The following is a 59,087-nucleotide window of genomic DNA, read 5'->3' on the forward strand; positions in this document are numbered from 1 at the left end:
ATAAAGCCATTTTCAAGATTTAAAAAACTGAATTTGCCATCAACTTCTAAGTTTTCGCTAAGAGCAATCTGAAAGAATGTATTTTAAGCAGAAGGAAGATGATTCCAGATGAAAGTTCTGACATGCATAAAAGAATGAAAATAATAAACAAATAAGGTGCTAAGCATGTGACCAAATGTAAATGTAAAGACAAATATTGGCTATAAAATAATTTATCCATTGAGAAGAAAAAACAATATGGAATTAAACTAGATGAAAGCTGGAAGGGGATGAATGGAGTTAAATTGTTCTAAAGTGTGCAACTGTTTAGGAAAACAGCAAACATACAGATTAACTTTAGATATTGACAGGTTAACAATACATATTACATTTTCCACACATGGACACATGGTGGGGAACAACACACGCTGGGCACCTGTGGTTGGAGGGAAAGCATCAGGAAGAATAGCTAATGGACACTGGGCTTAATACCTGGGTGTTGGAACGATCTGTGCAGTAAACCACCATGGCACACGTTTACCTATGTAACAAACCTGCACATCCTGCACATGTACCCCCTGAACTTAAAATAAAAGTTGAAGAAAAAAAAGAATGCATATTGTGTTTTCTAATTTTATGGTTTTGCCTTTCACATGATGGCTGTTACATTGATCTGGAAATAAGCCAGTGAATTAGCACAAAGAGCTCAGAAACAGATCTGTTGCATATAGAAACTCAATTTTGTCCTGCTTGGGCATTACAAATCAACGTGGAAAGAAATGAAGTATCCCATATTTAACAAATGGAAATTGTATTTCTGTTCTAAGGCAAAACTTACCTAAAATATATGAAAATGAATTCCAGATTCATTAAAGATAAGCATATGAAAAGTTAAAACCTATACAACAAGTATAAGAAAACAGAATAATATCTCTAGGAATTAGAGTAAAGGAGTATTTCTAACAAGACACAAAAAGTGAAAACTGTGAAGTACAAAATTGATACCGATTTAGCAATTTTTATTCATTAAAATATACCATAATTATAATGAAAAAAGTCTCAAACAGGGAGCAGATATTTAGAAATCATGTAACTGTCAAGAAATTAGTTTCCGGAATATGGAAAATCCCTACAAATCAGTAAGAAAAAGAAAAACATCCCAGTGAGAAAGTGGGCAAAATATGAATAGATTTGCAGAAACGAGGAAAGCTGAATGGCCCATTCCACATCCGCCAATTGGAAAAAGTTAAAAAGTTGGACGATAAGCCGGGCGCGGTGGCTCACGCCTGTAATCCCAGCACTTTGGGAGGCCGAGACGGGCGGATGACGAGGTCAGGAGATCGAGACCATCCTGGCTAACACGGTGAAACCCCGTCTCTACTAAAAAATACAAAAAATGAGCCGGGCGTGGTGGCGGGCGCCTACAGTCCCAGCTACTCAGGAGGCTGAGGCAGGAGAATGGCTTGAACCCGGGGAGCGGAGCTTGCAGTGAGCCGAGATCGCGCCATTGCACTCCAGCCTGGGCGACAGAGCGAGACTCTGTCTCAAAAAAAAAAAAAAAAAGTTGGATGATAGCAAGTATGACTGAGGGGAATTCCAATCCATTGATGTTAGCTGTATAAATAGGTACAATCACTTTGTAAAATAGTTTGAGATTATGTTAGAAGGCTGAATATTCACATAACCGTCACTCAGCAAACCATTCCTAGGTATTCACTTCAGAGAAACTCTTATAAGTATTGAATGATAGACATGTACAAGAATATTCACAGAACCATTGTTCATATTAATAACACACGCACGTACTAACACACACACACAAGAAACAGAAAACTGGAAACAACTCAAATGTTAATAGTAGAATGAATAAATGCATTCATACATGTTCATACAGTGGGATGCTATGCAACAGTTAAAAATGGATAAATTAGCTGGGCGTGGTGGCTCATGCCAGTAATCCCAGCAGTTTGGGAGCCTGAGTTGGGTAGATCACTTGAGGCCAGGAGTTTGAGACCAGCCTGGCCAATATGGTGAAACCCAGTCTCTACTAAAAATACAAAAATTAGCTGGGCATAGTGGTGGGCGCCTGTGATTCCAGCTATTCGGGAAGCTGAGGTAGGAGAATCACTTGAACCCAGGAGGTGCAGGTTGCAGTGAGCCAAGATCGTGCCACTGCACTCCAACCTGGGCGACAGAGCCAGGCTCTGCCTTAAAAAAAAAAAGAATTACATTATTGACATGGATAAATATTAAAAAACATAATGCTGAAAGAAGACAACAGAATCCATCCAGATTTTATTGATATATAGTATAAAAACAGGCAAAATGAAATAATGTATGCTTAAGAGATACACATATAGATAATGTAGATTGCAAATGATGGTCACAGATTCCTCCTGTCTCTGGATGCACACTCCTTTGCAAGTCCTTTCAGGGTTTGAGGGGCATCTAGACCATTTCCATCTTTTGAAGCTCCTGGTATATTAAACAATTGAAAAATATTTAAAGTCTTTATATTTCCTTTACATTGCCATTTGCAACACAAAATCTCCTAATACAATAAACCTGTATCAATAACAAGATTTATTTAAAAAATGCTAACTTATTTTAGTGTACTATAGGCTACGTGGTCTGGTGTGAGGGCATAGTTTTAACTGATGAGATGGATATCTTAATTGTGATCTTCCTGCATCGGCTTACCAAAATGTTGGGATTACAAGCATGAGCCAGTGTGCCCGGCCAAGATGGATATAATCTTTTCATCCTAGAGGGGACGTCTGAAACCAGATGGGGCTGCATTCGGATTCAACATCTTAAATCTCTGACTGGGAAACCAGGGGCTCAATGGTCCTCTTCACCCCTGTGATTGGCTCTGTATCTGTGTTATTTTGCCAATATCCCGTGTTATGCCAAGGACAAATGAGTACTTATTTTACACAAGCTTGACTAAGAGAGAGCTCAACTGAATTCTTCCCAAAACAGAGGAATAATTTGTCACCAAGACAAATTCTAGTTCCTACCCCTGGAATCATAGTAAAGAAGTTATCGACAATTTAAAAATAATATTAGCACCTGTTTCTAGCCGTCAATGTTGTTCATCAATATTGAGGTCCAGTCTCAAACACCTGCCTAAAAATGCAAATCTGATTATTTCGTTTATGTGAAAAACCAACAGTGGTATGTAGTCAAGTCCAATATACAACTCTCCAAGATCTAGCCCCTGCCTACTTTTCTAGACCCTCTGGCCATCCCTCCATGCCTCAGATGGCACAGTCCAGTAACACACACCACCGATTCCTCCATTCCATGCTTTTGTATACTCCGTCCCCTTCTTTTCTTCTGCATGTCATCTCTTCCAGGAAGCCATCCCAGTGCTCTCAAATTCCTTCCCTCCAGGATGGTCAACTGTTCTGGTTTGCCCAGGATACAGAGCTTTCTGCAATGTGAGACTTTCAGAGTTAAAACTGGGACAGTCAGTCCCAGGACAGTTGGTCACCCCGTTCATCTCTTCTGTGCACATCTCTCTCTCTTGGGTACAGTGTGTGCATGCACTTTGGCCCTGATTCCTTTGTGGAATGAGTGGGTGTGGGACATGGGGAATAGGATGAGATGAGAATGACTGGGTGGTGATAGTGGTGCCCCGTGGCAAGGGGGACACTGGGACAGGACTGGGAGATGGTTTGGGAGATGGTTTACTTAACCTAATGACCTCCAGTTCCATCCATGTTGTTGCAAATGATAGAATCTCATTGCAAAGGGGAACATGGTGTGTTTATTTGTGGAAATGCCAAGTCTGTGGCACTTGTGTCAGATTTAGGTGGAGGAGACCTGGATGAAGAGGAAGACTGTTGAGTATTCTGATTTGGAGACCAGGCTGGGGGTGCATAATAAGGTATTAGTAAGGTATATAGGAAAGGTTTTCTCCAATCTTGTTGATTTTTTTTTTTTTTTTGAGACGAATCTTGCTCCGTTGCCCAGGCCAGAGTGCAATGGTGTGATCTTGGCCCACTGCAAGCTCCACCTCCTGGGTTCAAGCGATTCTCCTGCCTCAGCCTCCTGAGTAGCTGGGATTACAGGCACCTGCCACCATGCCCTGCTAAGTTTTTTCTTTTCTTTTTTTTTTGAAATGGAGTTTCGCTCTTGTTGCCCAGGCTGGAGTGCAATGGTGCAATCTCGGCTCACTGCAACCTCTGCCTCCCAGGTTCAAGTGATTCTCCTACCTCAGCCTCCTGAGTAGCTGGGATTACAGGCGTGCACCACCACACCCGTCTAATTTTTTGTATATTTAGTAGAGACAGGGTTTCTCCATGTTGGTCGGTCTCGAACTCCTGATCTCAAGTGATCCACCCACCTCGGCCTCCCAAAGTGCTGGTATTACAGGTGTGAGCCACCGCGCCCAGCCTAATTTTTGTATTTTTTAGTAGAGACAGGGTTTCACCATGTTGGTCAGTCTCGAACTCCTGATCTCAAGTGATCCACCCACCTCGGCCTCCCAAAGTGCTGGTATTACAGGCGTGAACCACTGCGCCCCGTGCCAGTCTTGTTGATTCTTATGTTTATCCGTCATACATAAATTACCACCATGATTCTAGTTCACTCAGTCTTCCAAAACTCCAGAGTCAAATCTGCACAGACAGACCACAGGAAGCAGCATCTCCCGGGAGAGGCTGCCATCTTGCATAGCCCTTGCTGCCGCCTGGAGGCTTCTTCTCCCTGAACTGCTGCATTGTCACATCATTGAGCATTTCATTCATTGTGATAACCTAAGACTGTAGAATTTATGGTGCCTGGGTGCAATTTGTGAAAGCTCTAGAAAATATTGCCTAGCTATAGGCTATAATATTGTTAGCTAACCAAACGGTAATAACCAGTTAGCATCGAACTTTTTTAGACTATATTTTAAGGGAGAAATCATCAGTGATTTAATTTTCTGTTATGCTTTTATGTTATCTGAACAACCCAAACTTACTATTTTTGAAAACAAGTAAGCAAGTGACAAATCACTCACCATGTGTTTTTATTTCTCATGAGGCTTGTTTCTAAATACAAAGAACCATATAGGCTATCATATCTGAAAGAGCCCTTGAAAATCATGTAGGCCATCCTCACTTTACAAATGAAAAAGCTGAGGCATACCCAGGTTAATGACTTGCCTATAGCAACAGTACAAATATAGAAAGTTGAGATTAAGCTACATAATATTTGCTTTGCAAATTGATTTTTAGTCCTTTTGCATGACCCAGGAAAGCTGTCTTGCCAGCAACACCCTGACGTATAAAGAAAACTCTCATCAATGAAATTACTGCTTGAAAGGTGAATAGAAAGTCTATACTCAACACATTTTTGTGTCTACCTGGGGCTAGAGACCTCCTCTTTCAATGTGGTCCTTCCCTTGCTACTAATCACACAAAATTGAAATAGGTGCTCTAAGATATGGCAGCGATCGTTGGCTCCAGAATGCTCCTAGAGCAAGGCACGATGTATATGGATGCATCAGACTAGATGAAGAGATGTATTATTAATTAGTTTTTCAGAACACAAACAGCAGATGTGTTTACATTTCTGCTCAGTGGGGTATTTCATTGCTTTTTTATGTGCACACACTTAAGTAAAAAGGGAAAAACAAACCATACAAGGCATCAGACTGGTTAAAAGAGAAGCTCCATGTTGAAAATTTGTTGCAGCGTACAGGATGGAGCTTGAAATCGAGGAGGGATGGAAAGAGACAGGGAAAGAACGCTTTTCCCAACACTTAATTTTGCAAGGAAGAGCTGTATTAATAAACAGGTTTCAGGAAAGCTGCCTGTAAAGATCAACATCTTCTGGGCCGGGCGCGGTGGCTCACACCTGTAATCCCAGCACTTTGGGAGGCCGAAGCGAGCTGATTGCTTGAGCTCAGGAGTTCAAAACCTGGGCAGCATGGTGAAACCCCATCTTTACAAAATATACAAAATTTAGCCAGGCATGGTGGTGCACGTCTGCAGTCCCCAGCTACTCGGGAGGCTGAGGTGAGAGGATCCCTCGAACCTGGGAAATTGAGGCTGCCGTGAGCTGTGATCACGCCACTGCACTCCAGCCTGGGGCAACAGAGCAAGACACTGTCTCCAAACAAACAAACAAACAAACAAGCACAAACAAACAAACAAATGAACATCAACGTCTTCTGAGTCAGGCAGTTGGCAAAAGATGAAGTTTTGACAACTGTTTGTTAAAAACAGAAACGTATCTGGACAAATTAAACTATTTACGATTTGCTGAGTTCCTCCTGGGTGGTCAGACACTGCTCTGGAGGAGCCTGTGGTCTGGCAGAGGAAATGCTCACAAGGGCATGTATGAAAGGAGGAAGCAAGAGTCCCCAGAAAGTGCTGTGAAAAGTCAGGAGGAGGTGAGGCTGAAAGCTGAAGAAGCCAGGAAGGTTTCCTAGACGGGTGGCTTTCAGAGCAAGATGTGCAGCCTCTCTCTAGGATCTGCAGTCCTAGCGCAGGTGGGGAAGAGCAGGGCACTTACTCAGCCGCAGACCTTTCCTGGAGGTGTGATCTGGGCTTGGATGGGAAGCGCCAGCATGTGACAGGGTCCTGAGGCAGGGAAATGAGCAGAGGTGGGCTGGAAACGAACCGGTGAGTAGAGAAGAGAGGAAAGGAGGCTAAAAAGGTCCCATTCATTCCATCTCTTCGTGTCTTAACTCTGAAAGAGTCAGAGAACTCCAAAGAAAGACTGCTCACGTTTTAACACGGGTGGTAAGGAAGATGAGGGGGTGTGGGATGTGAGAGCAGAACAGTGAGAAAACATCTTGCCCTGAAAGCCACGCCTCTAGGAAGCCTTCCCTGGTTTCTTCGGCTTTCGGCCTCACTTCCTCCTGATTTTTCCCAGCACTTCCCAGGGATTCTTGCTTGCTCCTTTCATATGGGCCCTTGTTAGTATTTCTTCTGCCAGCCCCCAGGGAACTGTGAAAATAAATAACTGCAGGCTGGGTGCGGTGGCTCAAGCCTGTAAGCCGAGGTGGGAGGATCGCTTAAATCCATTTCAAGACCAGCCCTGGAAACATAGTGAGACTCCTTCTCTACAAAACATTAAAAAAAACCCCAAAAAACAAAACAAACAAAACAAAACAAAACAAAAAACAGGGTGTGGTGGCAGGTGCTTGTAGTTCCAGCTACTTAGGAGGCTGAAGTGGGAGGATTGCTTGAGCCCAGAAGGTCGAGACTGCAGTGAGTGGTGACTGTGTCACTGAACTCCAGACTGGGGAACAGAGCAAGATCCTGTCTCTAAAAAATCAACAAAAAGAATTGCATGAATCAGGTCAATCTGCAGGCTTAGGGGACCAGGTGATGTGTTAATTGCATAGTTGGACAGCAGCATGTGATGAGGTAACCAGTCCGGGGAGAGTCCAGTTTGGGGTGTCAGAGGGTCAGGAGGAACAGCTCCACCGTGAGGAACCCCATTTAACCTGATTTAGAAAAGGGAAGGCAGAGAAGCATCAACGTTGAAACAGGATTCCCTAGTGACCACAACCGTTGCAAACACTACACCTTTTTGTGGTTTAGGGTTTTATTCCTGTAATATGTTTCTTAGCCTTATAAATCCGGGGCTTTACACCTTCCTGGGGACTTACTAGGTGTCAGTGGAGATGCGGTTTATTAATTGTATTCTTTTTAAAGAATGAGTTGCTCCTATTTGGCTTTCACAATGCAACTAATATTTTTGATGCCTCAGGTTCTACGATGATTCTAGTTCTACGAAGGCCTCATTGTTGGGCGTTTTCTACTTTTTTAAGCAATGAAAAGGTAGAAAAGCCTGGAGCAATTTCTTATGTGTTTGACACATATGTTGAGGGATATTAAATAATTGCTGCCCAGAGTAAAATATAACAGGTTTTTATGGCCAACCCTTATGTTGACAGAGTGGACGGTCTGGTAGCTATGTATACTTTTTCAAAATAAATGCATCTCTGTGAAATGAGCTGTCAGGAGGACTACAGGTTCTGGAAGCATGGAGTAATTAAGGAGCAATCTATTGGTTCCAAGGAACTGACATTAATGTTGACACACGATGTTTGTAGGCAATTCGATCTATACCAGTAATTCACTTTCTTCCCTACAGCAAGACTCATTTTGTTCCTAAGTCATTGGAGGCATTATTAGAGATTTATCTGGTGGCTTTTTAAAAGCACATTATTTACTACAGTGTGTGTGGAGCCACCACTTATATTCATTGATCGTAATAAGTATGGCATTAGACCAGAATTTGGATTCAGGTTTTTAAAATCTAATTTAGATTCTTTCCCTTGATTACACTGACATAGGGCCTTAGTATTGTTAAAACTGAAAAACTATACAGCAAATTTGACTCTATATGCAATGATCTATCAATCGAAGAGTAAAAATGGAAACCAGTTACTCTGGCTGGTCACAATCTTGTATTAAAATGACTGCTTTGGGCCTGGCATGGTGGCTCACGCCTAAATCCCAGCACTTTGGGAGGCCGAGGCAGGTGAATCACCTGAGGTCAGGAGTTCAAGACCAGCCTGGCCAACATGGCGAAGCCCTGTCTCTACTAAAAATACAAAAATTAGCTGGGTGTGGTGGCGCATGCCTGTAATCCAGTTACTCAGGAGGCTGAGGCAGGAGAATTGCTTGAACTTCGGAGGCAGAGGTTGCAGTGAGCCAAGATTGTGCCAGGTCATTCCAGCCTGGACAAGAGCGAAATTCTGTCTCAAGAAAAAACAAAAACAAACAAACAAAAAACCCAAAAGAAACTGAGCTTTGTTATAATGATTATGATCATTTTGTCTTTGTCATTTTGTTTCTTAGTATCCCAGAAATTTTATCCAACCGACATTTTTGATGCGGAAATGTGAATGAAATCTCTTTTGGTAGAACTACAAGAAAGATTTTAAAGATTATGTTTTTTACAGTTTTACTGACACGAACTTAGTAAGTAGCATAACGTCATCAGACTTATCAGATTCAACTTTTATGTCACAGAGTTGTGAGTTGTTGTGAGTTGTTTTTCAGTTCATGGACCCCCCAGGTTGAAGGTCACACAACCTGAGCATGCCCAGGTGAACCAAGCGTGTAGGAACCTAAGTGCTTGGACTAAGGAGTGGGGACTGAATTAAGAAGCGAACACCCCATGGCAGGGTCCAGTCAGATCACGCCTCCCAGCATCACCTCATTGCAAGTCAGATCATCCTCATTACCCTATGGTTATAAAACCTGACCTAGCCTCAAGGTCAGGGAGACAGATTTGAGCGTTTCCTTCAGTTTCCTTGTCAGTCTACTCACAATAAACCTTTCTCGCTGCCAAAACCCAGTGCTTTGGTGCTTGACGTTCCCTTGCCTGAGGGCAAACGGACCTAGTTTGGTTTGGTGACAGTAGTTTGTGTGTTATTTTAGAACTTGGGTGTTTTAAAATTGTACTGAGATATTCATACACAGCGGTAATAATCCCTAAAGTAAAACTGTCATCATGAAAACTTTTTGGGATGGAACAGCTCTTTTTTTTTTTGAGACAGAATCTTGTTGCCCAGGGTGGAGGGGCAGTGGTGTGATCTAGGCTCACTACAACCTCCACCTCCCAAGTTCAAGCGATTCTCGTGCCTCAGCCTCCCGAGTAGCTGGAATCACAGGTGTGCACCATCATGCCCTGTTAATTTTTGTATTTTTAGTAGAGACAGGGTTTCACCATATTGGCCAGGCTGGTCTTGAACTCCTCACTTCAAGTGATCTGCCAGCCTTGGCCTCCCAAAGTGCTGGAATTACAGGCGTGAGCCACTGCACCCAGCCTGGAACAGCTCTTTGAATGAGAAAAGAATAAAGTCAATTAGAAAAAAAAAAAAAGGCTTCAAACCTGAGCCTGATTCAAGCATTTTAAATCTGTCTTTTAAAGACCATTCCAAAACTTATGCTTTTATCATAAAACAATGTATTGGTAATTTATTTTGAATTATTCTTCTGTTTTTCTCCTTGTAAGTGTATTTCCTCAATGTCTTACTCTGACATGCCCCATGTTAGTAACTGAACCGTTATTAACTATTGATCTATACCAATAATTCGTTTTGTTCCCTACTGTAGGACTCATTTTGTTTCTACATCACGTGAGGCTCCATTAAAGATGTACCTAGTGGTTTTTTAAAAGCACAGTTTTTACTACCATGTGCGTCTAGTCATGATTTATGTATGTGTATGTATGTGTGGGTGTATATTACATATATGTGGTGAGTGTATATATACATATATATGTATACATGTGTTCACAACATTCTGATATAAAGGATATGTCAGATTTATATGTTCCTTGATTTAGAGAAAAAAGGTTGATGACTTATTTTTTCTGTTTTCTAATTTATTGGGAAATACTATATATGTACATTTAACAATAGACCAAGGGAAAAAATGAAAGAATGCCTTCATCTTGGTGTGCGTATTCACACGCTATTCAAAACCACCCCACTTCCCTTTTTCCTCTTTGCTGCACTGATGGTTCTGAGCACTCTGCTAATGTTATAGATACCCAGGATTGAAAACACAGACTTTGGAGATCTGGACTTGAATCCTCTCTCTGCCACTTGCTTGGGCAAGATTCTTAGCCTCCCTGAGCCTCACTTTCCTCCTATGGAAAGTGGAAGACCGTCATAATGGCCAGCATGGTGGTGGTGTGAGGATTACATGAAATGCCATATCTGAAGTGTAGGTACAGCACCTGGTATGTAGGACGCACCCAGTGAGGTGTAGCTCTTACTAGCAGCCGTGATCATAGTTGAAGTGCTGTAATTGTAAACTTGGTGATGGTGGCAAGAAAAAGGCCACTAACATTCACCCTTCAATGTGCACTGAGCTAGTAGCATTGTGTCATGGATGCTTATTGAGCCCGTGCAGCTAATACAAGGTAAGCTGAAGGACAACCCAGAGGAAAATATAATTGAGAAAATACATGACTACTTTCTTTTTTTTTTTTTTTTTTTTTTTTTTTTTTTTTTTTGAGACGGAGTCTCGCTCTGTCGCCCAGGCTGGAGTGCAGTGGCCGGATCTCAGCTCACTGCAAGCTCCGCCTCCCGGGTTTACGCCATTCTCCTGCCTCAGCCTCCGGAGTAGCTGGGACTACAGGCGCCCACCACCGCGCCCGGCTATTTTTTTGTATTTTTAGTAGAGACGGGGTTTCACGGTGTTAGCCAGGATGGTCTCGATCTCCTGACCTCGTGATCCGCCCGTCTCGGCCTCCCAAAGTGCTGGGATTACAGGCTTGAGCCACCGCGCCCGGCCAACATGACTACTTTCAAACATTTACAGTGACCCAGAAGTATAAGTGGGAGGAGCCATGAATGATTTACATAGAGGATCTACATCTCAGATACTTATGGATTACTTAAGATAACAGACTCTGTACTGGGCATTGAGGACAGAAAGATACATAAGACAAGGTCCTGTCTTCCAGTCTTTCCCACTCCTCTGTGTGTGTGTGTGTGTGTGTGTGTGTGTGTGTATTTGCGTCTGTGTATCTGTATTGGGGTGGTGAGAGCCAGAGAAGAAAACTTGATGGATGAGACCATAACAGATGAACTCATCTCCCTGGGTGATGTCCAGGGCTGGTTCCATGCTTTCACCCCAAAGAGTTCATAATGAAATGGAGAGGATGGATAACTCAAGCTGCACCTGACCTCCTAGAAGAATGCTGTCCAACAGTGAGCCACATAGGTAATTTTAAATTTTCTACTAGCCAAATTAAAAAGTAGAAACAGGTGAAATTAATTTTAATAACATCCTTTGTTTAACCCAATATATCTAAAACATAGAATCAATATACAATTCTTAATGGGATATTTATTTTATTTTTTGAATTACATCTTTGAAAAGTGATGTGCATTTTACACTCAGATTTCATCTCTATGTAGACAAGCCACATTTCAAGGGCTCGATAGGTACCTGTGATTAGTGTCTACCTTAAGGGACAAGGTAGTTCTAGAGCTCTGCTACTCAAAGTGTGGTTCTTGGCCTCACAGCCTCACAGCGCAGATATGCCCTATGTCCTTTCCACCCCTCCTACATTGGAATTTGCATTTTAGCAAGATCCATGGTGAGCCCTCAGAGTTTGGGAGGGGCTGTCTGATGACTTGAAAATCTCATTTGAGGAAACTACACACCCTCCCTTCTAGTCATATTTGTGCAGTACATTTCCTTATCGTAGATGAGGTAAACCATCTTATCATAGTTGGACCAAAGGTAGAGTTCAGTTTAGCCCTTATTGGAACCAGTGGGATATAGTTGGGTTTTTCTTAGTCGGAAGGTTGAGCTATTTGGCAGAAAATGAAGGAAAGACAGGACAAAGAAGAGATACGAGTGTTTATTCAACCACAGAACAAATGACATCACCATTCTCATTGGAGCTCTTCTTTTCTGACATATGTTTTGAAAGGGAGAGAGGAGGGAGGAAGGGAAGAGAGTGAGAGTTTCCAAATTCATGAGGTATTCGTTATGTCAGAGTTCTTCCCCCAGGGTTAGCCTCATGAGCACATGAGCTTGGAAGGGCCTGGCACTTGGATTAATGCTCTGCTGTTGCAGTGTTGAAATTCTTGACAACTGGGTCCTGCATGTCTGCTTTATACCGAGCCCTGAAAATTATGTAGCTTGTCCTGCCTCCCCTAAATGTTCACTTACTACTATCCACCTGCAGGTGTAAGAGAGTCACACTGGATTAGGTAGGTTTTGGGAGGCGTTTTCTCTTTATGTGTGTATATGTATGTGTGGGTATATATTATATATATGTGGTGGGTGTATATATACACATATGTATGTATACATGTGTTCACAACATCATGATATAAAGGATATGTCCTGGGCCGGGTACGGTGGCTCACGCCTGTAATCCCAGCACTTTGGGAGGCTGAGGCAGGCAGATCACGAGGTCAGGAGTTCGAGATCAGCCTGGCCAGCATGGGGAAACCCCATCTCTACTAAAAATACAAAAATTAGCCGAATGTGGTAGCATGTGTCTGTAATCCCAGCTACTTGGGAGGCTGAATAGGAGAATTGCTTGAACTTGGGAGGTGGAGGTTGCGGTGAGCCGAGATCACGCCACTGCACTCCAGCTTGGGCAACAGAGAGAGACTCCGTCTCAAAAAAAAAAAAAGAAAAAAGGAAAAAAAAGGAAATGTCCTGGATCAGCTGGATCAGGTAGGTTTTGGGAGGTGTTTTCTCTTTCACTTCCCCATCACCACAATCTCTTTATAGCCAAGAAATGAAAAAGAGGTAACACAGGCCTTTGGGAGAATTGAGCTCAATAATGCATGAGATAATGGTGCTCTGAGGCAGGATTTCAATGGAAGGCTAGGTGCTGTAACTATGTAACAAAACACCAGCACAGGACAAAGAGTAGGTTTCTCAATCAACAAGGATAAACAGCCCCACCCTCCCAGCCCTGTCTCCAGGTTTACAATTATCTGCAGTGTTTGAATAGAGCTCAGGGATCTCTGGGCAGTGACAATGAGTCAGCTGGGCCCATTCGGGCTGGAAGTTTTATATGGGTGAAAGTTAAAAATGTTAACTTGTTTCTATATTGTCAAAATTGTAAACGAAGAATAAAAGGATATTCTCAAGTTGGGTCATGAGGGAAAAAAAAAAGTGTATTAGTAGTTTTAGAGCTCAGACCTGAATCAAATGCCTGAATCAGATGAACTACTCAAAGCTTTGAGACCTAAGAAAGTCACTTCCTTTCAATACTAATGGACTCGGTATCATTTGTAATGCCTGCAACTCAGTTTAGGCGGAGAGTCAGCCACATTGGCGTCACCTGGGGGCTGATTAGACCCCCCCACCCACCCCCGCCCAAGATCTTGGACCACCCCTCCCACCCATCCCCACTGCGGACCTGCTGAGTAAGGATTTGTGTTTTATCGAGATCTACAGGTGATCTGTGTGCCTGTTAGAGTTTGAGAAGTGCTGTAACGCTGTACTCAGCAGCTACTTATCTTGGCGGTGGTGGGAGGGGATGAGGGAAATCTAATCCCTTCACAGGTGCATCAACTTAGTGCCTAAGACTTCTTGAAGCATTATGGGAAAGCGAGGGTTCTCAAAGTGTGGGTTTCAGACTGGCAGCATCAGCAGCACCCGGGAGCTTGTGGCAGTGCAAATTCCCAGACTCCACCTCTGATTCTCTGGATCAGAAACTCTGGGAGTGGGGCCCCAGAGTCTGTGGCTTCATCTTAGCAAGTCTTTCCAGTGCTTCGGATGCATGGCAAAGTGGGAGAACCACGCTGTAAAGTACCAGTAGTCACAGAGCAGGAAGAGATTTCCACTGGTTGTACATTTTAGTTTGGAATGCGTGATCTTGTCACGCAGAGTCACACATGGAATTGCACGTTTCATAAGGCAGTCATTCTAACTTTGAAAGAAGTCACGATGCTCTCATTCGAAATTTATTTTTATTTCGGAGGGAGATTTGGACATGGAAAGGGATGGCAAGAAGTGAAATGACTGGACAAATAAAGAGTATGAAATGATCTGGCAATTATTAACCTGGGGAAGCGAAGAGTGAAAGAAGCCATCGAGCCACATGTTATCTCTGTAAATGGTGAAGTGACTCACCTTAGGGCTCACCGGGAACAGGAAGATGTCGTTTCTCTCTTGCCTCCAAATGGTAAGCAGGGACCGTGTGTCCTTCACTCAGAGCTGCTTGAGAATCAATTACAATAGGTGGGATGCCATGATAGACAACAGTGTTCAGAAATCATCAAGACACAGTCCATGATGCCAAGGAAGCAGCAGCCTAGTTAGAGAAGGTGACTAATCGGGAATTGTGTATAATGTTCATGAAAAGATTTGTGGATATAGAGGAAGGATCCCCGAGTAAAGCTGGGTGAGAGGGAGTCATTGAAGGTTTCTGAAGGTGCAGAGTTTGAGGGAAAGTCCTAGCTGGAAAAGCACAAGGACATGGGGGTGGCCCACTCATCCCGAAAGTGCAGCGATGAGTTGTGGTGGTGGGAGGGGATGAGGGAAACTGGCAGATAAGTTACAGCCCATACATCTCAGAATTCATCCATTCATTCCACAAATATTTACTCAGTACCTGCTGAGGGCCTGGCACTGTTCTAGGCCATGAGGATACTTCCATGAGCAAGACAAACAGAAATTCCTGCTGACAAGGCTTCATTCTAGCAGCGGGATATAAACCCCACATAGATAATATATATGTAAATTACAAGACAATGTGATGTAATCACACTGGAAAGGTAGAGAAATGGCAACCGGAGGTGTGAGATGGTGTAAGAATCCTGTAATGCCGTCTTCTACAATGGGAATTTAGGTCTTTAATGTCTTAAGTTGATAGACCAAGAAATAGCAGTGTAAGCATATTCCTTAGAGATATTCAAGTTAATACCAGAAACAAAAGCTAAAAGATTTCAGAGAAAAAGATTCAGGAGTGGGGACACCAGGGGCTGCTATTTTTTACTATGAACCTTGTATAGTATTTGATGTATTCATTCATTCACTCACACATTCATTCATGAATCCACAAGTCTGTGTAAATATCAGTGTGTGCAAGGTTCTGTTGCAGATGCTGGGGATACAGTAGTTAAAAAAACACAAATGTTTCTGCCCTGGTGGAACTTAGATTCAGGGGAGGGAGCTAGAGGTGAAGAGAGTAGGTCAGAGGAGAAAAAGGAAGGCTGGCGGGGGGCGGGGGAGGGGCGGTGCTGGGGAAGTTGCCCTTGAGTGTAGAGAGATGAGAATGGGCCTCCCTGTGAGAGTGGTATTTGAATGACAGCAGGAAGGAAAGAGCCATATGGCAGCTCAGGTGCAAAGGTCTACAGCAGTTTAGGTGTGAGTGTGGGTGGAGCAGTGGGGACGTGCAGGTGCTCAGGGATGGAAGGGAGCGTGGTGAAAAGGACCTCAGCAATTCGGAGGTGAATGGTGAGGGATGTGGACAGCATCATTTGGCAGGGACTCTGCCTTTTACTCTGTGATATGGGAAGCCACTGAATTTTGGCCATGGAGTAATTCCCTATATCTTTAAAAAGAGGCACAAAGACCACACCTCATAAATACTGACATCATATTAACAGAATAGATAATACACCGCTTTTTCAAATGTATCTTTTTTTCTTTTAATCGCTAAGAGGGAAAAGTAGTATCAGTGGCAGCATGCACACAACACACACACACACACACACACACACACACACACACACACACACACACAGAAGAAATGGAAATAAAAGCTAAAGAACAAACTACTAATGATTCAGAGTGAGACCCCTAACACCTCCTGAATGGGGGCAAGAAGCTCAGGACTCTGGTAGCTCAGGCAGAGTCTGAGTAACTGGTGTTACCTCTCTTCATGCATCTACCTGATCCACCTGTCCTACCCACTCCTCTGATCCTTAGGAATTCTGAGAGGCTGGTATCACCCAGGTACAAGATGAAGAAGTCTATTGTGCCCTGGAGGGAAATGGCGAGAGGTGCAGTTTAGGAGGATTCTCAGTCTGGGAGGAGAAGCTAGCTGAGGGCTTGCCACAGATGTAAGCAGGAACACCTGGCTGAAGTGGGAATGAGGCAGAGGCTGGAAGACACAGCAGAGTGCATTAGGACAAATATCTAATGTAGATGATGGGTTGATGGGTGCAGCAAACCACCATGGCACATCTATACCTATGTAACAAACCTGCACATTCTGCACCTGTACCCCAGAACTTAAAGTGTAATATAAAAAATAGAAAGACATTTTTCTACGGAATGTGAAGGCTACTTCAGTACCAAATAACAGTCTCTTGTGATGAGAGCACCGTGTCTGCCAGGTGGCATCTGTTGCACAGCACTCTGCTGTGCCTTCCAGCCTCTGAAGTGGGCTGAATGCCCACTTCAGCCGGGCGTTCCTGTCCCTGCAAAGGACACAAACTTGTCTTTTTTTATGGCTGCGTAGTATTCCATGGTGTATCTGTGCCACATTTTCTTTATCCAGTCTATCATTGATGGGCAACTGGGTTGGTTCCAAGTCTTTGTTATTGTGAACAGTGCCGCAATAAACATACATGTGCATGTGTCTTTATAGTAGAATGATTTATAATCCTTTGAGTATATACCTAGTAATGGGATGGCTGGGTCAAATGGTATTTCTAGTTGTAGATCTTTGAGGAATCGCCACACTGTCTTCCACAATGGTTGAACTAATTTACACTCTCACCAACAGTGTAAAAGCATTCCTAAGAAAAATGCCTTTCAATCCTTTACCCTCATTTCGCGATCACCAAACAATTTTCTGATACCTAATTCAGTGTGCAGGCACATTGATCCCAAGACAGGTGCGTGGTATAATGGCAAAACAACAAGACAACTTCCATTGTAAATGAACAGGGCCTCTTGTTCCTTGGGTTTAGCTGGCTCCCTTCCCTTAACTCCTGACCAACCTTGGTAAAATAAAATTTCTGAACCTTGAAGCTTGAGGACTGGACCTTTGCCAACAAATGTGTGTTGAAGAGTGAGCATGGGAGGGGCAGTGAGTGTAGGGGCTCAGGTGGAAATACTCCGCTTCTCCTATGCATTGCTCCAGCGTGGCGCCTGCAGCCACAGAAGGAAGCACAGCACAGGAGATCCAGCAGGGTGTCCCATGAAATGCTGCATCCGAAGGATGGGCCAAAATATCTTGGCTTCAATAAAGAGCCGTAAAGGGGTGTTAAGGGATACAGTGTCTAACATAGAAAGCACGCTGTCCATGGTTATTAAGCGAATGCATGGATGAACAGGAGGAGTCCAATTTATCTGTTTTAAAGAGGAAGACATTTCTTTGTGTTTTTAATCTTTCTTGTTTTTATGGTGTCTACTACCAATTAAAATATATCGTGCCATGTTCCTTAATTAAAATAAGAAATTTGATTCCATGTTTCTGTTGGTAAATGATCATATAAGAATCATTCATGTCAGCTTTGTTCTGGGAATGAACACAGGATATGGGGTCAAGAGACGTGGGATAACTCTGTTACCATGACCTTTAAGGAAATAGTATCATTGAAGAGAAAATGGAATATTTGGGTTCTGAAGTCATAAGATTCCAAGACTTTTAAAGTGTTTATTTAGCTCTGGTGCCCTCTGCTGGACGATTGGCTTTCTTATTTGCTCCTGTAATGGATGGATATGCTGTGTGGCTGTAGAGTTCCCTCCCTCCCTCCCTCCTTCCTTCCTCCCTCCCTCTCCCTCCCTCCTTCCTTCCTCCCTCCCTCCTTCCTTCCCCCTCCCTCCCTGCTTGCCTCTTTCTTTCTTTCTTTCTTTCTTTCTTTCTTTCTTTCTTTCTTTCTTTCTTTCTTTCTTTCTTTCTTTCTTTCTTTCTTTCTTCTTTCTTTCTTTCTTTCTTTTTCTTTCTTTCTCTTTCTTTTCTTTCTTTCTCTTTCTTTTCTTTCTTTCTCTCTCTCTCTTTTCTTTCTTTCTTTTCCTTCCTTCCTTCCTTCCTTCCTTCCTTCCCTCCCCCTCCCTCTCTGTCTCCTTTCCCTTTCCTTTTCTTTCCTTTCCTGTTTTCCTTCCTTTCATTCTTTCATTCCTTTCTTTCCATCCCCAGTTTTATATTGAATTATAATTAGATTCAAAAGAAACCTTTCAGCCAGTGATCCTCATCCTTAAACTGCATATTAGAATCTCCTGGGAGACATAATGTTGTAGGCTAAGGATATAATTCAGGCTTTTACTGAATTATAAAAGCATGCTGTGTTCATATCCTGGAGGATGGAATTGGGCCACAGTGTTTTCAAGTCTGAAAAATCAGACGCCACAGTTCTTTGTGTTTTTAATCTAGGGTCCATTGCCTTAAGTCCTCATGGGCATTTTAAGAAATAGATCAAAGTATTTGATGAGCTCAGGGTATGGGCACCCATACTTTCTCCTCGCTTTATTCTTCAAATTAGTCTACTTAGAATGTACTTTCAAAGTTCTGCCTAATTTTAAAAAGACAATTGTTGGACTGAGTTGCTGTCCTACCCTTTTTCTTTAATTGTTATTTGACTTCAGACTCTTCCTGTAACTCGTGTGTGTGGTTTTTACTCTCATAATTGACACTCCTCTGAAAAATGGGCCAACAGAAGGGCTTATTATTTGGGCCGCTGTGGTCATGAAACCCAGGTTCACATTGATATGATTGCAAAACTTAGATGCATGCACGAGTCCACACATTAATTTGCTTAGTATTCTTACCTTTTAAAATGTTTTTGCTTCTCAGGCCCTTGCGATTTCAAGTCAGAAGTCCCTGACCTCTTAATGCTTGTGTGTGTGTGTGTTTTTTTTTTTTTTTGACACAGTCTGCATCTATTCCAGCCTCAGTCCTCAACCTCCACTGCTCTGTATAGCATAATCCCCATGCAGTCCCACAGTTACAGTCAACAGGGCCTTTCCTCCATCTGTTGGCAAACATTCTGTTCTTAGAGCATCAGAGAGTGAGGCAATGACAAGATCACGATTTTAACGTTTCTACTTTCCTGGAGCTTCTTTATTGGGACACTGGTGTTAAAAAGGAAAAACAAACCAACAACAACAAAAAAAAGCTTAATTAAAAATTTTCTGTATCACGTGGAGCAGTCCTGCCTAAATGACAATAAGATACTTGAAATCACAGCCTCTATTTTCATCAGTCAGAGGAATTCAGAGGAGGCTCAGGAAAATCGTGAGGACAGAAGGCTGTGTCCTGAGTCCCTAGCCTACAATCCCTGTCTCCATCAGTTAAGGAGCGCGGCCTCTTCACAGCTGCAGTCTCTCCTATCTTTGTCAATTGTCGATGGACCAATTATATTCAGGTTGCCTTTTGTAAGGGTCAGCAGAGTAGGATCCTGGCAATTTCATATGATTAAAACTATTTTGAACAAGAACCTTGGCTAGGATCTATTTCAAACGAGGAAGAAAGTTCTTTTTTCACTGTTATAGGAATTAATGAGATGTAGAAGGCTGTAGTGTAAAAAGTTTTTTTTTAAAAATGGGGTTAGGAGGTTTAAAGGAGATAAAGGAAAACCTGATTATCTCTTGTTTTAGTAGTGGTTCTTTGCCACTGTACATGTAACACAAACTACTTAAATTTCAAGATGCTACCATCCATTGGGCATGAATTATGAATGTTTGATATTCCTTGATTCCATCACAAGACCTGTGTGGATATCGATCTTTGTCCAACCCGAACCTTGGATCAGGAAAAGGGATGAGTTCAGGTTTATGTTGCCCTAGAGCCAGCAGGGGGTGCTCGTGCCCTTCCTATTCCAAAAGGTTGCCGCAACCTCTCCTAGGCTCAGGGCGAAACTGGTTTGTAAATCACCATTACCATCCTTCTTTCTCTGTGTAAATTGGCATTTTGTCAAGAACAACATTACTTCTTAGTGAGCAACAGTTGACCAATTATCTTGAAAAATATTTGGGAAGCTATACAATTTTAAAAGTAAAAAGCGAAATATATCTTCTATTTTTAACTTTTCCTGTAAACATGAATTACCTGCGGGGAAAAGTAGATGCTTTTCAATCTTCTAAATGATTGCACCAATTCTAAACCATCCAGGTGTTTTGAAATGACCCACAGTCGTCTTTAATAGCATGAGAAGGGGCCAAGGCTCTCTCAACTTTAGATTTAATAGCCTGCCCCCTTCAATTGGCAGAGATATTGATAGAGATAGGCCAGACTGTTCTGCTGTAATGTCAACTAATTTTCTCCTGCTCTAATATCTATAGTACGGGATTGACTTTTTTTTTTTTTTTTTTTTCTGTAGAGGCCAGGTCATAAATATTTAGGCTGTGTGGGCTGGAGACACTGTTGCAACTACTCAACTCTTGTGCAAAAGCAGCTGTAGACAATATGCAAACAAACATTCATGACTGTGTCCTAATAAAACTTTATTTATAATTTGGCCATGCCCTGTCTTATTGATAGCCTTCCAAAACAGTCAATACCTTCCATATATCTGTTATTTTATGTTGTTTATAAACTCAAACTCTTTTCTGATTAAGAGGAAAATAATTGAATCTGAAAGTCCCTCAGGTTCAACTCTTTTCCCAGTGCCTGGTCCCCCTTATAACACTCTTAACAAGCATCATTGCCCACTGCTCGTAACTGTCAAGCTTTGTGTCTTCCCTGCAACACAAGCAGTGGCCCCCAAGAGCAGTCAGCGTGATCCAAATGCACAGAAGTTTTTAAGGAAATAGCACAACAATTTAGAAACTAAGGCTGCTGGAATGGTGAGCTTTTAATCTTTTCATTCATCGCAGGGTTTAATCCGTATTTGAAAAGAAAGGTGCCACGTATAAAACTGACAGGCACTGACTGGCCTGAAATATCCCAGGAAAATCTGGTTTCAGATTTTTCTAGGAGTTGATCCAAGAACATTTTTCTTTCTGCCTTTTGATCTGTTGAAAGATCCACAAGATACTTGGATGCCTTAAAGACATAAATGCCAATACGGAAATAAACTCTGACGAGTTGTCTTGTAATGGGAGCCAGCTCTTAGAGAAGGGATAATTGTAAGGGTAGGAACTGAAACTTTTTTGTCTACTACGCGACCTTCTCAAACCCTTCTTTCCTTTGTACTTTTTCTATGAACACATGGTTCTTCCAGCTTGGAGTGGGTTTAGGGGAGACTGAGAAAACAAGATGGCTGCCTGCAGTATTAGTTTTTCTTCACCCATCTTAAACCTCTTCTTCCCGTCTCCATTTTTGAGAGCGAGAGGTTACATGCTCCTTTTCTTCCTCTAGAAGAAACATTTAGCTGGGGCTGACACAAAGGCGAGGACATGAGAAACGACCATAGGAGAAGCCCTGGAGGCAGAAGTCTAGGTCTTTGCCCCTTTTACAGTGAGATAAATATCAGAGGTTACTGGAGGCACCCAAACAAAATTGAGGACAGGAAGCAAATATCTGAGAGGCTCCCAGACCTCTGTCTACTGTGGGACCCAAATGAGCACATGAATCCCTTCTAGATATCCTTTGGATCCTTTAATAATAGCACAGGCCAGGCGCGGTGTCTCACGGCTATAATCCCAACACTTTGGGAGGCCGAGGTGGGCGGATCACGGGGTCAAGAGATTGAGACTATCCTGGCCTACATGGTAAAACCCCGTCTCTACTAAAGATACAAAAATTAGCTGGGCATGGTGGCATGTGCCTGTAGTTCCAGCTGCTCGGGAGGCTGAGGCAGGAGAATTGCTTGAACCTGGGAGGCAGAGGTTGCAGCGAGCCGAAATTGTGCCACTGCACTCCAGCCTGGCGACAGAGTGAGATTCTGTCTCAAAAAAAAAAAAAAAAAAAAAAGGTAGCAGATACCACTTGAAAACTTTTATTATAAAGCATTATTGGAGTTGGCTATGAATTCTCCTCCTCACTCACGTCTGGTGGGGCAAAACGGCGAGGATCAGATACCACGAAGATACTGGAAGTAGATCAAAGCCTTGAACTCCCAGTTGCAGACTCTACCTACCATGATCCCTACCTGCAGGTGTCTGGGGTTCCTCTTGCCCAGCCTGCTCAGTCTCTGAACCTCTAGGATGGGTCTCTGGCTTGTTCAGAGGTGCCAGCTCCCAGCTCCCCTTCTCCAGTCGCTTGAGGTCTCAGGGGTGCCTCTCTGAAGAATATAGTTTTAAACTTTGTTTGCTGTAAAAACATAGCAGGCAGGTGCTTGTCACAAGGGGACTTATTTCTTCCTTCTGCTTCATGCGATGGGGAGGGGTCTGATTGTGGACATCTGCTGTGCTAAGACAGCCACAGTGTGGTCTGAGACAGAGCCTGGTCTTGGCCACTCTGACATCTGGCTGACTGAGAGACAGCGTGGGTGGGTGGAAGAGAGAAGGTTTGCGTGCTGTCATCTCCTCCTTAGGGCCCTATTGACCTTTGGTGGATCCGCACTTGAGGTGTCGACAGAGGAGAGAGACAGAGAATGCCTTGTCTCCTGTAGAAAGGCCTCTTTCGGAAACTTCCAAGCACCTAACATTGTAGGAGGAGAATAGGAGATTGAGAGAGAAATATAAAAAACCATGTTCCCACAATAAGATCTCCTACCACTGGCTCAGCCTTCTGTCCATATGGGAATGGTTAGAAATGCTACCTCCTTCCCCAGGGCTGCCAGCTACAAGTGTGCAGCCTCCCCCAACTCTTAGCACTGCAGCCAGGTGTAGTTATAAGTAAACTTTGGGGTAACTTATCCTTGTGTGATGTGTGTAAGTTAGCCCTTTCTTTGATTAACTAAAAATACATAAATTAGATATTCTCTGGTTTCCCCAAACACTGGTAGCAGTGAATTTTCTTGGAATGCCCTTCTTTGGTCTGCTGGCTGATTATTATTTTCAGACGACACTAATGACAGCCCAGATGTGATGTCTACAAAGCCCCACATTAAGGCGCTTGCGTAGCAAACCTGCCATTCAGGTAATGACGGCCGCCCTCTGGAAAAACAAGCTGAGACCACACCGGGGAAGGCCTTGGATACTTGAGAAGGGTGTGAGGCCAGTCACAGGAGTTGACTCGGTGGATCGGGGCATAAGAGTTACGGGTGGCTTTATGAAGCTTTTGTGGAGCGTGGGAGAGTGGAAAGAGCTTTACTGAAAAGACATGTTTTCTTTATTTCCCAGCTCAAATCAATTTCCTTATCATGATACAAGCAAAGGTAATAATTATTAGGATTACTTACCATGATTATGGGTGACAGGAATTGCAGTTGGGCACAGGGACTCTTTTGTATATTTTAATTTCCTTCCCTGAAGTTCTAGCTTCCTTACTTTGTCTTCCTGATAGTGACTCACATCGCAGTAGGCAGGAAGCAGGTATTTAATGACCACTTCTTCATTGGTTCTTTATTCCAACTCCATTCATTCCAATACAAATTTCTTGAAAACAAAGAATCATGACATCCATAACACAAATGAAAGCAGCCCGTCTAAGCTGATTTAATTTAGTATGGAATAGGACGCAATTTCACAGTTAGAGTTACTGTTGTTTTTTTTTTCTTAAAACTTCAGCCATCGTTTGGTTCACTGAAGAAAGAATTTAGAAAGATTTTTATAAGTGAATACTCACTTGTACGTAAATGGAAGTATACTTTTTAGTGCTAGTTAGCTAACACAATAGGTAATCCTGGACAAGTGTTTTCCATTCTCTACCGTGAATCTGATTTGTGAAGCTCTCATGGCTTGTGCTATGCATGGAGTCTAGGAAAAATTTGGGACAAAGTGATCGATCTTAACTTCTAGACTTCATTCTGTCTTCTGTTCTTGGTGAGAACCTAAGAAACATCTTCCTTCCAGGCCTGACTTAGTGCTCTTGCAGGTTTAGCTTGCTTGGAGCAAGACTGTGCTAATGGGATTCTAACGATGCCACCTTTCCTGCTGTGTTGTTTATCCTGTTCAGTCGATAGAGGACCTGTTGAGACCGGTTTATAGACACGACACTCACTGTGGGGAATGCATCGAATCGCCAATTGATCGAAATCACCCATAATCTTGTGACTCGGGGATCAGCAGCCTCAGCATCCTCTGGGAGCTTGTTAGATGTCCAGAATCTTGGGCCTCAACCCAGAACAATTAGATCAGAATCTGCATTTTAACAAGATCCCCTATGATAAGTATGCACATTAAGATTTCAGAAGTACTGACATACAAGACTTGGGACTGGGTGGTGACCTGAAACTACTGCTTCCTAGAGTGCTGGGGATGATACATGAACATTTTCACAATATGTTTTTTTTGTGATGAGTCTCTGGATAAAATATTTTCAGCTGATGACTGTTGATGGTGTTGGGTGTATCTGTGGCCTGTCCATTATTACTACCCTCTCTTTGTCTTTCTTGTCCTATCATATTCTGTGAGTGTGTGAGGAAAGAAAATTTTGATAGAAAACAGGAGTGAGTGTGGAGTCTAACTGGACAGGTTGGGGTCTGAGGTCCTCCAGGTTTGGAACTTGCTAAGCTCTCAGGGAAGCAGTCACCATCCCTGATGCTGATTGGTTCAGAACACGCCTCTGTGTGAAAGCAGTGGATGTTTGAGGTTTGATTAATGTGAAGGTAGCTTTTGGTCATAGAAACCTGTCCTCTGGTCCTAAGTGTCTATTTCTGACTCATGGATCTTGTTCTAGTACCAGGTAAATGACGTCAAACTACCCATTGCCTCCGAAAAATACGAGTTCTGATTTTCAAATACAAAATCCAGATTTCTCATCCCTGGGCTCTTACCTTAGATAAAAGTCATTGGCAAGGGCTCATCAAAATGTGTTGCCCATATTCAGATTTTACATAACTCTCTAGCAAGCATTTTTGACTTGTGTGGCACAAAGAGTAAATATACCGGGTACAAATTCTATTTCCACCATTTTATAGCTGTATGACCACAGGCAAGTTAATGCAGTCCATTTGAGCCTCAGTTTCCCCAATCGTAAAATAAAGATAACGATATGCCACAGGGTTTTGATAAATGTTAAATGAGATGGTGAATGTATAACTCAGTCAAGGATACTTGTCATTTAAAAAACTTCTGGTCCATGTGTATGTATGTCACATGCATACATGCTATGTTGCCTATGCATACCATGGAATTAGCAAAAATCAGCTTGTAGTTTCTATTAGATGACTCATAGTTTTATTAGTTGAATTCCCATTTAAATTTCAAAGAGAAGTTTGGGTGAGTAGGACAATCCATTTACTGAAATAGTTATACACACACACACACACACAAAATTTCAAGGTAAAACTTCTGAATATGATTAGATCATCAGATCGTTAGGTATCAGAAACACGGTCTTTTCCTTTTTGCATGATCTCACCTCCAGTGTATTTTAGAAACTCTCTAACCCTCTTCAGAGAGATGGTGACACGTAGATGTTGTAATAGAATAGATGAGATGGGAATGAGTCACACATGGGAATGAAAGTAGGCATGTATTCATTTGGAAAACCAATGTTGTTACCTTACGGAAATAACCAACAAAATACTTCGGGTGATATGTAAATGCCAAAAATCTGAAAAGTATTTATTGATTAAAGGCTGTATAAAAGTATAGCACTTGGAGTATAGCATTGTGAAGAATCATGGCTAGAATAAATGAATTATACTCTTAATGACTTTTAAATATTATGACTAGAAGCTACGTAATAATTATGATCACCTTAATTTGTAAATGACTTATAGTTTCTTGGTGAAGGAGAACATTGCTTACCTATGTTGAAAAGAGATCACCTTTCAGTGAAACTGTTGATTTGTGTGCTATTGTAGACATAAATATTTGCAGAGAAATTGTTAATGTCCCTGGAATGAGGAACTAAAAGAGGGAGTCAAAAGGAATTGAAACTCAAAGATAAAAAAAGAATCTCCTTGGGCATCCCAGTATGCTTCAGTGAGGAGCAGGGGATGCCCTGACTCCAGATTGGAGCTACCCTGCTTGGTCCCACTTGGGAAGGAGCAGAGAGGAGAGCTGTGACCATCATGTGCAATGGCTTTACTCTCTACCATCTCTGAAGAGGGTAGACCCTGGCTTTCCTCTTGAAAGTTTTGATGCTTCATCTATTGTTGTTAGACCAGGACTTTCATAGAAGTCCACATCAGTGTTCAAATGACTAATATGCTGATCAAAAGTTTGGTGGGATGCAAATGAACTAATTCACCTTAAATCAGCTATTGTCACTGAGCAAATAATAGAGTCTTCTGTTTAAAATACTCTGTTTCACTTGCCTATTGTGGCATGAAAAATGACCCCAAAACTTATTGGCTTAAAACAACTACCACTGTATTTGTTCACAATTATTTTGTGGGCCAGAATTTTGGATTCAGAATAGTGGGGATGGCCTGTCTCTGTTCTGTGATATCTGGGGGCAGCGGCACTGTCTTGAATGGCTGGGAACTGGCTGATTCATATGCCTGGAGCCTCAGTTAAGGCTGTTGCCTGGATTCCTCAGCTTTCCTTGGTGTGGGTTCTCCAAGAGGCTAGCTTAGACTTGCTCATAGTATGGTGTCTCAGGGTAATTGAACTTCTCACATGGTAGCTGGCTGCCCATAGGGCATTCCAAGAGGATAACCCCCAATGTGAAAGCATTTAGTAAGCCTCTGCTTGTGTCAAGCTTGTTGATGTTCCTATTGGCCAAATCAAGTCTCATTACCAAGCCCAGCATCAACGTGGGAGGCGCTAGAGAAAGGCATGACTGCTGGAGGCATGGATTCATTGGGGCCACCAATACCTACAGCGTACCCAGAAAATAAAACCATTGTTTTTTTTTTTTTTTTTTGAGACGGAGTCTCGCCCTGTCGCCCAGGCTGGAGTGCAGTGGCCAGATCTCAGCTCACTGCAAGCTCTGCCTCCCGGGTTTACGCCATTGTCCTGTCTCAGCCTCCTGAGTAGCTGGGACTACAGGTGCCCGCCACCTCGCCCGGCTAGTTTTTTGTATTTTTTAGTAGAGACGGGGTTTCACCGTGTTAGCCAGGATGGTCTCGATCTCCTGACCTAGTGATCCGCCCGTCTCAAAACCATTGTTTAAATGTGAAATTTAAATATACTTTTATAAATTTTTAAATTTACTGTTATAAATAATGGTATTATTTATCCGTTTTCTGTTGTGCAAGACCAAATAGGTACATGCGAAACTGTGGTACAAATTGCTTCATGTCCATGAAAGGTATGGTTAGAAAGATGTTATTTTATCCCAAAGAAGTGGCATGCTGTATTATTTCACACAAAGTGAACTATTCAAAATCTCTAAGCTAGGCCGAGTGTAGTGGCTCACGCCTATAATCCCACCACTTTGGGAGGCCAAGGAGGGATGGCCGTTTGAGCCCAAGAGTTCAAGGCCAGTCTAGACAACATGGCGAAACCCAGTCTCTACAAAAAAATACGAAAATTAGCTGGGCATGATGGTGTGTGTCTGTAGTCCTAGCTACTTGGGAGGGTGAGGTGGGAAGATGGCTTGAGCCTGTGAGGTTGAGGCTGCAGTGAGCTGAGATCATGTCCCTGCCCTCCAGCCTGGGTGACAGAGTGAGGGAGGCCCTGTTACAAAAAAAAAAAAAAAAAAAAGGAAAAGGTAAAGAAGAAGTCTGTAAGCACTAAATGTCTAGATGTAGTCTGTGTTAACGCACTTATAGCTATCTGTAAAGAAAAATCCAATCTTTCATACATACCTCTGGCTTACTTTTTTCTTATAATTATTGACGTTTTTTCATATTGGTTCCAGCTTAGAGAGGGCATAAGTTATTTTGGCGTTTGGTAGTTCATACATTTATAATTGCTATTTTTAATTTGCTATGAATTAAAAAATACAGTATGCTTTCTTCAATTCTGCTGTTTTCATATGTTGAAGATGCTGGAATGGATAGGAATGAGACCTGAGTCCCAGAGGGCTTGGACAACTTTTCTAATCTTTTGCTTCCTTATCTCTCAAATAAGAAGCTTCGATCAATTGATTTATATGTTTATTTTTAACGCTGATATTTTTGATTTGAAATTACATGTGATGCTTTAATTAACGATTTAGAGAAATATAAAATGTTCATTTGGGAAATACTAAAATAATCTGATATTTCTTTAAGGAAAAAAAATTGCTTCTTTGTCCTTTAAGTTAAATTTTAGTCTCTTGGCTTAGAGATGTTTGCTTCATGGGTCTCTTATTTGCATATATTACTATTTTACTTTGCTTTGACAAAAATCAAGAGGTAAAAGAAATGAGGCGGCTAAAATAACACAGCAAATTTCCATAACAGAAACTTACTGCAGGAGCCTAACACTTTGGAAAAATATTTGATTAAGTACCTGGAAGAATTTTGCTAGACTTAAGTGGAAGTTTGCTTGCAGAATTTTGTAAAATACTTTTCTGATTTTCTTTTCTTTTCTTTTTTCCAGACAGATCTTGCTCTGCTGCTCAGCTGAAGTACGGTGTTGTGATCAAACCTCAATGCAGCCTGTAACTCCTGGGCTCAAGGCATCCTCCTGTCTTGGATCCCGAGTAGCTGGGACCACAGGTGCATGCCTCTGTACTGGCTAATTTTTAAACTTTTTGTATAGACGAAGTCTCATTCTGTTGCCTAGGCTAGTCTCAAACTCCTGGCCTCAAGTGAAACTCCTGCCTCAGCCTCCCAAAGTGCTGGCACCACAGGTGCGTGCCACTGTGCCTGGCCACTAAAATACTTTTCTAAGTGAAGTATTTGTCTCAATTCTAAGTTTTAATTCAGCTGTATTTCCTGGAAGTAGTTCTCTGCAATTCTGTAAAATGAAACTCTAATCACAAGTGCTTGGGAATTACGTCCTTTTTTTTTTTTTTTTTTTCCAGTTGTCATTAATTCCTGTTGGGGGTATTGAAAAAATTAGTAATATGGGGAACATACAAACAGATTAAAAAAGCACTCACCTGAAGGTACTAAAGTAGGTTCTCAAACTTGGCTGCACATTATAATTATTTGGGACTCTTTAAAACAAACTGATCGCTGGGTCCCAACCTCCACAAGTCCTTTTTTTTGTTTTTGTTTTTGTTTTGTCTTTTAATACAGAGTCTGGCTCTGTTGTCCAAGCTGGAGTGCAGTGGCATGATCTTGCAATCTCGGCTTACTGCAACCTCTGCCTCCTAGGTTCAAGTGCATTTCGTGCCTCAGCCTCCTGAGTAGCTGGGATTACAGATGCCCGCCATCACACTGGCTAATTTGTATTTTTGGTGGAGATGGGATTTCATCATATTGGCCAGGCTGGTCTTGTGTGCTCCTGATCTCAAGTGATCCACCCACTTCGGCCTTCCAAAGTGTTGGGATTACAGGCGTGAGCCACCACGCCCAGCCAAAAGTCTTGATTTAATTATTCTAGAATGTGGCCTGGGCCTTAGAATTTTCTCACCCCCTCCAGGTGATCCTGATGTGAGCCAAGTTTGAGAAACCCTGCACTAAAGAAACGTCCTTGGGTCTCCTTCTGTTCCCCACCTTTTGCTGCCAGAATTTGAGTCCTTACTCCCTGCTCGACTTTATGACCTCTTCCCTCCACATACTGTTGCTACATTCCTTAATAATGAATTTTTATGTTTAGTTCCCGATTTACACATCAGCAGCAGGGTAGGTGTGTAAAAATAATGGTGAAGACATGAGTCTATAAAGGTGTGCATTTGATTGGATTAACAATATTAGATGGATCTATCTATCCACTCCACCATTTTATGACACTGTGGGTAAATATGCTAACATAAATCCTAAATTCCAAAGTAATACATTATACCTCTCTGGATTAGTCATCGATTTGTTTAGTTGGATTTTGGGTTATAGAACAATAATTGCTATATATTCAAAGTGTTTCTGGAATGAAAACAATAGAACATATTGCCACTCCTTTATGTGGGTTGGGTGTGTGTTGGACAAATTCAAATACAAACAAAAATTTCTTTGGTTGGTAATTCACCTGAATGCATAGGCATTAATTGGTTTGTAATGGGCATTTTGAAACATTTTTACGCTGATTTAAGTGTGGGGGAAGATTATTCTGTGTTACCTAGAGCCAAAAATCATGCAATTGTCTCTTTATTCAGGCAAATGGTTTCATTTCTCTCTTCTTTCCTCTCCTTAGTGAAACAGAGGCAATTTATTGATAGGATGATTAGCCATCCCAGTTTGCCTGGGACTAATGAGTTTCTGGGCACACTGGGATGAATTGGTCACCTTAATTGATACAGTGAAAATTAATAAGACTTTAAAGATATTTTAGGTCCTTGCATGAAAAATTATTCATGTTATGATTTACATTACCAAATCATATATTAAACTATGATTGTAAATGGAAGGTTTGTGATTGTTTTCTGGATCTGGTATTATAACTTTCTTTTCAGGTTGTCATATTATTTTTAGATATTCCTCAAAAGATTTTTCCAGCAGAATTAAAAAATTCACCTTGAGAAAAATATGTATATTTTATGCATATTTTCTAGATTTCAGGAAAGAGATAATAATAATGTCCAAAACAGCAGGATGAGTTGGTGCTAAAACAGAGAAAAAAATCATTTTTAGATCTGCTTGGAGAATACAATACCTAGCAACATAAAGAAGTTCTTTTAGTAAAATGAAGTAGAAAAAGAGAACCGAATGAAGTCTAATGTGAATCCATTCTTGACCCAAATAACATCAAAAGTCACCACATACGGCCGGGCGTGGTGGCTAATGCTGTGATCCCAGCACTTTGGGAGGCTGAGGCGGGTGGATCACCTGAGGTCAGGAGTTCAACCACCAACATGGTGAAAGCCCATCTCTACTAAAAAAGTAGCTGGGCACGGTGGCGGGCACCTATAATCCCACCTACTTGGGAGGCTGAGGCAGTAGAATGGCTTGAGCCCGGAAGGCAGAGGTTGCAGTGAGCCGAGATCACCCCATTGCACTCCAGCTTGGGCGACAGAGAAGACTCCATCTCAAAAAAAAAAAAAAAAAAAAAAAAAGTCACCACATACAAATACTGCACAAAGAAAACTTAGTGAAGATGTTTGTATACTGGTTATTTTTGAGTTTCTTTGAAATAGTAAAGATAAATTATTAATTTTACATCAGAGAGTTAAAGTATTTTAGTTAAACCAATAGTACACTTTTGCTAGGGTGTGGTTATTCTGTTTTTTTTTTCTTTTTTCTTTCTTTCTTCTTTTTTTTTTTTTTTTTGCCTAATTTCAGATCGTTAAGGGGTTGGTTTTCTATTCTTTGGCGTTAAAGATCAGAAACACCAATTGTTGCCTTAAAGAGAAGATGAATCCAATTTTAACAGATGCTCCATTCAGAAAATATCAAAAGCAACCCTTTAGAAAAGAGTATTAAGCATAGAGACAAAAAATATGCAGGGCTTTGCCAATGTATCAGATGACAATGGGACTAAATCACACCCATTTTTGGTTTAACAGCTGTTAAAGGAGTTAAGAGACCTGGATCTAGATCCAGCTGCACCGATCCAGTGAGTGTTTGGGTAAATGCCTTCACTGCTCTGGGCCTCCGTTGATTTGCCTGTAAAATGGGAGATTTTGACTATCCTGTGTCTACAGTCTCTTAAATGGTTAATATCCTATAATTCCATGTGCAGTATTCTGACGATGTCTTAGTGGATATGTGGATTTCCCCCCTTCCTTTTCTCCAGCAGTGCTCCTTTGCACCAGTCTCAGAACAGGGGCCCACACTCCTAAATCTGAGAAAATGGCATCTTCTTCAGAGGACAGAGGTTCGTAGTCTCAGTGGTTTACTCACCTGCTACAGCTCAGCATGTGATGTGGTTTTGCTGTGTCCCCACCCAATTCTCATCTTGAATTGCAGCTCCCATAATTCCTATGTGTCATGGGAGGGACCTGGCAGGAGGTAATTGAAACACGGGGGCGGGTCTTTCCCATGCGCTATTCTCCTGATAGTGAATAAGTCTCACAAGATCTGATTTTTTTTTTTTTTTTGAGACGGAGTCTCACTCTTGTTACCCAGGCTGGAGTATAGTGGTGCGATCTTGGCTCACTGCAACCTAAGCCTCCTGGGTTCAAGCAATTCCCCTGTCTCAGCCTCCTGAGTAGCTGGCATTACAGGTGCCTGCCACCATGCCCAGCTAATTTTTCTATTTTAGTAGAGACGGGATTTCACCATATTGGCCAAGCTGGTCTCGAACTCCTGACCTCAGGTGATCTGCCCACCTCGGCCTCTCAAAGTGCTGGGATTACAGGTGTGAACCACCACGCCCAGCTGAGATCTGATGGTTTTATAGAGGGGAGTTCTCCTGCACAAGCACTCTTGCCTGCTGCCATGTCAGATGTGTCTTGCTTCCCCTTTGCCCTCCATCATGATTGTGAGGCCTCCCCAGCCATGTCCACATGTGAGTCAATTAAGCCTCTTTCCTTTATAAATTACCCAGTCTCGGGTATGTCTTTATTAGCAGCATGAGAACAGACTAATATGGCATGATATTCTGGATCCTAATATTTGCAATTTGGATTTTGGATGAGTTACTTCCCCTTTTAGATCCTTAGTATCTGTCTGTAATGAGAATTTTTTTTTTTCCTTAATCTCCTTTTCTAGCTTAGAGTAGCCTAAAAGAGAGTTACTCTTTTAGGCCCTTCAGTTTTTTCCTTTTTAAAAGTGAGATAGCATACTTTTTGGTCATCTCACACTCCCAGTGAGGCTTTCTGGGCCTCCCTTTCTCTGTTTCCTCCCTTCCCTTCCTGCTGGCAGAAGTGTGGATTGTGGAGAGCCTCATGACCCATGACTCATGCCTAGGTTGCCCGGCTACAGGGTGACAATTCTGCCCAGTGTCTGGCTGCTGTGAACATGTCTGATGTCTGGAGATTTCTCTGGATCTTCCACGGAAAATGTTTTGAGAACCCCTTGTTAGGATGAAACACTGAGGTGCTGTTTTGCCTCATGATATTAAAAAAAAGACACCATGCAGCTAGTGAGGAGTTTTATTGGCTACAAAATAGACGCACAATGATGAGAATCTGAAGGCTGCCGTAGGAAAGTAGAGATTTACACCCATAAAATCACACTTTGATTCGAAAAGTGCAATATATTAAGAGCATTATGAGAAGTCTGGTGAGATTGTAGAATGTTACAGAAAAAAATAATACAAGTTTCTGAGTCTGATAACTCCAAAGATATCTTTTAGAACTCATTGGTGTCTGGGCAAGGACTTTCCTTGGGGGAAAATAGATTTTACAATAGGCAGAAACTTTCACTGGTTTCATGCGTGCTTTTGGATCTCATTCACTTGACAAAGAACTAATCTTCCGTTGACGGTCTCCTGGGTTATGGCCTTGATCTTTGGAGTTGCAGACGCTGAGAAAAAGAGCACGGAAGATGTCACTGCCATGCTTCCTCCACCATCTGAACTGTACTCATTTTCAGTTCCCTGCTGTCAGCCCCTGAAGGCTCTCAGTGCCTTCCAAAACGATCACTAAGCAATATGGCGGGCTCTGCTGCAGGCAAAAGGGATTTCCCCAAGGAGGGATTTTCTCCCTCTCTCCAGGAAATGAGGGTCTCTGAACAGTGTCACCTTCTGGAGGTGAAGCCTTCATCATAGGTGTGCCTCCTATGGAACCTAGTCTCTGACCACAAGCACTTGAGGAGTTCTTTCTCTGCCTGTGGGCTTTGTAGCGCTGCACAGATTCCTTGAGCTTACAGAGCACTTAGTGCTATTCAGGGTACCTCATTTTAAGGTCTAGAAAACATGCCACATGAGGAATGGGTGAGAAGCCAGGGATGCTTACTGTGGCAATTTTCAAATATATAACTTATTTGAATAAGTGCCTGTTGAAACATCAATAAACCAATTCTAGACCACAGGGAAGAATTGAAATCATTAATAAAATTACAAGGGAGAATTTTGTTAAATTAAAACCTCTCCAATGGGGCCATCCCATCAAGTATGGGTTCCCCATCCTAGGACACATGTGAAGAGAGGCTCAAAGACCCTTGTCTTATTTTGTAGATGGGTAGCAGACCAGCTGTTCTGTGATGATTACTCCAACTGATTCTTTGAATCTCCAGTGCCTTAGTATAGATCTATCACAAACTAATCAGAAAGTGCCACTTGTCACAGACTACAGCCTCCTGGAACTTTTCTGTGAGATATTAAAGGTAATCTGAGAAAGCATGTTTCCAGGTCAAAGGTGTTTGGGAATACAGGGTGAAACAAAGTTAAACTTTTGTCATTTCTTCCTCTTTCTTGTTCCTTTTCCCCTTCAGAGCAGCACCTGTTCCATCTTTAACATACTGAACTGCACAACAGGACTGTTCAAGAAGTGGATCATGGCACACAGTATTTCTAACCTCATCTGGCCATAGAACACAGTGTTCATAACTCACTATTCAAATCTCATGGAACACGAGTGTTCAACAGAATCATCTGAGAAATGACATGAAATCTTTGCCTCTTAATTTTCCAGGGGTTTAGTAAACTGACTAACCGATTCCATTACTTAAGAGAGACATAATACTATTAATTATCATTTTAATCTTCTTTACCGCTTGCTTTTATATATATTGAGGACAATAATGAGAGCTTACATCATTTTGTATTAGCTAATTTGTTAACTGAAAATTCCTGACCATTTGGGAGTGAAATAAATTTTGAACCCAGGACATTTGGGAGTACACTAAGGATTATGACTACTACAACATGGATAACCATGCTAATTCCTTAAAAATAGAGATTCAAACAATGAAGGAAATTTTTTTACCTTTCATGCTCGACTTGGATTCTTCCATTGTCCTATAAAAGTGATAAAGGTTAAAGCTCACTTTAGTATTAGCAACGATCATAACAACTTCTCAGGATGGACTAACTTCCTTCGCTTGCTTGTAAATCCTCAGCTCTTTAATGAGGATAATTGTCTGAGCTTAGTAGCCTCACAGTCATAGGTTCACGGGAGAGCCAGACTGGATGCAGAAGGCATTGGGTACCGCCTCCTGTTAACCCTGGAGTCAGGGGAAGTCCACAAACCATCCCCTCTTTTTAGCCAGCTGCAAGCTTGGTTTCCTCTAGGATGCCTGCCAGGGTCGGGTCTCAAGCCTGAGACCCCTGAGCTTCTCAGGCTGTTTAGAGTTTGGTCCGGTGATGTTTTATTTATGTATTTTTATAAAACTTCTATCCCTTCCTTTCAGGTCATAGAATATACATGCCCTTTATATGGCCAACTGTTGTTATTTCCTGGGGTGGCCAGAAATATCAGATTGAAAGTCTAGACATCTCTATCTCTTATGCATCTTTTTTTTTTTTTTTTTTTTTTTTTTTTTTTTGGCTAGTGGACTAACACATTCCCCCTGCCTTCTTTTTTTTGGAGCCAAAATTGGGTGCATTCCTACTGGGAAACATGATGGCCAAAACCTTTTGAATTGTTTCCTTCTAGAGACCTTAACTCTTCTGACTGCAAATCTTAGGGTCCTGTGAGTATTAGTTGATTAATTACACTTGCTGCTTAGTGAAATACAACTGACTATAGGTATCTCCTGGAGAAGCTCAACACAGCTTTTCTTTTGCTAGAGTGACTCTTGCTAACAGAACCCAAAGATGCACACATATACCCACAGGAGCTGGATGCCTCTTGCATGCTCCTGTCATGCCAGCCTTTGCCTTACCCTTCGCTCTCTCCCTCCAGGAGCCGTCGGTACGTGGTGATTTCCTTCTCCAGGTGGGTTTTGATGCCCAGCAGCACTTGGTATTCGTTGTTCTGCCGCTCCAGGTCGTGGCGTAGCTGCATCAGTTCCTCCTCGTAGTGGGAGATGATCTCTTGCATGTCCTGGAGCTTGCAGGAGTACCGAGACTGGGTCTCAGATAACAGGTTTTCCAAAGCAGATTTCTGAAAGAGGAAATGATCTTTTGTTAATTAACTGATGGCTTGATTGAGTCAATAACAGGTGACTGTTGAGTACTTAGCAGATGCCGACCAGTTGGCTAGGTGTCTTGGTAGCTGCTGAGGACACCAAGGTGAGAAGTAGGCTGACTTACAGGTTTGGGACTTGGGCAGTCAGGAGTTGAGTGACGCTGGGACTTTTGAAGTCCATTGCTTTGCTCTGAACTGTTCTTTAACTCCTTACATTTTATCTTTGACCAGATTGAAAACTCCCAAAGAGCGACAGCAACTGGGGCTGCTATCTCTTTGTATCTTTGGAGAAGGGTCTCGATTAGGGATGCCAGATAAAATAGAGAACGTCTAGTTAAATTTGAATTTCAGATGAGCAATGAGTAATTTTTTAGTGTAACTATGTCCAAAATATTGCTCCACCTGCGTATACTAAAAAAAAAAAAAATTGTTTTTTTATTTGAAATTCCAACTAAACTGAGTGTCCTATATTTTAATTTGGCAAATCTGGCAACCCTAGTCTCAAGCAATGCTTTTTGATTATGATGATGGTAAAAAAGAAATGTCATTTTTTGAGGAAATTCTAACAGCTGTCAAATGAAGTTTCTGGGCTAGAATATGGAGCACTGAGTTCAAGGCCCACTTCTATTTGCATGTAACACCTGCTTTTCTGAAGTGCATAATTTTAACCTTAAAGAGAATCTCATAACTATGCTGAATACTCTCCCTTTATCGTGGCTGCTAATTTTCAGGGGGGGCCGTTCATGCTCCCTGGTGGTTAGAGCACATTTCCCTGGTCAGCCACTCTCCTACTCTCCCAGGGGGTTATTTTGTTCCCTCTCCTCTGTCCTTCCCATCCTTCCTCTGAGTCCATGGCCTCGCTTCCTAATTTCATTGATGAAACGAAAGCAATCGGGAGAGACCGCCCACTGCTCCCGCCATTGCGCCCACGCACATGCTTGAATCCGCGTGCGGGTGCTGGCTTCCCTGTGTTCTTTTGCCTGAGCTGTCTGTGCTCCAGTCATCTCGGCAGTTGCCGGCCTCCTTGCATCATCAGTGTTCTCCTCTCTACTGGATTATTCCCACCAGCTTTCAAATAGAATAATTCCTCCTACCTTAAAATGTATCTTTCTTAAACCCGTATCTACCTTCAGCTATCGTCCAATTTCTCTGCTCTCCTTCAGCTACTTCTCCTCAAAGAGTGGTCTATACCTGCTGTTCCTCTTGAATTCCCTCCAAGGTAGCCTACAAAGCCCTGCACAGTCTGGCTCTGTTGGGATCCCATGGCCTCACCCTCTCTTCCTCCCTCTTCCCCTCCCTTCCCCTCCTGTTCTGTCCTTTCTTCTTCCCGTCGTTCATTCACTGCAGCCACATGGACTTCCGTGCTGCTCCTCCAACTCATCAGACACACTTGGGCCTTGTCGCTTTTGCACTTGCTGTTCCTTCCTCCTGGAACACATCCCATCACCACATCAAGCACCTCCGTACCTCTTTGCTCACTGCCACTCTAACAGGAAAACCTTTCCTGACCCCCTTGTTTAAGATAGCAGCTCTTCACCCTGGTGCGTCTGCCCTCCTCCTCTGCTTCATCTCTGTAGCAATTTTCTCCATCTAACATATACATTTTGATGATTTGCACATTTAGTATCTGTCACTCCTACTAGAATATAAACTCCTTCGTTAAAAGATCCTCAGTGCTAAGAATTGGTGTCAGATAGTAGAATGCATGAAAATGGGTATACATGCCTCACCTGTTTCCCAGGGCCATTGTGAAATACTGTATGTTAAAATGTTTTGAAAGCTGCAAGACACTATAATTATTTTTGTACTCATGATCTCTACAGTGCACATTTGCAGTGTCTGTTCACCATCATGGATGCTTAAAACACAGCGGTCATTTACCCAAGTGCACCTGCCACGTAAATGAACAAATCATTGCCTCTCAAGACTGAGGGTAGAATCGCACTTGGCAATTATAAGGATGAATGATTAGAAGACTCAGTAGGGTATACTGGGAATCAAATGATAGACCTTCATAAATTTTGAATGCTTATGACACATGCTAAGCATTTTTCTAAACTGTGAAGATGATAGAAATGACTTGGACACAAGAACTTAAGAGTTTTCTGGGTGATAAGACACATACCTAAATGAATAGGGCAGTGCTTTGGAGTGAGCCAGGCCTGGATCTGCCACCTACCATGTTGGCACTGGAATTTCTCTATATCAGCGTTTGAGGGGGGTAGCCTGGTTGTAAGTGGAGAGGGCACTGATAGAAATTATGGGGGTCTAGAATCCCCCCTCCTCCAAATAAATCACATGGTTTCACCACCAGTCACTTACTAGTTGTGTGACCTTGGCCAATTTATTTTACTGTTGGAGTTTTGGTTTCCTCATCTCTAAAATGGGGACACTAAGACCTATCTGGAAAAGTTGCTGTAAGGATTAATGACATTTAATATCATGAACTACTTAGCAAAACGCCCGGCACCATCTGGACACTCAATACATGGTAGCCCTTTATTATGGTTCTCATCATAAACAATTTGGATGGAAAGTGGAAAGTGAGAGGTGTCCCAAGGGAGCTGAGAGTCAGGGCCTGGGAGAGAGGTCTCAGAAGGCTTCATGGAGGAGGTAGTGTGGGACCCAGCATTTTCCCAGCCTCGACTCACCGTGCTGTACTGTGCCTGCAGGTCAATCTCCAGGGCCTGGAACGTGCGCTTCAGCTCGTGGATGTCACCTTGTCTGCTCTGCACAGCAGGTGGACTGGCTGCTTCCTGGGACATGGCTGCAGACTGTAGGACCAAGCAAGGCGAAGGCGTCAGCATTGGGACCTCATGGAAATGCAACCTTTGGGAAGTTTGTGCATCTTTCTTTTACCTGTTCTTTATACCAAGTGTCCAAGTCTCGATGCTTCTTCTTTATTATAAGCTCATATTCCTGTCTCATATCCTCCAGAACCTTAATCAGATCTTCCTTGGGACCTGTGTCCACCTTCACGTTGACACTGAAGTCACTTGGCACATGATGCTTCTCCATTTCCTGTTTAATAACAGAGAAAGGAAATGAACTGGGTTTGATAATCAGGAGGCTGGATTGCCGTGTTGATTGGCAGTGGTCAATGGATCTTTTAAACCTTCTGATTATGTGGTTGCTCCACTGTCGCTGGTTTGGTTTCTCAAATGTTACTTGTTGATGATAAAACATTGTATACTTTTATCTCTAATAATTTTATAAAATAAAGAATATCTTTGAGACCAACCTGACCAGCATGGTGAAACCCCATCTCTACTAAAAATACAAAAAATTAACTGGGTGTGCTGGTGCACGCCTGTAATCCCAGCTACTTGGGAGGCTGAGGCAGGAGAATCCCTTGAACTTGGGAGGTGGAGGCTGCAGTGAGCCGAGATCGCGCCACTGCACTCCAGCCTGGGTGACAGAGTGAGACCCTGTCTCAAAAAAAAAAAAAAAAAAAAAAAAAAATTCATAAGGCAGGTAATTAAATAGCCTCCATGATTACTGACTTGATCCGTGGTTGAAAATATTTCAGAAAGAATTACGCTTTCATAGTGTGTAAAGTCCCGTTTGGCAGATGTGGATTGGTGAAGTGACAACATAGTTAGGCAGCAGAACCTTCCAGGCTATAGGCCAAAGCTTTCGGGAAGCCGTTCAAGAGGCAAACGGCAGAAAGAAGGTGTAGAGGCTTTCAAAATCTCGTCAATGCCTTGTGACCCTGTGGGGCTGACGCCCATAGGATTTCATGAAAACCAAGCAGCCACAGGAAATATTTAATTAACAATTATTGTCTAACCAGCTATTCAGAAATTGGGCTCTTTGATGTTCAGACGCAATTTTGTTTTCCTACCATGGGAACTGTTTTTCTATCATTTTATCAGAGTCTCAAGGACTTGTGATGGATGGTAACTCTAAAAGTCAGTTAAATGCTTTTGGAAATTAGGATTCTTTAGTTTTGTCCCACATCATACTTGCCTTGGTTGGTAGCAGACTCTTTTCATTATATTGTCCCCTAATTTGCTGAACATTGGGCCAACGATGGAAGTCCAGTCTCACACATTGATTCTTATAGTAACATATTAACAAGCACATCTAGGTAAACATTGTGTGTTAACAAAACTGTTGACCAATTCATCATGAATTATGATTGCATTTTGGTTGTTGTATTTGACATGTGAGTAGCTCACCTTGAAATTAGAAACTTTAGATATTTGTATGTTTTTCTAATGACTATTTAGGGTGAAGGACAAGGGGATTGGCATCCAGGTGGTGGTTTCTTCTGTAGCTGTCGAATCAGCCTGAGATGTTCATGCTAAGACCTGTGTTCATTACCAGGAGTTCCTGGGGAGTCCTACCTGTTCATGGCGCTTCTTCATGAGAATGAGCTCCTTTCTCATTCCCTCCACCTCCTGTTCTAGGTCTGTTGTGACAATGGTCAGGTTGTCTAAGGTCCTTCGGAGGCCCTCGACTTCAATTTCCAAGTCTCTCTTAAAGGAGTGTTCATTTTCATATCTTTGGTGAGAAGGAAGAGAAGAGTGCACCCGTTTGTTGGAAGGTCATGGTTTTTGAAAGGATTCATTTTCATTTAGAGGTGAATCTTTTACTTATTAGGTTTAAAGACAGATGATGAATACATATAGGATGTCTTTTGTATGTCAGTTTCATGCTACACTTTTCCATGATGGTGACTCAATGCCAACTTTTAAATTGAGTAGGGAGAACAAGATAATAAACAGTCACATACCCATCACCTACATTTAGCAACCGTGAATGTTTTGCTGTATTTACTTTGCCTATTTCATTGCTGAAGTATTTCAAAGCAGATTATAGACATGATGACATTTTAAGACTAAATACTTCAGGATGCATCTTTTAAGAAAAATATATTTTAAAATAAACAGGCTGGGCACGGTGGCTCATGCCTGTAATCCCAGTACTTTGGGAGGCTGAGGCGGGCAGATCATGAGGCCAAGAGATTGAGACCATCCTGGCCAACATGGTGAAACGCTGTCTCTACTAAAAATATAAAAATTAGCTGGGCGTGGTGGCGCGCACCTGTAGTCCCAGCTACTTGGGAGGCTGAGGCGGGAGAATTGCTTGAACCTGAGAGGCGGAGGTTGCAGTGAGCCAAGATCGCGCCACTACACTCCAGCCTGTCTCAAAAATAAATAAATAAATAAGTAAATAAATAAAATAAACATAACACTACACCTAAACATTAATAACAACCCTTTAATATCATCTAATTCTTGATTCATATTCAAATTTCCCCATAACATGTGCTTTTATATCTGGTTTGTTTAAACTAAGGTTCATTCAAGTAACACACAGTGCATTTGCTGTTGCTATGCCTTTTCATTATAAGATTTTAATTCCAGGTAATGGCAAGACAAGTTTTCCTTTTTTTTTTTTTGAGACGGAGTCTCACTCTGTTGCCAGGCTGGAGTGCAGTGGCGCGATTTCGGCTCACTGCAACATCCATCTCCTGGGTTCAAGTGATTCTCCTGCCCTCCTGAGCAGCTGGGACTACAGGCGTGCGCCACCATGCCCAGCTAATTTTTGTATTTTTAGTAGAGATGGGGTTTCACCATGTTGGCCAGGATGGTCTCGATCTCTTAACCTCGTGATCCGTCCGCCTTGGCCTCCCAAAGTGCTGGGATTACAGGCGTGCGCCACCACGCCCGGCCAAGTTTTTCTTTTGTAAAGCAAACAAACAAAAACCCGAACAACACTGTGAAGAAGGAACTTACTTGAGGTTGAAGTCATCCACTGCCATCCTGGCATTGTCAATGAGAAGGATAATCTGAGCATTGGTCATCTTACCATCCACTATCTGTAAAACATGCACAAAAGGTTATCTTGCTTGGACACACCCACACATGACCGCTGCATGTCTGTCCTTTAGCTTCCTGAATATTTGACTTGTTAGTACAGACCACTTCTTGTTCTGGCAGTGGAACAATGAATGACTGAGTCAGTAAATGCTTAGTGAGCACATACTAGGTGCAAAGCAGAATGATTTTAAAGTAAGAATATGATCTGCAGTCAGTGTTACTGCCTTTCTTCTTTTTACATGGAGTTTTGACAGGCTTGGACTGATGCAACTGCTGAAACAATGATATAGGAAGGGGAAGGTCAGTAATTATTCAAAATGCCTTCTAACTTTTTAGGTTATGGACACATCATAGCATTTTGCTTAATTAAGCTCATCCACAGCTGAAGATGTTAAAAGGACTTTAGGTTCTGATCCTTTTCTTATTGTGTTAGGTTGGTGACAAAGTGATTTTTGCCATTACTTTTAATTAGTTCAGCCCTCCAAAAGTACAAAAATTATTATTTTAGATGAACATAATTCTTACTTGTGATAGCATTCATGTTTCTAATCAGTGTTACTGAGCAAAGCTAACACTAATATTCAATGTATTTTGTAATAGTTATCACAGAACACAATTTTTTTTTTTTGCCCGAAGTGACTATAGCCACACACATAACTTGTAGATGTGTTTATGTCATTGCAACTTACTCTGGGATGAGAATGCTCTCATTGTAGCTATTAAAATATTAACTGAAATAATTCCTTACCATCTAAGGAACATGCCTAATAAGTTTTAGTAGTGGTAAGGCCTGCAGTTAAAGACTTTCACTAGATGTTCGTATAATGTTTTTTACTTTAAAAATAAAAATATTATTGAAAGCACTTACTCGAGCAATTGTGTATACATTTATGATTTATAAACACTTGTAGATATGTTATAGTCAGAGAAATAGCTCACATTCAATGTATGTCACTGTCTTTAGGGTAGAAGACGTCTCATTGTCAAAAGTGTAATAATGCTTTTACACCAAGTGTTGTGCTAGACTAAAAACTTGGAGTTTTTTTTTGGTTTTGGCTCTGTTCTTGATCATCCAAGTGGATGCATCAGGCTGCATCACTCTATTCTCCAGGCCTCAGTTTCATCCGTTGTCAAATAAGGAGTCTGCACTAGAGACAGAGGACCTTAGAGGTCTTAGGTCTAAATTTCTGTAATTTAGTTGGAGTCAGAGAATCCTGGGTAATTCCCATTATATTTATATAGCTCATTCCTTTATTTAGAAAGCATTTTCTTAGGACAAAGTTATACTTCAATACAAAGGCACCTTTTAAAAATCTTGTCCTGTTTAAAGCTCCACTGATCCCATGGAATTTGGTATCATGAATGCACAATAGCAGGATTTAGAGATGGCACAAATGCTGGGTCTGGAACTCAAGGAGCAGGGCCTGGGATCCTGCTCCACACTTACTGGCTGGGTGAACTTCGCTGAGTCTCAGTTTCTTCATCCATAAAATAGCAATAGTAATAGTTACTTCATCAAAGAGTTATGAGAATTAGAAGAGAGTACATCAAATAATGTCAAATAGCATATTCTTGGCATATTATAGACAGTGAAAAATTGGTCGAAACTGAATTAGTTAAGAAAAAAGTAAAAAATACACTTTTCTTTTTTAAAATCTGGCACTTTTGTAGAGTCACTGACTACACTGCGAGCATCTCCAGGTTCTATATGCTGAGATGCCTGTTCAGACTTTTTCTGTTCATGGTGGGACATAGCCAGGCTGGCTGCTTCTGCCTCATTCTTTTTCCCCTTGTGGGATTCCAAGTGCTACTATGGCCTCTTCCCTTGCTATAAAAAAGGATACTTTTAGGTGTTTACTGTTCTCCTCTCCACAGTGCTGCTTAGGGGCATTCTTACCAATACTTCTCCCTCCGGACCAATTATTCTTTGCATTATGTAAGCTCATGCAAAATGAAAAGTAGCTCTATCCCAAAGAGCCTGGGGACCATTGTGGGGTAACCCTTACTTACTTGTGCACTGAGGTTTTCTACTTCTATTTGACACATACTATGAGGTGTTAACCTACATCCAGAGAATCAGAAAATCAAAAATACTGTCTATGGGCTTATTTAGCTTTTCTGAGTTAAATTGGTAATTTATCTGTTGCAAAGTCCACCTCAAGTGTCTGATTTCCCCAGCTATCATTCTCATAGCACTCAGATGTGAATTCTGAAATGTACTTGATATGGAGCACATTCCAGATTCTCCTGAAGGCCCTGAGTTAATTCTTTTAAAAGCAAGTTGGTATATTCGTGCAACATTGTTGCTTCAGGATGTTTGATCTCCTACCAGGGAGAGGAAATAGGATGTTTGACTGTAAACCAAAATGCCAAATATAGTCTGATTGAGAATCATTCAAGGTGTTTTATTTATGATACTCCTATGACTATGTCCAATTCTGGATTTCAAAAGGATTGAATTAATTTTTAAACTCAACTTCTTATCAACTTTTTGAGTGACATTTAATACACCTAAAGTGAGGGTGCGGGAGAGCTGTATCCACTCAAAGCATTTCACCAAGATCCAGGAAGCATAAGCCTCAGGTAACTGTGGGACCTCCTTGCACCTCTGTTTTCTCATCTTCAAATGAGGGAGTTTGGGGTAGATAGACAATCTCAACTTTAAAGAGTTGCTTTCTTCAAATGTAGAGAAAACAGTGTTAGACGTAAAAATCCAGAAAAGAATGAAATTCAAAGCCAAAGAAGTTTCCTATTTAATCTCAGAACCCAGAATTCCAGGTCTTCTGAAGGGTGGGCAGGTTGCTCCCCAAGCCCCCATTGCACCTACTTACTTTTCTCAGTTCTGTTCCAAAGGATTTAGACAACGATTAGGTCTCAGTCTCCTTATCTATAAATTGAGAATAAAAATACCTGCTCCACACAGTTGTGAGGATTAAATGAGATAATGTGTATGAAATATGTGTTGTGTGGTTAATGATGCAAGTATAACGCATTATCTTTATTCATCCTAAGTGTCATTTTTTGTATGAGGTGGGCTAGGCAGCACCACACTGTAGTGAAATTTATGAGACTACTGGAAACAGACCTGAGTTAGAATCCCACCTCTGCTTCTTGCTGATGGCTTTGGATGGCTATTTCACTTTTTTCCAAGCTTCCATTTCCTTACAGGGTTCTTGCAGAATCAAATAAAATAATATGGAACATTTCCATCATTGAAGAATGCTCTTGGATGGTGTTATGTGTATTAAATATTCAGCAGGATGCCTAGGTACATAATAAGTGCTCAATAAACATTTCCCTCCCTTTCCTCCCTTTTTTTTGGGTTAAATCTCTTCTGCTAGCTCCTAAATTATTTGACCGGTTCTAACCTTGTATTTCTTTTGGGAGTCATGGTCTCCCTTTGCTCTCCATTTGCAAAAATCTTCAATTCCTCCTTTCTACAACCAAAGCAACTTTACTAAACAAAAAAACATGATGAGGACTGTTGAGTCACCTTGTTTTTTTTTTCATAAAGGCAACCATGCACTATATAGTTAAGGTAATTACAGTCAGTTATTAGGTTGATTATTCAATAATTAGGGTTCATTACAAGGACAGATTTATATTATCTTGACTGGTCCTTCCTACATTCAAGCAAGGATGACTGAGCGTTGTGAAATAATATGGTATAAATATTGGACACTTGTGATGCTCTTTCTAGGGGGAGGTTAAATCATGGTCTTACAGAGAATTTTCTGGGATTGCTTTATATAAGAGGGGAGTTAGATAGCTTTAAAAAATAACCTATAAGATGATTGGATTCCTTCTACTTCTAGCCAATGTTATGAGACATCCCGGAAGGTGTGTGCTTAGTTTTTTTGGGGACTGGTTACAGAGTTAGTTTTTTTTGAAGAGGGTCTTTATAGCCATCCCAACTCTCAGGTTCTAAAAATTATGCTCGTTTTATTATTATTGTTTCTAGTGGTATGCCATTCTCAGAACCGTGAGCAACTTTATCTTCAACCAACCCACAAGCGGAAATATCTAGGGATGTCACGGTGACCTATATGCTGGGGTGGTGACAACTTTTAGGTGTAATGTTCAAAATCATCTAACAGCCTTTTGTTAACGGATAACCACATTGTTCAAAAAAATTTGAGGTGGAGCAGAACTGAGGTAATGAGAAGGTAAACACTCTCTTATCCCTGGTGCACTGAGCATGCAGCACGAATACTGGCCCTTATCATTTCTATGACATCGTTGGGTCATAAGTGACACTAAACAGCAGCTGGTTGCCTCACATTTTAAAGATGTTTTTGGTGTGTGAGAAATCAGGTAGTCTCATTTTCGAAACAGTCTGCAGCACTTCTGTCATTTTTGCTGCCTTCTTTTTCTACATTATCCAGGGACAGAGGATTAATTATACAGAACAGACGATTCCAACTCCAAATTTAAGGTATCATAAGAAAACATCCCCCAAAACCTTTGTGCACCATTACTTCAAGCGCTGTTGCCATTTTCCTGGAAATTGTCTTCTGGACTGATTCCTCCTCCCGAGGGTTCCCAGGCAAAGCAGCCCCACCTGGAGCTCCCGGGTTACCCGGTCTCTTACCTGCTCCTGCAGGTGTGTGATGCTTTCCTCATACTGGGAATAATCTTTCTTACTGCCAGGATCTCTCTGCTGGTGCCACTTCAGGATGCGGCTTTCCAGCTTCATGTTGGCCTCCTCCAGGGCGCGAACCTTCTCCAGGTAGGAGGCCAGGCGGTCGTTGAGATTCTGCAGGGTGGCCTTCCCATTTCCGCCTAGGAGGGGGCTGCTTCTTCCAGAACCCCAAGACCCTCCAGCGGGTGGGCAGCTCCGCGTGGTGAAGGACAAGGAGATGCGGGTTCCCCCTGCACCGCCGTGGACGGTGGGAGCCCTGGGGAAGCTCCTGGGCCGGCCCCAGCCATCTCCGGTGCCGTGGAAGGAGGCCGAGGGGGTCTGGCTGAAGCTGCTTCTGGAGTTCATGGTCCCATCTGTGTTTGGGATGGGGCTAGGCTCTGTTCCACTCCCTGGTACCGCAGAACTGAGCCGCCCCAGACTGCCCTGGATGGTTTTATGGCCTTTGCTGTGGGAGTTCCCTTCTCTGACAATTGTACCGACAAGATCGTATCATTGTGCAACCCGTGTTTCCTCTTGGTCAATCCCACAGTGCCCCGGGCCTTCGCACACTGTTGTTGTTTAGAGCCACATCAATGTGACAGTTTGCTTCCTCCCTTCCCCTGGTAACCGGAGGTGTGGCGCACGACATCAGGCGGGTGTTAGGCTCAGGTATCTTTCTAAGCTTGCTGGGAAGTTTTTCCATTGTTCATTTACCTGGAAAGGGTTAGGTTAAAGTACACCCAAAAGAAAGCATATTCGGTGTAGTATAGATTTCCTTAAAAAACAAACAAACAAACAAAAAACGCCAAAAAACAGACATTAAACAACAGAGACACACACACGTTTTTCCACCCCCAGTAATCTCCACCTCTAAAGGGAGGGTGAGTGAGCCTGAGAAGGGAGAGCCAGCTCAGAACAGGATCTCGGGTCCTGGAATAAAGCTCGCTGTGCTGAGGCAGTTGAGAAGATGGTGAGTATCTGATGCCTCTGTGACAGTCACTGTTTGAAGGAAAGTACTTTCAAAGGACTCGCTCTTAAGAACAAACCCTCAATTATAGATATAATTAATTAATGAATGACCGAACCTTCCACTTCCAGGGTGCCTTTCATCCCAGCACACCTCAAAACCAAACAACCCTGGCCTGCGCTCAGGACTTCCCTTGGCCCTCGGGGAGGAATGCAGCCGTTGTGAGCAGCCGGGGACCCTGGCTGAGCCTCCCACGGCTGGGTTCTGTGTGTCTGTAACCTGCAGAGGGACGATGGAAAACAGGAAACCTGCCATGGGCTGTCAAATGTGGTTGATGAATCTTATATTTCATCTGCCAAGGTAAAGGTTAGGAATGAATAAAGAAGCAGTCTGGGGGCGGGAGCCACGTGCTAGTTACTGGCAGCTAGATTTAAAGGGGACTTACAAGTAAAAATACCAGCACAGGAAGGGCTTCTAGCCTATCTGGTTCCAAGCCACTAATCAGACAGATGAGGAAAGCTGAGGCCTGTGGTGGTGGGGAGGTTAGTGGCAGAGCTGGGGCTAGATTCTTTCTCCACATAGCACTGTTATCTGGGGTTGAATCTTGACAGGTCCTGTACCACACTTCTCTTTCATAAGGATAGGACTTGCCAGTTGATGTAGCTCTTTCATATTCTTTATTGAATCCTCACAACTCTTTATGTAGCCAGGCAAGGGTTGTTGTCTTCATTTTGCAGACAAAGAATCAAGGTCTCACAGGGGTGAATGATCCGGAGATGATTTGCATGTGCAGTGTAATTGAGCACATGAATTCATAGGTGACGCTGCCCGTGTCTGCGCTGTCCTCCCTGCCTGGAAAGTCACCCACCCCACCTCCTCTATAGTTCCAGGGCTACCTCCTTCAACAATCATTTTCTGAATTCTCCTGCATGAGTTGGGTGACCCTGTAGGAGGAACTGCCTCTTCCGGATGCCGAGGTCCTCCGGAGGGGCGGACACCTTGGCATTCCACTTCATGGTGGAAGCTGGGAGCCCCCAGCCAGGCCCAGCCACCTCCTGTGCCTGGGATGAAGTCCACCCCATTCTTCCACCCCATTGTACTGCATTTGTCACACCCCTCTGAGACCGCAGGCTTCTTGAAAGCAGAGTTGATGTCTTCCATTTTTGAGCACCAAAGTCTGTCTTCTTGGTGGTATTTTGCAAATGTGCGTTAACTCAATCATAAACTTTTAGAGTCAGGGTTTTAACACAGGTCCCCTGGTGCCATCACCTTCGCTCCTTTTAGGACTGTGGGTTATAAAACTAGAAAGTCGGGAGACGCCTCTCCTGGGTATGGATTAACCACCCACGAAGGCCAATCCTTTCCGATTACAAATAAAGTCACCCAAAAGCGCACCAGCTTTGCCCCTCCCAGTCTTACAACAAACCCTTATCAGGGAAGAGGCTCTGAATATTTTTTATTTCACTGTGCACAAGCTGGAAAAATGAGCCTCCAAGCCTCAGGGAAACTTGGGGAGTGCTTAGAAACAGTGCCTGCAGTCACTTACATCTCAGATATGAGAAAAAGACAAAAGAGACACGTGATAAAAATAGAGCAAATGAGGGAACTAGAGAGACTTGTTTGGTGAGTGGTGGCAAGCAGTGTTCTGTGGATGTGGACGGTTCCTGGTCATCAAAGTTATGGTCAGCTCTGGTTCCTGTTCACCCAGACCCAGCCTTACCAAGGAAGAAAACATTTACCGTTAGCATGTGCAAGGGCCGGGCTGCACTGCCGTTCTCTAAATTCTCTCACCAGAATCTACAATGGAATGAATGCTTCTCTACTCATTTCAGGCATGTCTGAGTGGCAGTGACTTATCAACCCCATAAATTTGGCCACTGTCTCATTTTATGTCCGTGTGTGGGAGTTTTGATTTATAGGAGTTATCCTTGAGCAAAAGTTTTCTTGTATCATAGCAGGACCAGGGTGGGGAAAAACTGGTAGTGAGATCTGAGAGCACTGGGGAGAAATAGTCTCTTCCAGTACTGTTATATGATGGTTTCCCATAACTTTTTTTTTTTTTTTTTTCTCGAGATGTAGTCTTGCTTTGTTACCCAGGCTGGAGTGCAATGGCACAATCTTGGCTCACTGCAATCTCCAACTGCTGGGTTCAAGCGATTCTTCTGCCTCGGCCTCCCGAGTAGCTAGGATTACAGGTGTGCACCAACATGCCCAGTTCATTTTTTGTGTTTTTAGTAGAGATGGGGTTTCACCATGTTAGCCAGGCTGGTCTCGAACTCTTGACCTCATGATCTGCCCATCTCGGCCTCCCAAAGTGCTGTGATTACCGGCATGAGCCACCGTGCCTAGCCGATTATCCATAACTACTACTTCTTCTTCTTTTTTTTTTTGAGACGGAGTCTCGCCCTGTGGCCCAGGCTGGAATGCAGGGACACGATCCCGACTCACTGCAAGCTCCACCTCCCGGGTTCAAACAATTCTTCTGCCTCAGCCTCCCGAGTAGCTGGGACCATAGGGTGTGCCACCACGCCCAACTAATTTCTGTAGTTTTTAGTAGAGACGGAGTTTTACCACGTTGGCCAGGCTGATCTTGAACTTCTGACCTTGTTATCCACCCGCCTCGGCCTCCGAAAGTGCTGGGATTATAGGCGTGAGCCACTGCACCCAGCCCTGATTTTCCATAACTTCTGATGTGTAGAGTTCCATTGGATTTTTAAAAGAAATGATGCTTTTTTGGGGTAAAAATGATACATGCTTATTATACAAAATCAAGTGATACATGATAGTACAGGAAAAAATATTTTAAAATTCTACCACACACACACACAACCTTTGGTGACATTTGGTGGACGTCCTTTCAGATACTCTGTGTATGCATTGGAAGACGAAAGAATGGCTAGAATAATTGGAAAAATGGGCTCACATGACTTACTCCATTTTAGAAAAGCTTAAGTCCATTGACAAATTTTAATTGGCAAATAAGGAACTAAAATGAATTCACTTTAGTGACATAGTTTTTCTAGAATTTAAAAACGTTCATCACATTCTTTTAAATTTTACATTTTTAAGAAGGGTAAAATGTCCTGTAAATGCCAGTATTTGTGGAATCGCAGGACTGGAAAGAAGAGCAACACTGAGCCACTGGTTGCGGATTTTTGCTCTTAGGGAGGACAACGGCAGAGTGCTGAGGTTGTTTTTGAACTATTCTTAAAGAACTCGAGGGATGGAGCCTCCAACTGCTTCCTCAGTAAATGGCCAACGTCTGCTGATCCTTTTGGTTCGTAAGCATTTCACTTGCAATAGGTTTCATGATTTCTTTTGGTTTTCTGTAGCGTTCAATTGTTCAGAATCAAAATCATTCTCCTTTGCATAATTTTCTGGCTGAACCATTTGTAGTTTTCACGTTTGATTCATCTTTCTGGTGAACGGCATTGTGGTCTCTGAAAGGGAGTGGGTATTTTGTAAGAGCTCAGCTGGTGAATGAATGCGTGGAGTTGCATGCAAATGTGTTGGGGTCAGAAGGGAGCCCTGTCAGAAGGTAGCTGTCATTAACTGGGTACACTGTTTGTGAGCCTTTTCAAGACAACCATTTCATCAGCGAAGCATTTTATAGGCACCCGATCTTTACAGTAGAGAAGAATGGCCAAAATGACTCTCGAATACATTTTTACTACACATGACATTTCAGAACAGATGAGTAGCAGGTCTTCAGGCAAAATTGCTATGCTATTATCCTATGAGTTGGAAGGTTACATAAGAAGGTTAGACATTTATAGAAATAAAACATGCCTATTAAAAAGTGGGCAAAGGACGTGAACAGACACTATATACAGATACTATTTGCAAGCGACTCTTAAGTTGGCTGTTGTTTTCTTCCTCGTTTGAAATACTGTATTGAAGACTTCATAACTCACATCTTCTCTCTGTTGGCCCCTTTTTCCTAGACAAGTAGAAATATGAGAAAATGATCTGAGGATAGTGCTGTAACAAAGTGTTTTATATCAGCCTTACTTGACCACTCATGCTTAAGCCCTTGTAGCATCTTATTCATTGGGAAAACGTTCCCAGCTGAAAACAATCAATCCCGTGCTTCAATTGCAGCTGCAATTTTAAACATGAAATTCAATAGATAGACTTTAAGAAGTTAGTAAAATCTCTAAAGCTATATGCAAAAATTTCTCTGCAAGTTTATATGCTTACTTTTCTGAGGAAACTGTTGTTTTTAAAAATTTCAATTAGGCTGGGCGTGGTGGCTCATGCCTGTAATCCCAGCACTTTGGGAGGCCGAAGCGGGTGGATCGATCACTTGAACTCAGGGGTTCGAGACCAGCTTGGCCAACATGGTGAAACCCTATCTCTACTAAAAATACAAAAAATTAGCCGGACGTGGTGGCATGCACCTGTAATCCCAGCTACTCTGGAGGCTGAGGCAGGAGAATCACTTGAATCTAGGAGGCAGAGGTTGAAGTGAGCCGAGATTGCACCATTGCACTCCAGCCTGGGTGACAAGAGTGAATCTCCATCTCAAAAATAATTTTTTAAAATTAATTATTATTTTTTGAGACAGGGTCTCACTTTGTTGCCTGAGCTGTAGGCAGTGGTGCAATCATGGCTCACTGCAGCCTCAACCTCCTGGCTCAAGTGATCTTTCTGCCTCCACTTCCCCAGTAGCTGGGACTGTAGGCATGCACCACCACACCAGGCAAATTCTTTCTAAAAATGTTTTGTAGACACGAGGTCTTGCTACGTTGCTCAGGCTGGTCTCAAACTCCTGGGCTCAAGCAATTCTCCTATCTTGGCATCTCGAAGTGGTAAGATTAAAGGCATGAGCCACTTCACCTGGTCTCATTAACTTTTCAAAGGAGTATATAAGTTTAAAAAGTCAGGATCCAGTGATGTAAAACTTTAGTTTCCTTCCCTGTTGCCAGTGAGCTCCTTTTTCTCTGTTTCTCCTCCTCCCCTCCCTCCTTCTTCTCCTTCTTCTTCCTCTTCCTCCTCCACCTCCTCCTCTTTTTCTCCTTCTCCTTTTCCTCCTTCTCCTCTTCCTCCTCCTCCTCCTTCTTTTCTCCTCATCCTTTTCCTTCTCCTCCTCCTTTCTCTCTTCCCCCTCCTCTTTCTTTCCTCCTCCTCCTCCTCCTCCTTCTTCTTCCTTTTTTTACTTTGGCATAGAGACAATGCTTTAGGTTCACTAAAGTTTTTGCAGTTGTGGGATATTGATTAAAACACCTGCTCATTTAAGTGGTTGGCTATATTTAAAATGTTTTTATTGCTTTTTTTCTCCTACCCCCAAACTGTGCATTTCATCTCTAATTTCATTATTGGTTGAGTACCACAGCCACAAATCATTTGACTTAAAATCCTCTAACTTAGTTATTAATTTTATTGAAGATTTCCTTTAGAGGTACTCTGGTTTTATAAATAGACTAATATGACACAATTCCTACTTAAAAATTATTTAAAATTTTTATTTTAATAGTTTTTGGGAAACAGGTGGTTTTTGATTACATTAATAAGTTTTTGGTTTGCAGACGATGCAATCTTTTTTTAATTATTATTTTTTAAGTTCTGGGGTACATATGCAGGATATGCAGGTTTGTTACATAGGTAAACATGTGCCATAGTGGTTTGCTGCACCTATCAACCCATCACCTAGATATTAAGCCCAGCATGCAATAGCTCTTTTCCCTAATGCTCTCCCCACCCACCCTCCCCTAAAAGGCTTCTGTGTATGTTGTTCCCCTTCCTGTGTCCAAGCGTTCTCATTGTTCTGTTCTCACTTATAAGTGATAACATGCAGTGTTTGGTTTTCTGTTCCTGTGTTAGTTTGCTTAGGATAATGGCTTCCAGCTTCATCCATGTCCTTTCAAAGGACATGATGTTGTTCCTTTTTATGGCTGTATAGTATTCCATGATGTATATGTACCACATTTTCTTGATCCAATATATTATTGATGGGCATTTGGGTTGATTCCATGTATTTGCTATTGTGAGTAGTGCTGCAATGAACATACACGTGCATATATCTTTATAATAGAATGATTTAATATTTTTTGGCATGCCACCGGGCCTGTGGGGATGATACCCAGTAGTGGGTTTGCTGGGTCAAATGGTCTTTCCAGTTCTAAATCTTTGAGGAATTGCCACACTGTCTACCACAGTGGTTGAACTAATTTACATTCCCACCAACAATGTAAAAGCATGTCCATTTCTCCACAACCTCACCAGTATCTGTTGTTTCTTGGCTTTTTAATAATTGCCATTCTGATTGGTGTGAGATGGTATCTCATTGTGGTTTTGATTTGCATTTCCCTAATTATCAGTGATGTTAAGCCTTTTTTCATATGATAGGGTCTTTAGTGGTGATTTCTGAGATTTTGGTGCACCCATCACCCGAGCAGTGTACACTGTACCCAGTGTGCAGCCTTTTATCCCTCACCCCCTCCCACTCCTACCTTTAAGGATCCTTCAGCCAACAGTTTAGTTTTATTTTGTTTGGTCTTTCAGTATTCTGTCAAATGACACAACCTATTATGTGAGGGTCTGCTCTGTGGTGCTTAGGAGCGGTTACTGATCTTTACCCATTTTTACCTGGAATTCAGAGTTACCAGTACTCGGGAGACACAGCAATTTAGCACCATCATCAGTAAAGAAAACCTGGTTGTCAAGATCTTTTCACATGGCTGTGATGAAGTTATCATCATCTGAGTGACATACTTATTATTCAGTACCTTGGTATAAGCCTGAAAAGAATGGGTTGGCCTAGCCCATCATACTGGGAGCTGACTCTCATTTACCATTATCTCCTTCAGAGAAGGAGGGTACCTCCTCCCTCCTTCCAGCTTCCTTTTCCAGTTGACACCAAACCTTTCTGAGGAGGCAAGTGATGTGTCAGCTAGAAAACTTCTTTGAAAGGACTGCCAGAACACTCTGACTTAAGCCTGGTTTTAGAAAGATCCTTAAGTCCTTTTATACCGCCTCTGTGCAAAAGGCCTGTTGCAGTGATTTCATTCACTTAGCATAACAGCAGGAAAAACAGATCCCCACTAATGGGTGGGAAGTGCTGCTGCAAAACTGAAATGATTTCACTCTTCTTTTTCTCCTTATTATCATCTTAATCTAATGGACTTGATAGGTAATCAAATAAATCCTTTACACAAAGACCGTTGTCATTAATGATCCTGGAATTAAACTGCGTGTTAGCTTTAGTCCTCACTGGGCGTTACTTTCTTTTGCCTTAGGAGGAGATGTTTTGAGTTAACTGTGGTGTTGGTTGCTGAAACATCATCTCATGCAATTTGCTGAAGTACCATTTGCCCTTATAAGTTTTACCTTTAGCCCAGTGGGTTCATGTTGCGGTAGGGCAAGTGTATGCAAGACTGTCAGAAGGTCCTTGCTCCCAGCATTCTTCCCCACTTGACAGTTGTTGCCACCTGAAACTCAACCATGTATTTGTTTGGTTCACCCAAATATTGCTTCTCCTTCCCTCCCTCCCTCCCTCCCTCCCTCCCTCCCTCCCTCTCTCTCTCTCTCTCTTTCTTTCTTTCATTATTATTATTATTATTATTATTATTATTATTATACTTTAAGTTCTAGGGTACATGTGCATAACGTACAGGTTTGTTACATATGTATACTTGTGCCATGTTGCTGTGCTGCACCCATCAACTCGTCAGCACCCATCAACTCGTCATTTACATCAGGTATAACTCCCAATGCAATCCCTCCCCCCTCCCCCCTCCCCATGATAGGCCCCGGTGTGTGATGTTCCCCTTCCCGAGTCCAAGTGATCTCATTGTTCAGTTCCCACCTATGAGTGAGAACATGCGGTGTTTGGTTTTCTGTTCTTGTGATAGTTTGCTAAGAATGATGGTTTCCAGCTGCATCCATGTCCCTACAAAGGACACAAACTCATCCTTTTTTTATGGCTGCATAGTATTCCATGGTGTATATGTGCCACATTTTCTTAATCCAGTCTGTCACTGATGGACATTTGGGTTGATTCCAAGTCTTTGCTATTGTGAATAGTGCCGCAATAAACATACGTGTGCATGTGTCTTTATAGCAGCATGATTTATAATCCTTTGGGTATATACCCAGTAATGGGATGGCTGGGTCATATGGTACATCTAGTTCTAGATCCTTGAGGAATCGCCATACTGTTTTCCATAATGGTTGAACTAGTTTACAATCCCACCAACAGTGTAAAAGTGTTCCTATTTCTCCACATCCTCTCCAGCACCTGTTGTTTCCTGACTTTTTAATGATCGCCATTCTAACTGGTGTGAGATGGTATCTCATTGTGGTTTTGATTTGCATTTCTCTGATGGCAAGTGATGATGAGCATTTTTTCATGTGTCTGTTGGCTGTATGAATGTCTTCTTTTGAGAAATGTCTGTTCATATCCTTTGCCCACTTTTTGATGGGGCTGTTTTTCTTTCTTTCTCCCTCCCTCCTTCCTTCCTTCCTTCCTTCCTTCCTTCCTTCCTTCCTTCCTTCCTTCCTTCCTTCCTTCCTTCCTTCCTTCTTTCCTTCCTTCCTTCCTTCCTTCCTTCCTTCCTTCTTTCCTTCCTTCCTTCCTTCCTTCCTTCCTTCCTTCCTTCCTTCCTTCCTTCCTTCCTTCCTTCCTTCCTTCCTTCCTTCCTTCCTTCTCTCTCTCTCTTTTTCTTTCTTTCTTTCCAGAGTCTTGATCTGTTGCCCAGGCTGGAGTGCACTGGCATGGTCTCAGCTCACTGTAGTCTCCGCCCCCCAGGTTCAAGCCTCTCAAGTAGCTGGGATTACAGGCACCTGCCACCATGCCCTGCTATTTTGTGTATTTTTAGTCAAGATGGGGTTTCACCATGTTGGCCAGGCTGCTCTGGAACTCCTGACCTCGAATGATCTGCCTGGCTCAGCCTCTTAAAGTATTGGGATTACAGGCACGAGACACCACATCGGGCCAATAATTGCTTCTTATTCAGAAACAAACCTTAATACATTGTTCACATAAAAAACACATTGTTTGCCTTTTCATTCATTGAACAAGTATTTATTGAATGCCTACCCTGCGTGGAGCAGAGAGGGAGAGGAGGAGAGCAGGGTGAGAGGATGCTGGTGACGCACAGGACACGGGGTTGTTCTGGGCTTTCTCAGCTCTGCTGAGTATTTTGATCTTCGACACAAGAGATGTGGAAAATGAAGACTTTAAGCAGGGGAGTACTGCACTGTGATCTTCGAAAAGATCACCCTAGCTGTCTTATGGAGAATGAATGAGGGTGAGAGTGAAGGGGTGGGGATGGCTAGGAAGGGACTGCCTCTGTCCAGAAGAGAAACGATGGGGAGGTTTGCTTATTAATTTTGATTGATTTAGTAAGATATTCAGGGATATTAGAGTAAGAGCACAGCATTAACTACTTTTCTGCCATGAGAAAGAAGACATAATAAAAGTCAACTTATTATTGACTTTTATGGCACCTGTGGTGTGTATATGCTGCATTTGTTATTCGAGAGGATTGTGTAATAGACACGGTGTCTATTATGGTACCTTAAACTGTACGTGTTTGATATGTATCCTATTCAGTGTGCTTTTAGACAGGAAGTAATCATATGTTTTGCCAAAATATTTTTTGTTCAAGGCTCTCAACTTGCTTTGTGGACAAGTAACTACCATGATGGACTCTTTCTTGTGGATGTAAGAACTAAGGCAGTGACAGGAGGAAGACTTGCCTAAGGTTGTGCAGTGAGTTAATGGCAAAGATGCCCTAGAGCCCAGTCCCTACATAGCCACTGGTTCGTATTTCACCCATGTGCTTACAGAGACTTTACCCTCATGTACAGTATCTTCCCACATTTACTTCTAGGTTTCTCCCTTCTATCTGCGTGAACGCTGTTCTCATTACCTATTTTACTGCTCGTAGATTGCTAATCACGACTTGATTTTTAGTTTGCGACACAGGGTTTTCTTTCCCCTTCCCTCCTTTCTTTTGGTTTGGAATGTTTGCTTTTCAAAGCTCTATTATTCTAACTAAATCTTTTTTTTTGTTGTTGTTATGTTTTGAAGATCTTCTTGATGGTGACCTTTTCTGCATCTTTGGTGCAGTTTGGACTAGTGGGAAGGATTTTGGGCTGGGGGCTAAAGTCCATGCTCTGCTGTTAACCCACCCACCTAGCAACATTAACCCACTGGTCTCAAGGTTCTTACCATGAAAATGATTTTCCTTGTAGTTTACAGGGTTGTTGTGGGGGGCAAGTGAGTTAATGTACATACGTAAACTGTGTAATCTATATGTAGTATATATACATCAGCTACGTAATAGGTATGTACTTTACATACATGAGCCACATAATTGGTATGTAACAAATATACTTGAACTATGTAATTTGCAAGCAGTGTACACCTGATACATGTAATCTGTATGTAATATACATACAGAAGCTATGTAATAGGTCTGTAGTGTACATATACAAACTTTGTAATCTGTAGAGTGCTGTGCACAGATGAGGGCGGGGGAGGAGAGTGATTAAAAAACACCCCTATTTCACCCTGCGGTCAGGATCCCACAAGTCTGGACAGAGGGAAGACCAATGAAGTTGTCAGGAAGTCACAAGGGCTAGATGAAAAAGTCTAGCCTAAAAGCTATAGTTCTGTCTCCAGATGAACTTAAGGAGAAACAGGAACTTCAGGAGTTTACATTTTATAAACTTAGTCCATGTAAAGGTCAGTCTAGATTTATGCTGATGAATACTCTGGTTACCAGCTTTAATTTAAGTTCACATCCCAATTCTGCCATTGCTACCCAATTCTTCAGTCTTTAATTTCCACAGCTGTGAACTGAGATTAATACTCAGCCCTGATTGATGGTGTGATTGTGGAAATGAAAGCAGATAATCCATGCATTACACATTAAAAAGTGGTACTATTATGAAAATGTGTCTGTGTGTGTGTTTGTGTGTGTGTGTTAGAATACTCTATTTTAGCTAGGTGAAATAACCCTATCTCTATGTTCTGGTTTTGGATACGTTTGCTGAGAAGTCATATATATTTTTATAGAGTGTTCTAAACTTACAGAATTTATTTTAATATGCTTTGTGGCTTTTAAAATCTCACTTTTCTATATAAATTATATCCTAAACATAGTCCCTAATTTTTTGTTTTGCTATATTTTATTCTTACTGTTATCATGTTATCTGTTTAAAGTTATTTATATTTTAGGGTGGGCACTCTTTCCACCCTAGCAGTAAACTATGAGTAACAATGTAACACATGGAATGTTCGCATGATGTTATAATAACTGGGGTTTAAGGTAGAGTAGAGCAGTGAACTCATAGTTCTTCCCTAGAAAGGCTTGAGTTTCCAAATACAGGTAAAAGCCATTTCCAAATGCCTGTGGTTAGGTCCCACTCTGGTCTTTTCCTTCTATCTCCGTCAATTAGGGGATAAATTATTGCAAGG

At 42.1% G+C, this 59,087-nt stretch overlaps 1 protein-coding gene and 1 long non-coding RNA gene across 4 annotated transcripts; one reads left to right on the forward strand and one right to left on the reverse strand.

The window, feature by feature from the left end:
* Positions 1-11,477: 11,477 nt before the first annotated feature.
* On the forward strand, positions 11,478-31,832 carry LOC105472194 (uncharacterized). Of its 2 annotated transcripts, none has more exons than XR_011615285.1 (3): positions 11,478-11,672; positions 28,788-28,906; positions 31,795-31,832. It is a non-coding gene; the product is annotated as an uncharacterized lncRNA (long non-coding RNA). The 2 variants fall into 2 exon arrangements; XR_011615286.1 differs by lacking the exon at positions 11,478-11,672 and adding an exon at positions 14,505-14,610.
* A 1,478-nt stretch (positions 31,833-33,310) lies between these two features.
* LOC105472195 (keratin 23) lies at positions 33,311-47,924 on the reverse strand. Of its 2 annotated transcripts, none has more exons than XM_011725219.3 (8): positions 47,778-47,924; positions 41,988-42,070; positions 40,593-40,749; positions 39,103-39,264; positions 38,895-39,017; positions 35,999-36,219; positions 35,101-35,132; positions 33,311-33,697 (listed from the first exon to the last, which is right to left on the reverse strand). In XM_011725219.3, exons 2-8 carry the CDS (start codon positions 42,053-42,055, stop codon positions 33,603-33,605), a joined length of 858 nt encoding a protein of 285 aa, XP_011723521.2. In that variant the 5' UTR covers positions 42,056-42,070; positions 47,778-47,924; the 3' UTR covers positions 33,311-33,602. The 2 variants fall into 2 exon arrangements, with proteins under 2 accessions (XP_011723521.2, XP_011723519.2); XM_011725217.3 differs by lacking the exon at positions 47,778-47,924 and adding an exon at positions 46,663-47,539.
* Between the last annotated feature and the right edge of the window lie 11,163 nt (positions 47,925-59,087).

This window comes from Macaca nemestrina, chromosome 17, assembly GCF_043159975.1.
Source record: "Macaca nemestrina isolate mMacNem1 chromosome 17, mMacNem.hap1, whole genome shotgun sequence".
NCBI lineage: Eukaryota > Metazoa > Chordata > Mammalia > Primates > Cercopithecidae > Macaca > Macaca nemestrina.

Bases quoted from the DNA above. Each gene is read 5' to 3' on its own strand.
- LOC105472195 (XM_011725217.3), bottom strand. From the start codon at position 47,058: ATGAACTCCAGAAGCAGCTTCAGCCAGACCCCCTCGGCCTCCTTCCAC. The intron at 39,265-40,592 runs GTAGGACTCCCC...GTTATTAAACAG, and splicing joins TGAAGAAGCGCCATGAACAG to GAAATGGAGAAGCATCATGT. The intron at 33,698-35,100 runs GTAAAAAAATTT...TCTTTTTCTCAG, and splicing joins ATCCAAGTCGAGCATGAAAG to CGTCTGCAACTCCAAAGATC.